Raw genomic sequence first — 72,089 nt, 5'->3', positions numbered from 1 at the left:
ACCCAATCTATTCACAAATTCTTCATGTGCGTTCTATTTGAAACTCGTTCAAAATCTTCACTGTGTCCTGTCAGCTGAAGAATTTGCGAACGGAACTTTAAAACTTATCTTATCTGAGTTTTCAGCGTTTGCCGCTCAAACCGTTCCACATTCCACGATAATACTTATCTATTCACCCATGATCTCACATGATCGCCACCTCTCAGTACGTGGGTGACACATGCCAAGCGAATGAGAAGGGTCAGGGGCACGTTCGTCCAATTTCTTTGTGCGAACAGTTTTCACTCCGACTATAAATACCCATCCCCTTCCTCACTTCATTTTTACTCCGCTCGACCTCTCTCCCGCTCGAGCTTCCCAAAACCTAGCGTCACCGCTACTTCATCGTCGCCGGTGAGGAAGAGCTTCACTGCCTCGACCTCGTCGCCGTCGTACTCGCGCCAGCTGCGGATTTCTTCACTCCGCCACCGCCGTAGATGTCTTCCTCTGCCGAGTTAGGGCGTGGAAGATCTGAACTGACGAACTTCACATCTACACTTCCCAGTTCGTCGTGTTCTTCATCAAGGGTAATTAAAAGTTACTTTTACTGCCCTCTTTGATTCGAATGTTTTCTACAAAATCTTCAAAGGTGTTTATTCGTCAAATCTTCACACACTAAACACCTCACATGTCATCTGTTCTTGATCCGTTTCTCTAAGCAACATTTTTCTTCAAGATTCCTCAATTGTGTGGATTTTTGATCTATACAACTCTGGGACCTAAGACAAAGAACGCTTAGTGAAATTCTTCAAGACACATCTGGTCAAATTCCTCAAATTGTTCTTTTTGAAAAACCTTATGAGAACGCATATGACCTCTCCAAATTCCTCGCAACTATACTCTGTTCACAGGTACTCATGTCCGCTGCTGAATCACTAGGTTCTCATCAACTTAACTCATTTGCAGCGTTCCTCAAAGAAAAGTTGCACACCTCTTCAAAAAAATTGTTGTTCATATTCCTCAACTAAAGAAAACGGCTGACGGTAAGAAGCCACATAAGGGAGGAAAGAGGCCTGAGGTCAACACAGTGTTTGAGATCCCTAATGATATCTATGCTGGGTACTGCACACCCCCTGAGGAGGATAAAAATTAGCGCAAGGTGCACATTCAAAAGATTGAGAGGAGATGGGCACGGGAATGGAGGGAGTACAGATATGTTACTCCCAAGTATATGAAGAAATTCGCTCTAAATCCTCCATGCCCAAGACCTCCATTGGCACCTGGCCAAGAAGCTGATCCCACCAGCCTCAAGCGTGGTGAGGACTATCCTGATGAATGGGCCAAGCGCCAGGCCAAGCTAGCCAAAATAGCTAAGGAAGTAGTGAGGAAATTTAATGAAGACTCTGTTGCTGTTGCTACCACTGCTGAGGCCTCTGCTGTCAAGCCAAAGAAGGCCATGGCAAAGAAGCCTGCTCATAAGCCAAGTGCTTCACCCTCAATTCCCTCATGGCCAAGTTCCTCAGCAATCCCCTCACGGCCAGATTCTTCAAAGCCCTCACGGCCAGATTCTTCAAAGCCCTCACGGCCAACTCCTCAAGCTGCTCCAGCTCCTCCAAAGTCCTCAGCTCCTCCGACAAAATTCTCAGCACCTGTGCATCTCACCACGTGCCAAAGGACAACAGGCATCTCTATTGCCTCAGGAGCTTCTGCTAGTTCTTCAGCTCCACAAAATTCATCAACTGGCCCATCTCTGCTGAAGAAAAAGGCCACTGCTGGACGAGGCTCTCGACCAAGTCCTCACAAGAAGCAGGTCGCCTTTCATGTGCCGTCTGATGAAGACGAAGCTGATGATGATGAACTTGCTGAAATCATCAGAGACAGGCAGCTCAAGGCCGCTAGAGCCAAAGGCACAAATGTGCCTCTACTTTTGGATCCAAGATTGATCCTTGATTACATTGATCTCTGGCACAAGGACCCCAACACTCCTATGCCTGATTTCAAGCTGACTCCTGGCCAGAGTCATATGCTGACTGCCTTCATTCAAGAAGAAAAATGGAAATTTGAAAAGGCCAGGCAGTTGAAGAAAGTGCAGTACAGGAAGGAGCGCTTCCTGAAGAAAAACATTGTCTCCATGACAACTGAAGAACTTGTCACTATTCAATCTGAGATCAAGAAGCTCAGTGATGACTTTGACGTATACCGCGCTGACTGGCTTGGAGCCAAAGCCAGATTTGTGAATTTAACTGAGAAGTTTACTTCCAATGTTGCAGCCCCAACGCAACAAGAAAATCCTCAGGCTGAGGCATCTGCTTAGCCGACTGAAGAAAATGCCAGCACCGCTGATGACAATCAGGCTGCTGAAGAAACTCAGAGTACCCTCCATTCATTGAACAACCCCACGGGTGAATAAACATACGGTACTAGTATTTATATAGAACGAACAAGCTCGAACTATTTTCGCATAGTTAAAAGTTGAGGGCGGGGCTTTTCTCGGGCAATACGCGCAGCAGTTTTCGCGTAGTCGGTTTGACAGAGAGGCAAGGAGGGTGAGGGAGTAGTGGATTCAACTTACTTACTGCTGGAAAGGTCGGGCTGTGCGATTTGACGGCGCGTTATTGCTGGAAAGACTTGTGATATGACTACTCACTATAGTCATGAATTACTAGCGGTACGGCCGGGGTGATGCCCCCCTTCCGTTCTGCACTCTAATCTGGTGTATGCCACATCGACCAGGATGCTGGCTCTCCCACATGTCGGCGAAGTACGTAGTAGTAAGAAGGAGCAAAGAATCATGCGGTATATACTAGTAGTACTACTACTGATAGAGGCAAAGGTGTCCCGTCTTTCGATGAGATGGCGGCTATCATTTTGGAGGAAGTCGACTTTGACGATCCGACTTCGAACGTGCGAGGACGTCGCGCCTTAGCAATCGCTAAACCAACTCCGAGAGGTTATTGACCACGCCGGAGCACGATCAACCTGACCACGAAGGTCTGTTTCCTGCAGGCAAACAAAGAACAAGCAAGAAACTAAGATTGCAATCTGGATATTGCGAATATAAGAGGAAAGCTTTATTGATCAAGGTTGGGTTCTATGATGCCTTTGTCTGGTCGTTGAACACAAACGAAGTACGCGAAGTTGCAGCTATGGCGAACTTTTAATCTAAACAAAACCCAAAGTCTAAACGACGGCCTAAGGGCTGTATATATGGAGGAAGAGGGGGGAATTTCGTGGCCCTTGGAGGAGGGGTCCGAAACCAACCCTAACTCTTGTTTCCCCACACATACGGACTCTAAAAACAGCCTATACTTAAGTATTTCGAAATTACATGGGCCTGGCCCAATAATATGGTGACGCAGCACCTAGAATAGCCTCTGGATGAAATTTATGAAGTGGCATCTTGTATATTTCGTCCAACGCTTCATGCACTCCTTATGGTGGCTTCAAAGTCCTGAAATCATCACTTGTAACTCTGTTCTTGTTCCCCTTGCGCATGCCATCAACTCCATGCTTGTTCTTGCTCCAATGTTCATCCTTCTCCAAGCTAGGCCCTTCATTTGTAAGCAAAACAAATGTATCCAATTTAGGCAACATCATATTCTCATGAACATTAGAATCATTACCAAGAAACGAAAGTACCTGGTAATTTAATTGGCGTGCGCGAGCTCTAGTAATTGGTCCAGTATATGTAACAGTAGGGGCTGTGGGTGTAACAATGGTATTGATGTCCTCATCATCCTCCCCTTCTTGAAATGAAGTCGTCCTCGACGGAAGCTCATCTTCCTCACCCAAATAAGGCTTCAAATCTGCAATGTTAAAAGTGGGACTAACCCCAAAATCTGCAGGTAGCTCAAGTTTATATGCATTAGCATTTATTTTCTCTAACACCTTAAAAGGACCATCAGCACGTGGCATTAGCTTTGATTTGCACAAATCAGGAAATCTATCCTTACGCAAATGTAACCAAACAAGATCTCCAGGTGTAAACACAACATGTTTTCTACCCTTATCTACCGCAAGTTTATATTTAGCATTCATACGCTCAATGTTTTCCTTAGTTAACTCATGCATTTTTAAAATCAATTCAGCACGTTGTTTAGCATCAAAATTAATCTTCTCCGAAGATGGAAGAGGCAACAAATCAATAGGTGCACGAGGTAGGAAACCATACACAATTTTAAAAGGGCGTATCTTAGTAGTAGAATGCAATGAACGATTATAAGAAAATTCAATATGAGGTAAGCATTCTTCCCACATTTTCTTATTATTCTTCAAAACAACCGTAAGCATAGTAGACAATGTTCTATTGACTACTTCAGTTTGTCCATCAGTTCAGGGGTGACATGTAGTACTAAAAAGCAGTTTAGTCCCCAACTTAGCCCATAAACATATCCAAAAGTGGCTAAGAAATTTAGTATCACGATCTGAAACAATAGTATTTGGCACACCATGCAAGCGAATAATTTCACGAAAGAACAAACCAGCAACATTAACAGCATCATCGCTTTTATGACATGGTATAAAGTGTGCCATTTTCGAGAATCTATCCACGACAACAAATATGCTATCCCTCCCCTTCTTTGTTCTAGGTAAACCTAAAACAAAGTCCATATATATATCCTTCCAAGGAACACTAGGTACAGGCAAAGGCATATATAAACCATGAGGATTGAGTCGCGACTTAGCTTTTTGACATGTAGTGCAGCGAGCAACAAAACGCTCAACATCCCGTCTCATCTTTGGCCAAAAGAAATGTGTAGCAAGTACGTCCTCTGTCTTCTCCATGCGCCTCCTGCAACAACAAAAGACGAACGGAGCTAGCTGGAATGCATAGCTTGTTAGCACGGAACACAAATCCATCATTAACGACGAAATTGTTCCACGTTCTTCCTTCTTTACAATTCTGCATTACATCTTTAAAATCAGCATCATGCACATATTGATCTTTGATGGTCTCCAAACCAAATATTTTGAAGTCAAGTTGTGAGAGCATAGTATAGCGACGAGACAATGTGTAGCGACCCGACCTCAGACGGTCAAGTCTCTGTGCTTAAGTGTCATCCCTGGATCGGTATGCTCACACACACAGTACTCGAGGATTTATAACAGAGGTAAATCACATGTATAAAGTAACGTAAATACTATTACCTCAATCCAGAATAGCGGAAGTAACAACAAGGTTGTGGATTCCCATCAACGCCAATGGCAAAGTTGAGTGTAGAAATCGTAACCCTAACGTATCACTTACTCGTCGTAAGATTCCTGCAACATGAGACGTTGCAGCCACAAAGGGTCAGTACATTGAATGTACTCGCAAATTCACACCATAGGTTAATGATGAATAATAGCTATCACTACATGCATATTTGGCTGGTGGAGGCTCTACGGTTAACATGTTTTTGCGAAAAGCCAATTTTTCCCTACTGGAAAGGAATATATTTTATTTAACTACAAAGTTGGTTGACAAATATTGAGAAGGTTCCTCCAACTCAGTCCCAAAATAATAAAGGAATATATTTTATTTAACTACAAAGTTGGTTGACAAATATTGAGAAGGTTCCTCCAACTCAGTCCCAAAATAATAATCATTAACCCAATGTGACGCCCCCGATTCAGTCGTACACTAATCATACACGCAAACGTGTACGATCAAGATCAGGGACTCACGGGAAGATATCACAACACAAGTCTAAAAATAAAATAAGTCGTACAAGCATCATAATACAAGCCAGGGGCCTCGAGGGCTCGAATACAAGTGCTCGATCATAGAGGAGTCAGCGGAAGCAACAATATCTGAGTACAGACATAAGTTAAACAAGTTGCCATAATATGGCTAGCACAAACTGGGATACAGATCGAAAGAGGCGCAGGCCTCCTATCTGGGATCCTCCTAAACTACTCCTAGTCGTCGTCGGCAGCCTGCACGTAGTAGTAGGCACCCGCGGTGTAGAAGGAGTCGTTGTCGACGGTGGCGTCTGGCTCCTGGGCTCCAGCATCTGGTTGCGACAACCAGGTAGAATGGAAAGGGGGAAAAGAGGGAGAAAAGCAACCGTGAGTACTCATCCAAAGTACTCGCAAGCAAGGATCTACACTACATATGCATGGGTATCTGTGTAAAGGGGCAATATCAGTGGACTGAACTGCAGAATGCTAGAATAAGAGGGGGATAGCTACTCTTGTCAAAGACTACGCTTCTGGCAGCCTCCATCTTGCAGCATGTAGAAGAGAGTAGATGGTAAGTTCACCAAGTATCATCGCATAGCATAATCCTACCCGGTGATTCCCTCCTCGTCGCCCTATGAGAGAGTGATCACCAGGTTGTATCTGGCACTTGGAAGGGTGTGTTTTATTAACTATCCGGTTCTAGTTGTCATAAGGTCAAGGTACAACTCCGGGTCGTCCTTTTACCGAGGGACACGGCTATTCGAATAGATAAACTTCCCTGCAGGGGTGCACCACATAACCCAACACGCTCGATCCCATTTGGCCGGACACACTTTCCTGGGTCATGCCCGGCCTCGGAAGATCAACACGTCGCAGCCCCACCTAAGCACAACAGAGAGGTCAGCACGCCGGTCTAAATCCTATGCGCGCAGGGGTCTGGGCCCATCGCCCATTGCACACCTGCACGTTGCATGGGAGGCCGGAGAGCAGACCTAGCAACCTCCATTACAAAGGAAGTTGCGTTACGCGGTCCAACCCGGCGCGCGCCGCTCAGTCGCTGACGTCAAGAAGGCTTCGGCTGATACCACGACGTCGAGTGTCCATAACTGTTCCCGCGTAGTTGGTTAGTGCGTATAGGCCAGTGGCCAGACTCAGATCAAATACCAAGATCTTATTAAGCGTGTTAATTTAAGTAACCGTGAACGCCGACCAGGGCCAGGCCCACCTCAACCTGCCCTGTCGCTCCGCCACAAAGTAACAGTCGGGGGCCGTCGGGAACCCAGGCCCACCTCTACCGGGATGGAGCCACCTGCCCCTTCAGCCCCCATCTCCGAACTGTATCATAAGTAATGTAACGGTATAAAGTATATAGCATATGCCCGTGATCACCTCCCAAGTGATCACGGCCCAGTAGTATAGCATGGCAGACGGACAAGAGTGTAGGGCCACTAATGGAATACTAGCATCCTATACTAAGCATTTAGGATAGCAGGTAAAGGTAACAACTGTAGCAACAATGACAGGCTATGCAGCAGAATAGGATTAACCGAAAGCAGTAACATACTACACTAGTCTAATGCAAGCAGTAGAGAGAAGGAATAGGCGATATCTGGTGATCAAGGGGGGGGGGCTTGCCTGGTTGCTCTAGCAAGAAGGAGGGGTTGTCAACACGGTAGTCGTACTAGGTGGCAGCGGCGTCGGTCTCGGGGTCTACCGGAGAAGAAGAGGGGGAAGAAACAGTAAATACGGAGCAAACAAAGCATCACAAAACATAACGAGGCAATATGTGGTGCTAGGTATGCCCTAACATGGTACTAGGCGATGCCGGCGAAGGGGGAAAACATCCGTGAAAGTATCCCCGGTGTTTCGCGTTTTCGGATAGATGAACCGGAGGGGGAAAGTTGCGTGTTCACTATGCTAGGGATGTGTGGCAGACGAACGGGTTACGTATCCGGATTCGTCTCGTCGTTCTGAGCAACTTTCATGTACAAAGTATTTTCATCTGAGCTACGGTTTATTTTATATTAATTTTAAAAAAAAATAATCATTTTCAGAATTTACTTAATTATTTTAAATCAACATTATCTAGAATAGTGCATGCTAACGTCAGCATGACGTCAGCAGTCAACAGGGCGTTGACTGGGTCAAACTGACGTGTGGGTCCCACTGGTCATAGACTGTTTAGCTAGTTAACATTAGTTAGTTAGGTTACTTAGCTATTAGGTTAATTAAACACAATTAATTAATTAATTAATTAATATTTTTATTTCTTATTATTTTTTTAATTCCTCTTTTTTATAAAACGTTCTGGGGGTGGCCCCCGGCTGTCATAGGCCTGGGGGCCTTAGCAAGTAGGCGGGTGCGGGTCTTGGGCGCTGGGCGCACGGGCGTGGGTGCCTGAGCCTGGTCAGGTGCGGCCCAGGCAACGGTTGCGGCGACTAGTGATGGCGCACAGCGAGCAAGGCGATGGCGGGCAGGGGACCTCGGCGGTCGGCACGTGCAAGCAACGGCCGGAGCGGGGAGGCTGCGGGGCGCGGGCGGAGCGGCAAGCAGTGATAGAACGGCGCAGGCGCGCGGCCTCGCTGTAGGGGGAGGCGACGCGAGGAGCAGGGGTGGCCGGGAGCAAAGCAGCAGCAGGGGACCGGCCACGGCGTGGGAGCGAGGCGGCACCAGGGCGGGACGGCGTGGCTGCAGCGCAACCGCAGAGTGGCGGCGCTAGGCAGCAGAGTAGCAACGAGGGGGAGGCGCGTTGGCGGGCGTCAGAGCGGGGCGAGGAGGAGGGCTGCGGGCGGCACAGGCGGGCACAGGTCGCGAGGGAGGTGAGGCAGTGCGTGGCCTGGACGAGCGTGAGGGCGCACGGGACGCGGACGCGGCAGCGGTGAGCGCGTGCGGTCGGCGCGGGCGCGAGCAGCGCGTGGACGGGGAGGCACGGGGTGGCCGCGGCAGCGGCAGGCGCGGATGCGTGCGCGGCGAGGCGCGTGGGAGACAGGGGGAGAGGAGGGGCGCGGGCTCACGTCGGGTGCAGGGGTTGGGGCAATGGGGCGCGGGGAGGAAGTCGGAGACGACGAGTGACGTCGGGGAGGCAGACCGGCGGGGAGGAGGCGGCAGTCTGGCGAGGTCCAATCGGCGATGGTCGGCGACGAGGATTGGCGGCGACGTGGAGAGGACAGCGAGGTGGCGGGGTCGAGCGCGCGAGCCCCGATCCGATCTGGATCGGGGGGAAGCGAGTGGGGGGAGTGGGTGTCGGTGGGGGTTAGGGTTTGGGTAGTGGGGTTAAGGGGAGTGGGGGTGGCCGGTTGGGCCGGCCTGGTTGGATGGCCAGCTAGGCTGAGGCCCAGCGCGGGGAGAGGGGGTTATTCCTTTTTTTTTTGCTTTTTTCTTTTTTTTTCTTTTTTTAGTTACTACTTTTTGTTTTATTTTAGTCACACTTTATTTTAGTTTTTATAAAATATGACCATAGCTCCTAAAAATAAGGTTTCAGAACAGCCCTCTACCATAAAAAGTTTGGTGGTCAAATAAACTAGTTTAATATTTGTTTATTATCTAAAATCATTTAAATAATTGTTTTGCTACGGTTTTATTTATTTTAGAGTATTTAATCATTTCATAGAAGTGTGGTTTCTCCACCATAATTACCTATGCATTATTTAGCACAACCCGAACATTTTGGTTTTAATGCTTGAAAACTATTACCGTTTGTTTTGATTTTGATTTTGAATTTGAATCGGTTTCGAACTAACGCGAGATTAACAACAGTAACCGTGGTGACATGGCATCATTAACAAGGAATTACTGTAGCTTAAATATCCGGGCGTCACACCCAATCAAATTAATTAGATAATGTGTTGAGATCAACATGATAATCCAAGAACCAGATACTCAAGATGTCCATAACCGGGGACACGACTAATCATGATTAGTTTGTACACTCTGCAGAGGTTTGTGCACTTTTCCCCACAAGACTCGATCTCCTCCGTTGGATTTCTCGCACTACATGGTGTTTGAGAAACGGATGACCGAGACACAGTCTTTCCGAAGCATTAACTCTAACCCTGGGTAGACAGTACCAACCTACATCCCCTACATCTGCTAGCCTACCACTGGAAGAGGTCATGCAACATACTCAACTATGCTAGAGCCCATAATAGCTTGTGCCTGCACACGGAAGTTTCTAGCATGAATAATCTTATGATCCCTTTGAGCCTGGGTGGCATTCCATAGGGTGATCACACGGGTCCTCCGGGATCCCCTTGGGCAAGCACTGGGTTCTCCAGGTGCCCGGGCAAACCACTTGGTGCTCCAGGGTCCCCCTACCAATCCACCCAGACGTGTATTAAATTAGCCACCTTAAGTTAACCATTAATTAACAATCTCACATCTGTCATGGATTCACTCACCCAAACCATGTCTTCAAGCATAGCATAGCAATATAAGAATAACGTAGAAGTAACTCCCAAGGTTTGAATGCAGGACAATAGGTTCCTACCTCATCAACTACTTCCCAATACCCACATGTTATCAATTCCTAGCCATGCAATGTTTGAGGGTGAAACTAATGCATAAAAATTGGGTATGAAAGGGATATGATCAAAGTGTGGACTTGCCTGTACTGTTGATGAAGATGATTCGCACTCATAACTCCTGATAGTTCTATTCGTCACACTCCGGTCAGTCTAGCGTAAGCAAGCAATAGTAACCACACATAAGCAATCACTCAAAAGATCGGAAAGAACGAAGAAGACAATTCGCAAAACATCAAAACCAAGCAAATAACCCTTGCAACATAAAACAATTTCTAACAGTACCAAAATTATGTGTATTTGGCCTTATCAGAAAGTTTAGGTCAAGAGCTTTAATTTGCAAAAAGAATCAACTCAAACGGAGTTATAAAACTCAAGTTACGATCAAACGAAGTTCAAATTCAAATCTATTTGAATTCAAATTTTTAAACTTTCAAAACTATGTTTAAGTTATTTTACTGGATAGAGGGGATCATAACGAAGAAGTGGGCGTTGGTTTCGTTGGATTTGGACAATCGGGTAAAAAGTAGTGACCGGTTGAAATACAGAGACTAATCTGTAAATAAAATATTCACAGATAGGTCCTTGGCTGAAAATAAAAATAAAAATACAATCCTATCGAATGAACATTCGCTACGAAGAGGTAAACAGCGAGCGTTCGCTACTTAACTAGATTTACTAAGAAAAAACGGGTTTAAGATAAAAACCGAAACCCTAAAAGAAAAACCGGCGAACCCAGGCGGTTTAGTACCGGTTCAGGGCGGTTTTCCGTCGAAACCCGGCGGCGACGGCGGGATCGGCGGCGGCGGCTCCGGCTGCTTCTTGGGCGCGGCTGCGGACGGCGGCTAGGGGCTCTTGCGGCAGCGGCGGATCGGCGGGGCGGCGCGGCAGCGGGAGGCGGCAACAACGGCTACGGGTGGCGGCGGCGGTTGGCGGCGGCTTGAGGGAGGAAAGGGGCCGGGGTGGCCGGTATTTAAAGAGGGCCTGGGCGACGGGTGGCGTGGAGGAGGGGCAGGCGGCGCGGAGTCCGCGGCGACCACGGCGGCGGCGCGGGATTGCCCGGGGCTCTGTCCCGAGCTCGGGGAAGGCGGCGACGGCGGATTTGGGCCGGCTGGGCTGGCTCGGCTGGGCCGGCCCAGTTCGGAAGAAGAGATTTTTTAACACATATTTTTTTAACAGAGAGAAAAAGAAAGAAAAAGAAAATAAAGTAAAATATTATATAGGCATATAATATATCAAAATTTTCAGAAAAATATTTCCTACATCATGAACATTTTTCTAGCGTCAAATAAAATCCACAAAATTTTAAATAAAGCAAACAGTGCTACAGCTCTAATAAAATCCAATAAAAATCATTTTAAAATACCAAAATAAATTCAAATTTATTTCTCTCCAATTTTCTATTGTAGGGAATCATTTTACCCTAATTTCCATATATTTTATTTTTTGGAGAAAAATAATTTGAATAAAAGCCAAATAACTCCAAATTGAAAATAATTTCAAAAGGGATTTTCAATTTGATTCTCCGAAACTCCCAACTCATATTTCATATGTTTTGAAGAAGTCATTTTATCTTCTCTCGTGAAAATCATTGAGTTGCTTAAAGTTTCTGAATTGGAAAATATTTCCAAATAAAATTCAAATCTTTTCAAAACCCTTTTCATTTATTCAAATGGAAGAAGTCATGTCATCTTCTCTCTAGGGTTTTGTGTTTGAAAAGAATTTGAATTCACGGAGGTCATAAATGCAAAAAATGAAAGTTTGGGAAAGTCCTTTTATTCCCTCTCAATTAACTTTCAAAAGTTTCAAATTTCACTCAAGTCACACAATCAATCAAACAATCAATCATAACTATCTATTTAATATAACATTCCAAAATTTAGAATTTTGGGATGTTACAAACCTACCACCCTTAAAATGAATCTCGCCCTCGAGATTCGGAGAGCTAGAAAGAAATAGGTTAGGTTCGGGGGTCTTCTCAAAATCCATCGATCGTCTCAGGGGGTCTCGGGTGCTACCACCCTTAGAAACATGGTTACGGTTCCATCAAAACTCATATACTCCATCCTTATTGCTGACAGTGTCGGTCTTCTCAAATTCTCGGGAAAATTCCTTCTCTGGGCCCTTCCGGTAGTGGCATAACCTTTACCGCAACTCTTCTGTCCTTTTATCTTGGTAAGGTTCTTCTGTGACTGGGTCTTATTAGCTGACGGGTCTGGCGCCAATACTAAACAACTATCGATATCTCATGGTGGTCATCCAACAATTAGACTGGGTCCCTGCAGAAAACGGGTCTTGGCTGAACCTCACCATAGGACCTACGATTGGCAACAACTGCCTTGTATAAGGGAAAAAAATTGTCCTACCATTCTAAGGTTTAAACAAGGTTTAATATCGCCATATCTCTACTATAGGTAAGTCACTCAGATGTACCATCCCATATAGCAAAGGCGAATAATAAGAGTAAGTCGGTATGGTGATCAATCCATCCCGCACCCAAATCATTACCTTGTATACCGTTAGTGAATCTCGCATTCTAACACTCGGTCATCTTCACAAGCATTGCAGAATTTCTCTTGTCAACGAACTAAGTTCGGATCAATCCATGGATTCTGCAAGCTGAACAAACATCTATCGTTTCTTCACATCTCTCATGTTTTGCGTTACTCCTATAAAATCGTCGATGGGTAAGGTCGTAATCTCTTCCAGGGTTTTTCCTTCAGCAAGAGTGTGCTTGCTTCTTGGCAGGTCCTGGGGCCGGTGGGTTATGGCCCATCTCATCACTTGTAAACCTTGAACTCATCATCGGGGCAACTGATTATCATTCCAACATCCAGCTTCCTAGCATTCTTAAAATCCATCCAATTGTACTGTCTCTCTCTTCCTTCTATTGGCACCAAACTAAGACGTGATTACTCAGACTCATCATGGAGTTGCAATTGCTCCATATTTCCAACATCATACCTCCTTTATATCCAATAGTACTTCATCCCTTCATACTCTTGGGGTATCCCACATATCGAGATAAAACTTATACTTATGAAGTCCACTCCGTGGAACATCGTTATCCTTTCCAGGGGCCAAATGTTCTCACAGGGTACTACCACCCTTGAAATGCACAAATTCTTCCATAGACCATATTTCTCATATCCTCGAAAATGGTCAAAAATCTTCCTTCATAGAATAACAACTCATAAAATCCAATTCAGTACCAACGAGGCTAACTTTATTGATTCTCCAATGATTACAATCTCTTGCTTTTCCATTACATGCCTCAACTCATCACCTCAATATAAAAGAGTTGTTCCCACTACTACTACTATACTTCTCACAGACACAACTAATTATCACAAGTCTCCTTCTCCTTGGAACAATCTCTGGTAAGGTGCCCTGCTTCATTACAATGAAAACATATTACGTCCGACAAGTCTCGTGGTTTCCTTATGACTACATAGCCTCCTTGGGTCCTCGGCTTCCTTTTAGGGCAACCGCTAAAGTAGTGCCCTGTATCTCTGCACCTAAAACATATGATATGATGCAGGTCCTTCTTGGAATCCATTCTATTTCTCTTCCTAGACTTTTCCGTTCCAATCAGGGCTTCTATTTCCTGTGGGTCATACTCTACTTCCTTTGTCGGGAATTCTACTAGATCCCCATTCAAACAATTCTGGGAGATGTGTCCTTCTTCTCCACATGAATAGCATGACTTGGTGCAAGGTCTACTTGGTTCTTCTGTAGGTGTGTTCTCCACCTCTTCCTTCATCACCGGGTCTTCTAGAATTTCCATGAGGGCTCCTTTCATTACTTCTCTCTTCTGCTAGATGGTTCTTTGTACCATGGGGTAAATGTGACACTGAGCAGGGTAGTGGGTTGTCCCTTCACACAAGAAACAAGTAATCTGCCTAGTTGGGCATTCTTCAGCTGTGTGACTTCCTTCACAATTAGGGCATTCATCCTTGTGTTCATTATGGGTGTGTCCTATTTCTCCACAAATCTTGCATGCACAAGGTTTCTTCATATTATTTCCATAAGGCCACAAATTCTGGGGCACAAGACGAGATCTTTGCAGAGTCAACTTAAATTCTTTCCAAGTGGTTACTCCTTGCCATCCATTGATGGTTTGGTACATCCTCCACCAAGTAGAAGCACCTCTTTCAAAGCACCGAAGAGCATGCTGGGTCATATCCTTTCCGACTATAGGGTTATTCTCCATATGATCCTCCATGTTCTGAATCCATCGGTCCGTCTCCAATTGACTTATCGGTCCAGGAAATGTGAGTTCATCTCCATTCATCCTCTATTGGGTCCATGGGTTTGGGGTGGGATAAGAGAGATAGGGAGGGATACACACAATGCAAACAATAGTTTTGAAAAGACAGATTTTATTTGTGGCTGTTGGAAAAACATCAAACAAATGACTGCTCACAAACGTCGCATCTAACGTAGGTGTATAACAGGGGTTTGGTCTTCTAAAGGTCAATAAGTCTTCAACGTCACCAAACTCTTCAAGTCTTGCTCATGTCTCTGATGGCTTCTTCCGATCATGCTTGTCCTTCTCAAGTTCTTTTGCCAGATCTTCTCTGTTGACGTGAAGTCTCTCATGACGTCCTTCAATATTTCTGGAGTTGCGTTCCAAACTTCCGGGTTTCAACATCCTTGGCATGAACCATGGTCCTACTGTCCTTCAGTTCGTGACGAATCTCTAGGTTTTGTTCCTCCAGTTTGGCTACTTCAGCTTCTGGGTCCTAAGTTTCTTCACGAAATGCTCCTTGTCAAATATAGCTTCCTGAAGGTCCATCTTAAACTTACTGATATGATACTCCAGATCCTGGTGATACACCAGCTACGTTTAAACTTCATCTTTTGCTGATAGGTGCTCCATTAGCCCTTTTTTCATCAAATCCTTCTGAAGAAATGCATGCTTAACTCAGCACGGTGACAATAGCATAATCGGGCAATAACACCATGGTTAGCCGTGTCTATGCCCATGTTACTGCCAGGAGCTTTCATTCCATAATTGATATCTCCTGTCTTAGGGTTTTCTTGACAAAAACGTTGAGTTCTAATGCTCCATGTTCTGGACTTTCTCCGATACACCTTGATCTCGGGTATTGACAGCTTCCTTAGTCTGCCAAGTTCTGTAATGGTAGCCTTCCTAGGTCATTCAAATTTGGGAATTCTTCAGAGCCTTCAAATTCTCCTAGTCTTCGGAGTCTTCAACCGTTGCAGTTTCCATTATTATAATGCACGGTAAAATCCTCTTCATTCCGAAGTGGTCTTAGTTGTCCGATATCTTGTACTGCTTGGAGTGGACTCATCAGTCGAATCTTCGAGTGGTCAAAAGAGAAAAGGGGGGTATGGTCTCACTAAAAGGGATTTTTTTGAATAAGCTCAGAAGAGAAGAGAGGTAAAAGATCTTTTTGAAAAGAAAGTTGTAGAGAAAAAATCTTTCCTATGGGCTTGCCAGTTTCTAGGGGTCACGTCCTACAGTCAACATGTGCTCTGATACCATCTTGTAGCGACCCGACCTCAAACGGTCAAGTCTCTATGCGTAAGTGTTATCCCTGGATCGGTATGCTGACACACACAGTACTCAAGGATTTATAACAGAGGTAAATCACATGTATAAAGTAAGGTAAATACTATTACCTCAATCCAAAATAGCGGAAGTAACAACAAGGTTGTGGATTCCCATCAACACCAACGGCAAAGTTGAGTGTAGAAATCGTAACCCTAACGTATCACTTACTCGTGTAAGATTCCTGCAACATGAGAGGTTGCAGCCACAAAGGGTCAGTACATTGAATGTACTGGCAAATTCACACCATAGGATAATGATGAATAATAGCTATCACTACATGCATATTTGGCTGGTGGAGGCTCTACGGTTAACATGCTTTTGTGAAAAGCCAATTTTTCCCTACTGCAAAGTAATATATTTTATTTAACTACAAAGTTGGTTGACAAATATTGAGAAGGTTCCTCCAACTCACTCCCAAAATAATAATCATTAACCCAATCAAATTAATTAAATAAAGTGTTGAGATCAACATGATAATCCAAGAACCAGATACTCAAGATGTCCATAACCGGGGACACGGCTAATCATGATTAGTTTGTACACTCTGCAGAGGTTTGCACACTTTTCCCCACAAGACTCGATCTCCTCCGTTGGATTTCTCGCACTACATGGTGTTTGAGAAACGGATGACCGAGACACAGTCTTTCCGAAGCATTAACTCTAACCCTGGGTAGACAGTACCAACCTACATCCCCTACATCTGCTAGCCTACCACTGGAAGAGGTCATGCAACATACTCAACTATGCTAGAGCCCATAATAGCTTGTGCCTGCACACGGAAGTTTCTAGCATGAATAATCTTATGATCCCTTTGAGCCTGGGTGGCATTCCATAGGGTGATCACACGGGTCCTCCGGGATCCCCTTGGGCAAGCACTGGGTTCTCCAGGTGCCCGGGCAAACCACTGGGTGCTCCATGGTCCCCCTACCAATCCACCCAGATGTGTATTAAATTAGCCACCTTAAGTTAACCATTAATTAACAATCTCACATCTGTCATGGATTCACTCACCCAAACCATGTCTTCAAGCATAGCATAGCAATATAAGAATAACGTAGAAGTAACTCCCAAGGTTTGAATGCAGGACAATAGGTTCCTACCTCATCAACTACTTCCCAATACCCACATGTTATCAATTCCTAGCCATGCAATGTTTGAGGGTGAAACTAATGCATAAAAATTGGGTATGAAAGGGATATGATCAAAGTGTGGACTTGCCTGTACTGTTGATGAAGATGATTCGCACTCATAACTCCTGATAGTTCTATTCGTCACACTCCGGTCAGTCTAGCGTAAGCAAGCAATAGTAACCACACATAAGCAATCACTCAAAAGATCGGAAAGAACGAAGAAGACAATTCGCAAAACATCAATACCAAGCAAATAACCCTTGCAACATAAAACAATTTCTAACAGTACCAAAATTATGTGTATTTGGCCTTATCAGAAAGTTTAGGTCAAGAGCTTTAATTTGCAAAAAGAATCAACTCAAACGGAGTTATAAAACTCAAGTTACGATCAAACGAAGTTCAAAGTCAAATCTGTTTGGATTCAAATTTTTAAACTTTCAAAAATATGTTTAAGTTGTTTTACTGGATAGAGGGGATCATAATGAAGAAGTGGGCGTTGGTTTCGTTGGATTTGGACAGTCGGGTAAAAAGTAGTGACCGATTGAAATACATGGACTAATTTGTAAATCAAATATTCACGGATAGGTCCCTGGCCGAAAAAATATATCCTATCGAAGAACGTTCGCTACGAAGGGGTAAACAGCGAGCGTTCGCTACTTAACTAGATTAACTAAGAAAAACCGGGTTTAAGATAAAAACTGAAACCCTAAAAGAAAAACCGGTGAACCCGGGCGGTTTAGTACCGGTTCAGGGCGGTTTTCCATCAAAACCCGGTGGCGGCGGTTAGATCGGCGGTGATGGCGGGATCGGTGGCGGCGGCTCCGGCTGCTTCTTGGGCGCGGCTGCGGACGGCGGCTAGGGGCTCCGGCGGCAGCGGGAGGCAGCAGCAGCGCGGCGGCGGCGGCTACGGGTGGCGGCTGTGACGGCGGTGGTTGGCGGCGGCTTGAGGGAGGAGAGGGGCCGGGGTGGCCGGTATTTAAAGTGGGCCGGGGCGACGGGTGGCGTGGAGGAGGGGCAGGGCGGCGCGGAGTCCGCGGCGACCATGACGGCGGCGCGGGATTGCTCGGGACTCTGTCCCGAGCTCGGGGAAGGCGGCGACGGCGGATTGGGCCGGCTGGGCTGGCTCGGTTGAGCCGGCCCAGTTCGGAAGAAGAGATTTTTATAACACATTTTTTTAAAACAGAGAGAAAAGGAAAGAAAAAGAAAATAAATTAAAATATTATATAGGCATATAATATATCAAAATTTTCAGAAAAAGATTTCCTACATCATGAACATTTTTCTAGCGTCAAATAAAATCCACAAAATTTTAAATAAAGCAAACAGTGCTACAGCTCTAATAAAATCCAATAAAAATCATCTTAAAATGCCAAAATAAATTCAAATTTATTTCTCTCCAATTTTCTATTATAGGGAATAATTTTACCCTAATTTCCATATATTTTATTTTTGGAGAAAAATAATTTGAGTAAAAGCCAAATAATTTCAAAAGGGATTTTCAATTTGATTCTCCGAAACTCCCAACTCATATTTCATATGTTTTGAAGAAGTCATTTTATCTTCTCTCATGAAAATCATTGAGTTGCTTAAAGTTTCTGAATTGGAAAATATTTCCAAATAAAATTCAAATCTTTTCAAAACCCTTTTCATTTATTCAAATGGAAGAAGTCATGTCATCTTCTCTCTAGGGTTTTGTGTTTGAAAAGTATTTGAATTCACGGAGGTCATGAATGCATAAAATGAAAGTTTGGGAAAGTCCTTTTATTCCCTCTCATTTAACTTTCAAAAGTTTCAAATTTCACTCAAGTCACACAATCAATCAAACAATCAATCATAACTATCTATTTAATATAACATTCCAAAATTTAGAATTTTGGGATGTTACACAATGGATTAGCAATAACATTTTCTTTACCCTTCTTGTGTTTAATAACATCAGGGAAAGTCTCAATGAATTCAACCCATTTAGCATGTCTACGATTCAGTTTAGCTTGACTTTTAATATGTTTCAAAGATTCATGATCAGAATGTATAACAAATTCTTTGGGCCATAAATAATGTTGCCATGTCTCTAAAGTCCGAACAAGAGCATATAATTCTTTATCATAAGTAGAATAATTCAGACTAGGCCCACTCAATTTTTCAGAAAAGTATGCAACAGGTTTGCCATCTTGTAATAACACACCTCCTAATCCAATTCCACTAGCATCACATTCAAGCTCAAAAGTCTTATTAAAATCAGGGAGTTGGAGTAAAGGAGCATGTGTCAACTTATCTTTCAATACCGTAAAGGCTTCTTCTTGTTCGGTACCCCAAACAAAAGGCACATCCTTCTTTGTAAGCTCGTTGAGAGGTGCAGCAGTGGTGCTGAAATCTCTCACAAAACGCCTATAGAAACCAGCGAGGCCAAGGAAACTCCTCACTTGTGTGACCATTTTGGGCTGCGGCCAACTCTCAATAGCTTCAATCTTGGCTTTATCAACTTCAATTCCCTGTGGAGTAACAACATAGCCAAGAAAAGATACTCGGTCGGTGCAAAAGGTGCACTTTCCAAGGTTACCAGACAAACGTGCATCACGTAGAGCAATAAAAACATCACGTAAATGTTCCAAATGTTCCTCCAACGATTTACTATAAATCAGTATATCATCACAATAGACTACCACAAATCGTCCAATGAAAGCACGTAAAACTTTGTTCATTAATCTCATGAAAGTACTAGGTACATTAGTTAACCCAAAAGGCATGACTAACCACTCATATAAACCAAACTTAGTTTTAAATGCAGTTTTCCATTCATCTCCCAATTTCATACGAATTTGATGGTATCCACTACGCAAATCAACTTTGGAGAATATTGGAGAGCCACTCAATTCATCAAGCATATCATCTAGCCTAGGAATAGGATGACGATAACGAATAGTAATATTATTAATGCCTCTACAATCAACACACATACTTGATGTACCGTCCTTTTTCAGCACTAGAATAATAGGAACAACACAAGGACCAAGGGATTCGCGAATATATCCTTTGTCGAGCAGCTCCTGGACTTGACACATAATCTCCTTCGTCTCCTCTGGATTGGTACGGTATGGTGCACGGTTGGGTAGCGATGCACCGGGAATTAAGTCAATTTGATGCTCAATCCCTCGAATAGGTGGTAATCCCGGTGGCACGTCTTGTGGGAAGACGTCAGCGAACTCCTACGAAATGTTAGTGACAGCAGGGGGCAAAGAGGAAGGCACGTCCTTGAATGAAAATAATGCTACTTTGCACACAAAAGCATAGCAAACAGATTTGCTCAATTCTAGCTCATCAATATCAGATTTGGTGGCAAGTAAACATGCACTTTTCAATTTAATTTCAGAAGCAACACTAGATGGTTTATTATTAGGCTTCATTTGTTGCTCAAATTCTGTTGCCACAATCTGATTTTCACTCTTATTTTTCTCCTGTTTTGCTTTATTAGCTCTATTAATGTCATCTTTCAAAATGGAATCAGGAGTCATAGGAAGCAAAGTAATATTTTTATCCTTATGAACAAGAGTATACTGATTGTTTCTACCATGGTGTACAGAATTTTTATTAAATTGCCATGGTCTACCAAGTAATAAGGAACATGCTTGCATAGGTACCACATCACAATCAACATATGTAGAGATACTAAAATGCACACGAACAGTACGTGTTACTTTAACCTTGCCGCTGTTGTTAAACCATTGGATGTAGTAAGGATGTGGATGTGGTCGTGTGGTGAGAGACAGCTTCTCCACCATCTCCATGCTAGCCAAGTTGTTGCAGCTCCCTCCATCTATTATGACGCGAACAGAACGTTCCTTCACTACATAATTTGTATGGAACAAATTATGCCTCTGATTTTGCTTAGCTTGTGTGACCTACACACTCAAAACACGTTGAGCAACTAAACACTCATACCTGTCAGCGTCTTCAGGAGCCATGTATTGCGTCTCATGATCAGAATCATCTCCACCGTGTTCTTCACATGTAATAAGAGCCAAAGTCTCCTCATCATAGTCACTAGGGGACTCATACCCACTATCCTCAGTAGCAATCATCACACGCTGAGATTTGCATTCTCTCGCATAATGACCTCTTCCCTTACAACGACGACAAATAATATCACTTGTGTGCCCTGTTGATGCCATGGAAGAAGAAGAGCTCTGTGCAGGCCCGACAGGTGTGCTCTTGGCAGATAGTGGTGGTTGTGCCTGCTTTCTTGTATCACGGTTAGAGGTGGAACCTGATGGAGGTGATGGTGCAGTGGAAGTATAGGATGCACGTGGTATCCATGATGAAGGTCGACCTGCAAAAAAGTTAGTTCGCACCAATACATGTCGATCCTGCGCTTCACTTTCAACTTTACAAGCAAGATGGAATAAACGAGTGATATTATTATACTCCTAATACTCTAGAATGGTCTGGATCTCTCTATTTAATCCACCCATAAAACATGCAAGCATAGCTTCATTATCCTCAACAATACCACATCTAATCATGTCAGTTTGTAATTCCTGATAATATTCCTCTACAGAATTTTTTCCTTGTCTTAAACGCTGCAATTTTTGAAGTAATTCACGTTGATAATATGGTGCAACCCAACGAGTATGCATAGCAGTTTTCAAAGCAGCCCAAGTAGTTGGAATATTATTCGGATATAATCTACGATGTTCAGACCACCACACACAAGCAAAACTAGTGAAAGCACAAAGTGCAGCAGCAACACATCTCTCCTCGGGATATTCTAAACATGTAAAACGTTGTTTGGTTTCTAACTCCTAAGTAAGATATATATCAGAAAAATATCTACCCTCAAATGGTGGAATATTCAATTTCAGTTTAGGAAGATGGTCATGATCTCGTACCTGAGCTGGTAATGCAGCCCTACCATTGTGATTATTTGCATGTGAACGACCGGGTGCTGGTGGTTGCACGTAGTTCTGATTTTGATCAACTTCATCCTCGTAATCTCCCGCATAATCATCCTCCTCCTCATCAGCAGCAGGAGCCACAGAAGTACCAACAGCAGCACCAATAGTTTGGCCAGGCTCAAGAGGGACATGGCTCGCTCGGCGGAGGGCTGTTTCGTGACGTGGAGGTAGTCGTCGTCGTCGTCGTCGTTGTTGTTGTTGTTGTTGTTGTTGTTGTTGTTGTTGTTGTTGTTGCAGAGGTGCAGCAGGTGCAGCCGGTGGTGGAAGACGCGCAAGCAGTTCATTAAATCTTTTATCGAGCTTTGTTTCGAATGTCTTCTCAAGGCCAGTGATCTTATCCATGGCCTCTTCAAAATTGTTCAGCACATCTTGCACCTGTTCAGTCATCATTTGCTGAAACTTATCATGAAGCTCCTTGTTTGTTAAGTTCTCCCAGTCAATCTCGTCGGCTTGTGATCCTGGCATGGTTAGCAGCAATAGAAACACACAAGAATATGATCCTAGAGACTACTAACAAGTGGTGGTGGTGGTGGTGGGTGTCACAAATCCGTCAAGCAAATCTCAAATTCTTACCAGTTCTTACCCAGCAGCAGTTGGTAATCGGCAACCGATGTAGTCAAAACTCTCAAAGCTTGGATAGAGCGATTACCAGGGAGAGTCAAACGCACGATGTAGATGTATGTGGAGCTGGGAAGGCTTATAATATGGTAGCAAAAAGGGTCAGCAATAATCAATTCAGAGATGAAAGTTGAATAAAAGCTCAACGACAGTACTGTGCTGGTCCTAGGCTAGATCGTGCTAGAGACGCGAGCCTAGAACACTAATAAAATCATGGCGCTGCACGTAAACAAGGGAAAAGCACACTCTGGAAAAAAAATTCGCTTTTTTCGCACTTTTTTTTGCGCTCCTCTTTTTTTTGCGAAAAATCACTATAATGGCGAGTGTCTCAAAACTCTTCCCAAGTCGCAATGACAGGATGGGCACAAAAAAAATTTGACTGTTTTTTTTCTGAAATCAGGGCAGCGATGATGAAAAAGTGCGACAAAAAAATCACTATGATGGCGAATGTCTCAAAACACTCAGAAAAGCCTAAAAACAGGATAGGGAAAAAATATTTTCGGCTGCAAAAATTTTGGCCTAAAAACTGCCCGGGGGTCTCCAGACTTTTTTTTCGATACCTACTCAGGCAAGGAAACACGAATCGGAAAAATAGATGGATCTCGAAAACAAACCTAATATGAGAAGAACTCGGATTGGTGGTGGATATATGATGGTAAGATATGGCAGCGGTGGTGGTATATGGTAGCGGTGGTGGTATATGGCTACGGATTGGTGGTGGTATATGGATACAGATCGGTGGTGGTAGATGGCAGGAACGATGACGATGGTGCGGCGGCGTGACAACTTGTGAACAGAACTCGAAACTCTAAGGGAAACTAGACGCTAAGACCAGCAACTTGACACGACGATGCAACCGCAAATTCAACAAAGCAAAATACTGAAAAGGCTATGCAAAGGCTCAGATTGGTTCGGATATGATGAACTAACCCTAATTTTTTGTGGCTTTTTCATGGACTGTAGGTATGAAGATCAGACTCGATCTAAACTACGAAAAACTGTAAAATATCATCGAGTAACCTGGAAATCTGATACCACTTGATAGAGGCAAAGGTGTCCCATATTTCAATGAGATGGTGGCTATCGTTTTGGAGGAAATCGACTTTGACGATCCGACTACGAACGTGCGAGGACGTCGCGCCTTGGCAATCGCTAAACCAACTCCGAGAGGTTATTGACCACGCCGGAGCACGATCAACCTGACCACGAAGGTCTGTTTCCTGCAGGCAAACGAAGAACAAGCAAGAAACTAAGATTGCAATCTGGATATTGCGAATATAAGAGGAAAGCTTTATTGATCAAGGTGGGTTCTGTGACGCCTTTGTGTGGTCGTTGAACACAAACGAAGTACGCGAAGTTGCAGCTATGGCGAACTTTTAATTAAAAAAACCCAAAGTCTAAACAATGCCCTAAGGGCTGTATATATGGAGGAAGAGGGGGGAATTTCGTGGCCCTTGGAGGAGGGGTCCGAAACCAACCCTAACTCTTGTTTCCCCACACATACGGACTCTAAAAACAGCCTATACTTAAGTATTTCGAAATTACATGGGCATGGCCCAATAATAAGGTGACGCATCACCTAGAATAGCCTCTGGACGAAATTTATGAAGTTGCATCTTGTATATTTCATCCAAGGCTTCATGCACTCATTATGGTGGCTTCAAAGTCCTGAAATCATCACTTGTAACTCTGTTCTTGTTCCCCTTGCGCATGCCATCAACTCCATGATTGTTCTTGCTCCAATGTTCATCCTTCTCCAAGCTAGGCCCTTCATTTGTAAGCAAAACAAATGTATCCAATTTAGGCAGCATCATATTCCCATGAACATTAGAATCATTACCCAGAAACAAAAATACCTGGTAATTTAATTGGCGTGCGCGAGCTCTAGTAAGTGGTCCAGTATATGTAACAGTAGGAGTTGTGGGTGTAACAATGGTATTGATGTCTTCATCAACTACTCACATCGGAGGAGTGCAAACCACGACAGCCAAGTGAAACAGCAGTGCGAACCCTGGCAGCCTAGTGAACCAGCAGTAGAAAACATTGTGGTGATATGGCCATAAAAAAAATATGCTGGGGTCCAGACTGTAGCATGTACTCCCTCCGTTTCTTTTTAGTATGCATATAAGATTTTGTCAAAGTCAAACTTTGTAAAGTTTGACCAACTTTGTAGAAAAAATATCAACATCTATAATACTAACACAATATGGTACGAAAATTAATTTCATGATGCATCTAACAATGTTGATTTCATATTGTGAATCTTAATATATTTTTCTATAAACTTAGTCAAAGTTAACAAAGTTTGACTTTGACTAAATCTTATATGCAGACTAAAAAGAAACGGAGGGAGTACAGTACTACTCCTCTTTGTTTGGATCCCTGAGTTGGAGCTAGTTTGGGTTGAAATAGCCTCAAATTACCCAAACAGGAGTGGTTAGTTTGAGCTAGTTTGCTCTAACCCAGCTAAAAAAACTAGCCCGGTGGAGAGTTTCTAATTGAGTTAGTTCTCCTCAGGCCCACTAAAAGAGAACTAAAAAAAATCTCCCCTGCCCACACCAGATCGCTCCCTCCGCCCCCCCTCGCACGACTCCTCTTGTTCCCCATCGAGCCGCCTGCCCAAGCGCCGCTCCGCCGCTCGCCCTCTCTCTCCTCCGGCCTCCCTCTCCCTCCGGCCTTAGAAGCTCGCCCCGCTCCCCCTTCACCGGTCGTTTTTCTCCCTCTGTCGTGCGCGGCGGCGGCGCATCTACCACGGAGGTCGCGAGAGGGGTGAGTTTGTTCGTTCCTTCTCTGTCTCACAGCCATATCATTGATCTTGCTCGCTCTAGCGCTAATTCTGATTTGGAAAAGTAGATCCTGATTAAACTTGGTATAGATTTGTGGTGCATGCATGGAATTGTTTGATGCTTCTTGAGGAGGTAATAAATCTTTCTAGAGGCCCAAAGATGCAGTTCACCTTTCTAGGTATTTCAGTTTCAGGCTTGCATTATTTCTACAGGCCCAAAGAATCAGTTCACCTTTCTAGGTATTTTAGCTTCAGGCTTGCATTATTTGTAGAGGCCCAAAGATTCAGTTCACCTTTCTAGGTATTTCAGTTTCAGGCTTGCAATATTTCTAGAGGCCCAAAGATTCAGTTCACTTTTCTAGATATTTCAGTTTCAGGCTTGCATTATTTCTAGAGGCCCAAAGATTCGGTTCGCAGTCATCGGCAAGTGGCCCTGCTACCCACGCCGGTGTCGACCTCAACTCGCAAGCGCCGGCATCGGAGGGGTTCCCGGGGCTTGGGCTCTACAGAGCCTTCCTCCAGAGCGATGATGACGAGCTCCTCTCTGGGTGCGTAAGGGGCTCTGGACTCCCTCCCTATCGTGAATGACTTCCATGATGAGTTAGCTCATGCTTTGTTTCATGGAGTGTATTCTTTTGTGAAGCTTGATTGACGACTTGTATGTGTAAGTGGGATATCTCATTTGTATGGACAAAGTAAAATTTATCATGTTTTGCATGCTTGATTTGTAAAGATGGTTCGTTTATGTCAATTGTGAGCGGGAGGAGGCCACACAAGAGCCGGCCACACCAAATCCAGCAGGAAATAGGGTCCAAAGTAGTCAAATGATTGAGAAAGAACATTTATTGTCAATCTAACCCTGCCATCCATACACCTCTTTGGTTTAGAGTTAGTTCAGGGTTAGAATCTAACTCTAACCTCCAACTGAGTTCGAGTTCTCGTCTCGGTTCATCGCCATCATACTTTCCCCATTCCCGTGTTTTCAGTATCCTGCGAATCAAAGAGGCCCTTAGACTGGTTTAGGTCCGGTCATTTTTTATAAACGTGTTATGTCCAAAATTTAATAACGTGCTCTGGTTTCTACGAAAATAATCCGGTTTCATGTAGTAATTCATTTATTTATTTATTCTTCTGCGGGGGGTTTGCATGTAATTCGTGAGGTCTGAAATGTAAAGTACCCTGGCATATGCTCCGAGTCGTGCATTGATGGTAGCTGGAACTACGTCGGTATTTCCCCGGAGAGGGAGGGATGATGTAGCACAGCGATGGTAGAGTATTTCCCTCAGTTATGAAATCAAGGTATCGAACCAGTAGGAGAACCAAGCAACACAACATAAACAACACCTGCACACAAATAATAACACCTCGCAACCCAACGTGTTAAAGGGGTTGTCAATCCCTTTCGGGTAACGGCACCAAAAATTGGCAAGCGGACATGAGATAAATTGTAGTAGATTGATAGTTCGAACGCCAAATAAAATAAATAAAGATAAAATGCAGCAAGGTATTTTTATATTTTTTGTTTAATAGATCTGAATAAAAATGCAAAGGAGAAGTAGATCGCAAGGCAAATATATGAGAAAGAAGACATGGGGGCCGTAGGTTTCACTAGTGGCTTCTCTCGAGAAAAATAGCAAACGGTGGGTAAACAAATTATTGTTGGGAAATTGATAGAAATTCAAATAATTATGATGATATCCAGGCAATGATCATTACATAGGCATCACGTCCAAGATTAGTAGACCGACTCATGCCTGCATCTACTACTATTACTCCACACATCGACCGCTATCCAGCATGCATCTAGTGTATTAAATTCATGGAAAAACAGAGTAATGCAATAAGAACGATGACATGATGTAGACAAGATCCGTTTATCTATATGGCGGTAGATATAGATCCCGTCTTTTTATCCTTAGTGGCAACGATACATACGTGTCGTTTCCCCTTCGATCACTGGGATCGAGCACCGTAAGATCGAACCCACTACCGGGCACCTCTTCCCATTGCAAGATCAATAGATCAAGTTGGCCAAATAAAACCCAAATATCAGAGAAGAAGTACGAGGCTATAAGAGATCATGCATATAAGAGATCAAAGAAACTCAAATAACTTTCATGGATCTAAAAAGATATGACTGATCATAAACTCAAAGTTCATCAGATCCCAACAGACACACGCAAAAGAGTTACATCATATGAATCTCCAAGAGACTATTGTATTGACAATTCAGTGAGAGAGAGAGTGAAAGCCATCTAGCTACTAACTACGGACCCGAAGGTCTACAAAGAACTACTCACGGATCATCGGAGAGGCACCAATGGAAGTGGTGAACCCCTCCGTGATGGTGTCTAGATTGGATCTGGTGGTTCTGGACTCTGCGGCAGCTGGATGAATATTTCGACGCTTGTTCTAGGGTTTCTAGAATATTGTGGTATTTATAGAGCAAAGAGGTGGTCGGGGGGCACCCGAGGTGGGCACAACCCACCAGGGCGCGCCAGGGCCTCCTGGCGCGCCCTGGTGGGTTGTGCCCCCCTCGGGGCACCCCCAGGTGCAACCAGGGCCCGTTGCGTTCCTTCTGGCCGATAAAAAATCATCGTGGAGTTTCGCGGCATTTGGACTCCGTTTGATATTGATTTCCTACGATGTAAAAAACATGGAAAAAATAGCAACTCACACTTGGCACTATATCAATAGGTTAGTACCAAAAAATGATATAAAATGACTATAAAAAGATTATAAAACATCCAAGATTGATAATAAAACAGCATGGAACAATCAAAAATTATAGATACGTTGGAGACGTATCATGCATGCACTACGACCCAGATGCTCTATGTCCCACATGTCAGCAAAAGGGAACACGTGGAAATAGCCTAGGAGCACATAGGAGGATAAATGCGTGAAAAATATGTACGGTGAAGCGTAGCTGCGGTTCGAAAAGGAGACCTAAAGTGATGACAGGTATAGGTCGCATGCACCCAACTAGTGGTACTAGACATACGACTACTTTTTCCCAAAAAAAAGTGGTACGAGTGCTCAGTACTCCTATTCTATCAACACTAGTCCCATCTGACAACAGCGTCCGTGCTACAGCTAGCTCTTCTCCCTCGTTTCTCTCTTCTAATTCTGAACTCAGCCGACGCCCGGTGGGCGGGGTGGGGATTTGCCGATGGTCGGTTTGCTCAACTACGGCCCCACCTCACAGTGAAAATGTTACGACTAGAATAAAAATGCCATATACTCCCTTCGTTCCTAAATATAAGCCTTTTTAGATATTTCAAATGGAATACAACATACGGATGTATGTAGACATATTTTAGAGTGTAGATTCACTCATTTTGCATCGTATGTAGTCACTTGTTGGAATCTCTAGAAAGACTTATGTTTGGGAATGGAGGGAGTACTATACTAATAAAACATTAAGGCCACGAGGCGATGCAGTTCTAGTTACAGGAGGCAAGATGAAGAGATGCATCCATCAACGACGTCCACCTCCTCGACTCAGGGCGCCGGCCCACCGAACGACGGCTAAGTAGCAGCGGCTTTCGTGGCCAGGCCGACGTGCTTCTGAACAATGGCGTCCAAAGATTCCAGCCGCTGGAAGAAGGTCAACGTATTTCTGTCCTTGTTGGCCTTGTAGTGGCCTATGTAGACGATTTCCTCGTAGACGTGGATGTGCAGGTCGACGGTTTCTTGCATGGCGAGGCGCTACGCGGCGAGCGCGGCCTCGAGGTGCACATTCTCCGTCGTGACCTCCACACCTGCAGGGCTGCCAGGGCTTGAAAGAGTTCGTCACCATGGAGGCCGATGAGGGTGGCAGGCAATGAGGAGCCTGGGCGGGTGGGCTGGAGCAGTACAGCTAGGTCGTCCGCGCACTTCTTGATGGTGGTGAACTTGTGGATGGAGTTGACCATCATGTCGTCCATGCGAGAGGCGAAGCCGGCGTTGGTGAGGGATACGACACCAGTGGTCGCCAACACCGTCTAGAAACGTTGCACGGTGCGGAGCCGCAGGCCGGCGCCTTGGATGATTTGGCACAGCCGACTGCCGCTCGCGTCCATCGCCTCCATAGGTGCTTGTGGCTTCTGGTCACTTGGTCTTGGATTGGAGTGAGCAGTGTTGCGCAAAGACTAGGAGTAGATGGATTGGAGTCGTGCGGCGCCTTTATACGGGAGTCCAAACTCTGTTGCATTCACATCGTGATGGCTCTATTCTGCTTCTCAAATTAATTCCCTCTACAAGTAATTGAGGATGCATCATTGACCGTTCAATGTCTCGGGAACCGCTACCCTCTCCCTCCTTGGCATTCAAGCACATATGGAGGTGACTGCCGCTCGCGTCTATCGCATGTCAGGAGACATTCCCGTCGACGACGAGGTGCCTATGGGGACTTCATAGATTTCAAGATGATAGTACTACCTCCTTTCCGATTTATAGGGCTCAATTCAAAAATCTCACCAACCAAGGTAGATGGTGAGTGGTGGAACAATTTTTGTAGTTTGCAAACCCACTCAATTAATGCGCTTGTTTTCCTCAAAAATTGTGTTTACCAATGCATTAATTGCAATGCATGCATGCATAAAGTACATGCATTGGTCAATTTTCTCTTAATACTTGCATGCAATGATTTATTGCACCTTGAAATCTGAACATGTGATGGGGAACAACCAAACTGAGACTTATAAAATGGGAAACTAAAATTTTGAGATAAGCCTTATAAATCGAAAAGGAGGGAGTATGCCGGCTCAGTCTTTCGGAGGTGCTCATAGGGGTAGGGTGTGCGTGTCTGCGTTCATAGAGGTGAGTGTATGCGCGTGTATATGAGCGCTTGCGTCTGTATTGTGTTAAAAACGTAAATGCATGTCAAAAAGAGACTAGTATACTCAATATTGTGCACTGCGACCAAGGCGGAGAGGAAAACGAGAGAACTACGTGTTTATTTACGGTGTAGATTCACTCATTTTGCTCCATATGTACTCCCTCTCGGTGAAGTATAGTCACTTGTTGAAATCTCTAGAAGGGCTATACTAGCAAGTACTCCCTCCGTTTCTTTTTAGTCTGCATATAAGATTTGGTCAAAGTCAAACTTTGTAAAGTTTGACCAACTTTGTAGAAAATAATATCAACATCTACAATACTAACACAATATGGTATGAAAATTAATTTCATGATGCATCTAACAATGTTGATTTCATATTGTGAATCTTAATATTTTTTCTATAAACATAGTCAAAGTTAACAAAGTTTGACTTTGACTAGATCTTATATGCAGACTAAAAAGAAACGGAGGGAGTACTACAATAGTGGGCTCACATAGCAATTTTGTCTTATGCAAGAACTTGGCTATATGCATGCTCCAAGGTTCGCAACTGCCATGTTCGGTTGCGCTTGGCTCTTCGCCTCTTCGAGAAGACGAACAATGATGTTACTATTGCTGCTTCTACAGTATCAAATCCACTGCTACATGTCCTTCCACCGCGAGCGGGAGGGATAGCTTGTTGTAGTACTATAAGCAAAAGCCTGTCCTCGTCTGCGAGCCACCGCGCGCATGGGCGAGGGAGAAGGCGTGTAGTAGTAAAATCAAGCTTCTCCCCATTGTACGAGTTGACATGACACACCATAGTACTGGCCCCACATGGTTGCCTCTAAACTTGGCTGAAAGACCCGCAGTGTACAATATATTTGCTGCAACCTCTAACATTTACCCCACCACAAATTAAAATATATATTCCTGTCTTGACCAGATGAGCGTGCAAACTACAAACACCAGGATGACAAGTAGGGCCAGAAGATTATTCTAATAATAAAAGCATGGAGCCGACCCCAACGATTTTAAGCTTACAGCCACGGCACACGCTATCCTGGACTACTCTACACATGAAACTACCACACGAGCGTCCGGGCTACGCTTGGCTCTTCGCCTCTTCGGGAAGTCGAACAATGATGGAGTACTACTGCAGTGGAGGAGTACTAAAGTATGCTTCCGGCCATCTGACACCGACTGAACAGTTGCATGTCCACCGCGTGCGGGAGGGAGAGCGTGTAGCGAAAGCTTCTCCTAGTCCTACCAGCCACCACGCTCATGGGCGAGGGAGGGACGCAGCTTCATTGAGATACTGCTCCTGCCTTTGCGTGTATGACAGGTGGGTGGCCCACCTGTCATGCAGCCAAAGGCAGGTGCAGTTAAGGCACCGGAGCTCAGTCCGCGAGGGAGAGGGCGTTGTAGTAATCAAACTTCTCGGTCTTGTACGAGTTGACGCGACACATCAAAGCACTGCACTCGATATATTTCAATAATTTGTGTTTACCGATGCATTAATTACAACGCATGCATGCATGCCGTGACTCTCCTTTTGATACTTGCATGTGTTGATTTAATGCACCTTGAAGTAGTATGAATATGTGACGGTAAAGCTTTGTAATGCCCCGGCCCTAAAGCGAGAGATGGTTGTGCACGAGGAGGGCGAGATCATGCAGACAGAACAGGACCCGACGATGGAGCTCTCTATGGTCTCGATGGACCTCACCTTGCTCCACTGCCCATTGTGCCTCCGCCCCTTGAAGCCTCCAGTGTATGAGGTTCGAATACACCTCGCCCGTTCGGCTGATCGAGCAAGGTGCAGGTTTCTTGATTGATGTGTTGTTCGATTGATTTGTGCAGTGCAAGCGAGGGCACCTGGCCTGCGCGGACTGCCGTGTCGAGCGCCCCGGGAACCAGTGGCAGTGCCAGAAGTGCGAGCGCGGTAGTGGATTCGACGTGCGGAACACGGCGGTGGACGTCGTGCTCTCCTCGGTGAGGGTGGAGTGCCCGCACGAAGGTTGTGGGCTCTACATCACTTACCACAAGCTCGCCGATCACGAGAGCGTGTGTCCGCTCGCGCCCTGCAAATGTCCCGTGCCCGTCTGCGGCTACGAAGGCCCTCCGCCGGCGCTCTCCCACCACATCAGCACTGTGCATCCCATGCTCGTGCACAGGATCCAGTACGAGAAGGTGCTCCAGCTGCAAGTGCCACTATCGGAGCCATGGCTCTTGCTGTTCGCGGAGGAGGACGGTCGCGCGTTTTCCTTGGTTGGAGGCGTGCTCGACATCGGCGCGCCTATCGCCGTGTCAGTAGTCTGCATCAGAGCGGGGTCATCCCCACTGCCGCACTACGTGGCCAAGCTGTGGGCGAACGGCCCGCCGGGGGAGCCCAAAGGCAGGACCGACGCCGTCAAGGTGGAAATGGAGGTGACAAGCAGCAAGGATCCCGGCGACGTCGCCGTGCAGGAGCTAACCTTTTTCAAAGTTCCGCCCAAGCTGCTGGCTGGGGCTAAGCTGGTGTCCCTCCACATTCAGATTGACAAGATCACGTCCTAAATGATTCTACAGTGCCTTCTGTTTATCTTAGTAATATGCTAATATAGGGGTTAGCTTCGTCTACTTTAGCTTAAGAGATGGTGGGTTTTGGTGGCGACGCAGCAATTACCTCGACATCAGATCAGTAGTTAATGTAATTTCCAACAGTCGAACGGATATTTTGTGTCTGTTGGATATAAAGATCCTTTGGGTAAGAAGTATAACAGCTTATAAGAAGTATAACAGCTTATATGCTTGTTTGTTCAGGAAGTGTTGCATACTTGTGAGAGTTGACGCGACACATCAAAGTAGTAGTACTACTAGTAGTACTCCCTCCGATCCTAATTTCTCTGCGCCTCGCCATCACTAAGGCTTAGCACTGCTCATGTTATGCCATCCGAGAATAGTTCGAAACTAGAACTGTTAAGAAATTTTGAGCTTGCGTCTCGTCACATTCCAAATTACTACTACCACGCTATATTTAATTGCAAACCTGTTCACACCGATCACAACCTAAATGGTTTCCCACTTAGGAGTGTATTAGTACTCGGTTATAAATAGTACTATGCCAAGATGACTGCACATTCCTCCTCAACTCCTCATCCACAAAAACAAACAAGTCATTCAGCATCCTTCCCTTGCGCCTGCCATGGCCAGCGTGAGTTCTGGGTCGAGAGATTACCACCAGGGAGAGGCGAGCATGGAAGTGGAACCACGAGAGATGTCCGCCTCGCCGCGAAAGCAGCCGACATGTCCCGTCGCGCGGAAGTAGCAGCACAGAGCTCCTACCGCGCCGCCGAAGCGGCACGGAGGTCCCGCCGCGCCGTCGATGCAGCAGACTGGTCCGGCCACACCGCGGAAGTAGCAGAGACGTCCCGCCGTGCCGCGAATGCAGCAGAGATGTCCCGCCGCGCCGCGGTGTCCTGGGAAAATGTCTCGCGGGCAGGCGGCGACTCTTACAGGTGCATGCATGCGATCGTCCATAGCCAGATGGATCAGTTCTCCGGCTGGGCGAGGTTGCAGGACGACATGAAAGCCTCATTTGAACAGGTTACTGGCGTCATCCGGCAACTAAGGGAGGGCAATGAGAGGCTCCGGGCCGAGCGCGACCTGCTGAGGGCGAAGATCGTCCGAAGTGCAGAGCAACAGGAGGAGACCAGTGCCTTTGTTGGAGTTGTGTCGAATAGAGTGTACAAAGTAGGTTACAGTTGGACTCTGAGTTGTATTGTGTTTAGATCGGATATGGAGTCGTCTTCTAATAGGACACTTGTATCCTAGGCCTCTCATATAGAGCAAGGGTAGACACACGATGTAACCTATGCCAACATAATAGCACTGGAGCGCAAGGGAAGCCGGCGGCATGTGCCGGTGTCCAGGGCGACCGGGTGCGGTATTGTAGCGGTGTCATGGGGAGGAGCGCCCATAGTCAGGCCCCGGGGATGTAGCCATATCGGTGAACCTCGTTAACAAATCTCGGTGTCGTGCTCGTGTGATTGCTTGGTCCACGGATGATCTACGGTATGCCTCAGATTTATTCTAACAAGTGGTATCAGAGATAGGTTGTTCGGAGGCTGTGGATTGTTGATCTAGAGGAAGTATCGAGTTGAGATGCAGCTGGCTGTGGCGTGGTTCTCGACGAGATTGGCAGAAGCAATTAGAAGCATGCAGAAGTTACAGGCAGACAGCAGGTCGATCGATCGACGGGTGCTGGTTGCGGAAGGCCAAGGCGTGGGACAAGGCACGTGTGTGGGTAGTGGCCCAGGTGGTGGAAGTCGCGCACGCTGCAGGCACGCGTGGCACGTATGTGCGGAGGAAGGCCTAGATGGTTTGCTGGATGCGGCTGGATGTGTTAGCGATCTGCGAGAGATTTGTTTGAAGACAAAAAGAGGACCGAGTCCTCATGTGACACGGACGGAGGCAGGTCGAATCGGGAAGTAAAAAGACCATTAAGCATACGTATCCATGAGGAGTCCTACTTGCATAGGCGTTGGCAAGGCAAAGACAAATAGCCAGCATTGGAATTTTGTGCCAAGGGAGCTACGTCACGTGAGAAGACCAGAAGGTATTAGTACGCGGAGCTTCTGTTCATGTACTTGGGCATCACGTGAGGAAAGCTTGGATAATTTTTCGCAGGGTCTGCCGTACAAAGAACTGTGGCGCCATCGGGTACCAGGTTTGAGGTGAAGAAGTTCAACGGGATTGAAAACCTTGAGTTATGGCAGACAAGGGTGAAAGTTTTGTTGGCACAATAGGAATGCTTGAAGGTGTTGCGGGAAGTCATGTTAGCTGAGATGGAAGTATCATGTGATGGATGCGAATTCGCGGAAGATGATTTGGGATCCTCGAGCGTGTCGTCTAGCCGGAATAGTTCGGCTGGGTTGGACTGGACAGTCTGACGGATCGACGTGAGTCGGTTGGTACCGAAAACGGTGGTGGGATCGGCGACGACGTCATATGAGCGTGATGCTGATGGTGACCGACTTCTGGGGCGTGGAAACACGTGGCGCAGGCCCGAGGGCTTGTGTGGCTTCGACAAGACTACGGCGCGGGGTTGATTCAAGGTGATGTACACACAGAGCTTGAAGTTAACGGGGCGCGAGGGTGGACTGATCATCTACCATGGGGTCATGTTGAAGGTGGAGCTGATTGAGGGGCTACGGCATAAGTGCAGAGAGAGTCGAAGCCTATTTCAGTGGGGAAAAGCGAGTGACACGTAATTTAGACTGGAGCCCAGTGGTCTAATGAAAGTGTGAAACTCGTCATCGGTCGGTGATGATCGGTGGTACTCTGCAGTGGGGGTTGAGTGGTGTGGGTTCGCGACCCTTGAGACTCGACCGGGATAGCAGAGGCTCGACGCGGTAATAGCGGCGAGGCGTGCGGTGCGCACGGGGCATGAAGACGGGCCAGGGCTCTGGTGGTCATACATGTGGTGAGACAACTGCGAATTTGACTCGGGATGACTACAAGTAACAGTGAAATTCTTCCAAGTTTCGGACAGGTGGTCAAGAGGGAAGAGCGATGATGTTGAGTTCAGGTAACTCTTATGTGTGACACCCGATATGTGAGTTGTTCACTTTCACGCAGGTCAATGATTGGTGTGTGATGGTGTTGGACTGATACTCTGGAAGTTGGGAGCACAAACTAGAGTAACAAGGAACTTAATTTTGCTCGAGTGTTGACAGTGGTCATGAAAAGAAGGGACTACAAGTTGCAGGTGGAGTCATATGGAGTCTTTGGAGTAGCAGCGGTACTCATGGGATAAGCTCAAGTCCAATGTACATGGAAGTTTGACGCATAGAGAAATTCAAGGTGGTGGAGAATATTCGCCAAGGTGGAGTTTGTTGGAGTTGTGTCGAATATAGTGTACAAAGTAGGTTACAGTTGGACTCTGAGTTGTATTGTGTTTAGATAGGATATGGAGTCGTCTTCTAATAGGACACTTGTATCCTAGGCCTCTCATATATAGCGAGGGTAGACACATGATGTAACCTATGCCAACATAATAGCACCGGAGCGCAGGGGAAGCCGGCGGCATGTGCCGGTGTCCAGGGCGACCGGGTGCGGTATTGTAGCGGTGTCATGGGGAGGAGCGCCCATAGTCAGGCCCTGAGGATGTAGCCATATCGGTGAACCTCGTTAACAAATCTCGGTGTCGTGCTCGTGTGATTGCTTGGTCCTCGGATGATCTACAGTATGCCTCGGATTTATTCTAACAGCCTTGTTGAAGAGGACCGGCGTCATCGTCAAGAAACTTATGGACGAGAATGACATGCTCCGCATCGAGCGCCAAAGGCTGGTGGAGGAATCCGTGGATGCTCTCAAGCAGCGTCTTGAGGATACGACAGAGCTCATCACCGCTCGCCGCGGAGACTAGTTCCCGGGTCTTGCAGCAACGCATCAAGAAAGTAGAGATCAGCGAGCCAGATCGTTGTCTTCCTTCTTCTTTTGCCCTTGTGTATTTCGAGCGTAGCCGCATGTGGCTTTTTTAATTATCTTCCTAATTATGTAAGACAATTATTATCCATGGTCTTCATCCTTATATATTCATCAGTCTTGCTATAAGTCGTAGTAGATGCTATATAGGTCCGTCGGATCTTACATCAAGATCCATGCAAAAATTTATTTTCAGATTTTCTTTTTTCTCTCTTAAATCTCAGTCGAGTGAGCACGCCATTCAACAGAGGCTCGGGCGCCATTAATGGAGACCTTGGGAGAGAGGTGGACGGCAGATGAAGGTCAAATGGCTCTCCTCCCGATAAGCACGCGCAGGGGTCTGATCGCACGCCTCCCGTACTCAAATAGCTACCCTGCACAGCGCCTCCTAGCTAATAAAAAAAAGGGGACGTGTGGCGGCACGTAAATGGTAAATAGAACGCCCACGGTTTCAATAATACTTGTGTTTCGGATTAACGTGACAACACTTGTTCCAAAATGACTTTGTTGATTGTTAATGTGTGCGCCTTCGCAAATCGGACAGCAAAATTACCACAACATGTTGGTGCCATGTCATGACACCAAGCCAAGTTTCATGATTTTCATGCATGTTTTGGATTTACAGGAATTAAAAAACCAAGTTTCTCAATGTTTCTAGCCGAGCCACGACGCCCAGATGTTTGAATTTCATTCCCAGTTCTTGCATGGGACCTAGAAATTTACCCGAGGACACACATGTGATTTTTCAACCAACTTTGGTGCACTAGAGCATGTGCTTGTATTTAAAATTGGAATTATGCACACAAAGGTGACACGTTCCATCTCAGAACCACGAGCCTTCTTGAGAGAAGCTCCGGTTTGCGAGAAACTTATACCAAAACTTGTTACTATTCGGCCAATTTTTTACCACAGCATGGTAGTACCATGACATGACACCATGCCAAGTTTCATGATTTTCAGGCGTGTTTTGGATTTACAAGAATTTTAAAACCAAGTTTCTCAATGTTCTCGGCTGAGCCACGATGCCCAGATGTTTGAATTCCATTCCCATTTCTCGCATGGGACCTAGAAATTCATCCAAGGACACACATGTGATTTTTCAACCAACTTTGGTGCACGGGAGCATGTGCTTATAATTCAAATTTGAATTATGCACATTGAATGACCAGAAACTCAATTAATGTATAGAAAAGGCTAAACGAACCCGGATAATTCTGAAATTTAATAGGGCACTCATGTAGTTCTATGTTGCCTCTGTAAAGAAACTCAAGGGGGCATCGTATATTGTTTCACACTCGAAGGTGACACATTCCCTCTCAGAACCACGAGCCTTCTTGAGAGAAGCTCCGGTTTGCAAGAAGCTTATACCAAAATTTGTTCCTATTCGGCCAATTTTTTATCACAGCATGGTAGTACCATGACATGACACCATGCCAAGTTTCATGATTTTCAGGCGTGTTTTGGATTTACAAGAATTTTAAAACCAAGTTTCTCAATGTTCTCGGCCGAGCCACGATGCCCAGATGTTTGAATTTCATTCCCATTTCTTGCATGGGACCTAGAAATTCACCCGAGGACACACATGTAATTTTTTAACCAACTTTGGTGCACGGGAGCATGTGCTTGTAGTTCAAATTTGAATTATGCACATTAAATGACCACAAACTCAATTAATGTATAAAAAGGCCAAACAAAACCCGGAATAATTCCAAAATTTAACAGGGCACTCATGTAGTTCTATGTTTCCTCTATAAAGAAACTCAAGGGGGCAGCGTATATTGTTTCGCACTCAAAGGTGACACGCTCCCTCTCAGAACCACGAGCCTTCTTGAGAGAAGCTCCGGTTTGCAAGAAACTTATACCAAAACTTGTTACTATTCAACCAATTTTTTTACCACAGCATGGTAGTACCATGACATGACACCATGCCAAGTTTCATAATTTTCAGGCGTGTTTTGGATTTACAAGAATTTTAAAACCAAGTTTCTCAATGTTCTCGGCTGAGCCACGATGCCCAGATGTTTGAATTCCATTCCCATTTCTCGCATGGTACCTAGAAATTCACCCAAAGACACACATGTGATTTTTCAACCAACTTTGGTGCACGGGAGCATGTGCTTGTTGTTCAAATTTGAATTATGCACATTAAATGACCAGAAACTCAATTAATGTATAGAAAAGGCCAAACAAACCCAGATAATTCCAAAATTTAATAGGGTACTCATGTAGTTCTATGTTGCCTCTGTAAAGAAACTCAAGGGGGGCAGCGTATATTGTTTCGCACTCAAAGGTGACACGTTCCCTCTCAGAACCACGAGCCTTCTTGAGTGAAGCTCCAGTTTGCAAGAAGCTTATACCAAAACTAGTTCCAAATCGGCCCAATTTTTTACCACAGCATGTTAGTGCATTGACATGACACCATGCCAAGCTCATGATTTCCAGACGAGTTTTGGATTTACATGAATTTAAAAACCAAGTTTCTCGATGTCCTCGGCCGAGTCATGATGCCCAGATGTTTGAATTTCATTCCCATTTCTTGCATGGGACCTAGAAATTCACCCAAGGACACACATGTGATTTTTCAACCAACTTTGGTGAGCATGTGCTTGTAGTTCAAATTTGGATTATGCACATTAAATGTCCAGAAACTCAATTAATGTGTTAAAAAGGCCAAACAAACCCGGAATAATTCCAAAATTTAAGAGGGCACTCATGTAGTTCTATGTTGCCTCTATAAAGAAAATCAGGGGGGAGGCAGCGTATATCGTTTCGCACACAAAGGTGACACGTTCCCTCTCGGAACCACGAGGCTTGTTGAGAGAATCTCCGGTTTTGCAAGAAGCTTATACCAAAACTTGTCCCAATTCAGCCAAAAATTATACATATGAAAGCAGGGTTTAGATTATACCGAACATCTCGCCACCTAGACCAATGTACTCTTATTTGAATTCAACATAAAATGGATACAAATATTTGAATTGGAGATCGTATGTTACATGTAGTTCATAGTGGAATATGATTACTGCTATATGCATGTCTTTTGTTATCAAGATAATATTTAAATGATTGTATAACTTGACAACAATCGTATTCAAATAAGGAAAATTGATTCAAATTTAGTCCATATGGTAGACGACAATATATATGTTCATAGGGTGGAGTAAAATGTTCATATATGATGGAAGATCAAAATGTAGGACTACATCCATTATAAACCGCAAGGTCACCTAACGATATATTCGAATTCAACCAAACGTGGATTCAAAAATTGAAATACGAGATCCTGGCATTTGTAATCATATAAAAAGGGACATGACTCTTTCTTTTGGTGGGAATTGATTTGTTTTTTGTTGTTGTTGAGGTAAGTGCGAATCGATTTGGTACTGTACAGGGTAATCTTGTACTCCCGGTTTTTTTACATTTTTCTTTTAGTTTTGCAATGACATTTATAGCAATATAGTAAAAGGGGACATGACTCTCTTGTGTCTTGTATGAATTGTTTTTTTGTACACGTTAAGTTTGTTCTTCCGAACAAGAAATCCGCGCCTTGTTGTCCTGAAATTTTCAAGCTCGAGTATCTCTTGTCTCATCTGCTTTGAAACTCCCGCCTCTTCAACCCGCGCCGCGCCTTGTTATCCTGAAATTTCGACGCGGGCGAAAACTCCCTCCTCATCCGAAATCGGTCCCGCAGCCCGGACACGTGAAATCCCCCTTCTACCCCTCAGCCGGAAATGACGGCTCGATGTCGCGCTATCAAAACTGGTGGGGGTATGCTGGTAACTTACCCTACATTTCGGACAAGCGCGTCCCTAAGCCATGGCTCCCCCTACCTTCCCCTTCACCCCCCCATTTGTACACCGAGGCCGCCAAAACCCGCGAAACCCCACGCTCCTCCGTCGGCCTCCCGACTGTCGCCCAGCCGGAGACTCTTCCCCGACGACGTCGTCCACCGCAACAGCTCGTCATCCCTCATCCACCGCACCGGATGAGGATCCGTCATCGATCTCGTCGTCCCGCCGGATCAACCGCCATCCTCCACCTCCAAGGAGCTGCCCCGACGTTCACCTCATCTATCACGCCACCTCCATCCCCACATCCCCGTATTGACCTGCCCCATCGGAACCGCAACACCCTCACCAGTTCCTTCGATGAATCCAAGGCCAACTCGGCGCCACCAAGGAGGTTCTGCAGTCATCACTGCATTTTATCTTTTATTCGATCTCACGGGGCTGCGGTGCTCGATACCGAGCAGCCATGGCGGGTCTCCATCGACGGCACTGTCGCCGTCCACTTCATCCACGGCGTCTCTCCCCTAGGTCGTTGCTTCCTCGGCGGCGACTTCCACACCGGCACTAGCTGCAGCTGCTCCGGCTCTCGTTCGCGCTGCGGCTCTGTTCTTGCTGTCGGTCAAGCTGCTTCACTGCTCTTGCTTTCGTTCGTGTTGCTGCTCTGCTCTGCTATTGTTGTCGGTCACGCTGCTGCACCGCTCTTGCTCTCGTTTGTGCTGCTGCTCTGCTCTTGCTCTCGCTCGCGCTGCTGCTGCTGTTGCATGACCTCCGGCAGCTACAGGAGTTGCTGCTTTAGCACTCGCTCGCGGTGCTGCTGCATGACTTGCTCTCTGCTAGTGTGTTCCCTGCTCGAGTGTCTACTAATTTAGATCACTGCTTCTCTGCTACTAGTGCTCAAACGCCCTAAACATCTATTGCAATGCTCTGCTACTAGTTCAATCAGTTTCGACAGTAAAATTCAGTTTCGACTGTAAAGTTCAGTTTCTTCAGTTAAGTTTAGAGTGAACATTATTTACAGCATCTGTCAGAGCGGCCGTGGCGCGCTGATGCGTTTTACATCTAGAACTTTTTGGTGATGTATTTTACATCATCTATTGCGGATGATATTAGAGCCCCACTTCATATTAACGTTGTCTGTCTTGTCCTGCTTCAGCCTCGCCGCCGTACACCTCACTGAAGCTGCTCCAACGACGGAACCGTCCATCACAGCAGAGCAGTACCCTCAGCGCTGTTTCCAGAGGCCTAAGATCTTCTTCCCCGCCTCCGACCGTCACACCAGCATCACCATCCTCCACATCCAACCCAATGATGCTAAGGTCGACAAGGCTATTCCAAAGAGGTTGTACACTCGTTGCATCACTTTGTTACTCTACATTTGTGTCGATCCCTCAGGATCCTTTGCTATGGAACTACTATTCGTGCATTTGGTTAGAAGGAGTGGAGCAAAGCAAAATTGGAGGATTTTTTTCCTTTGGTGTCTCTTTCAAAGAAAAAACGTAGGAATTTTAATATCCACTTGGACGTCCTTTTCAAATTAATATGCATGAAGAACAGGACTAATTGCATTACTGGCATAATAAGATTCTTATTTTTTCATTTTCACGTGGTTTGACTTTAATTTGACCATGTTTCTCCATTCCTGTGTTCTTCCAATTCATGTGAACCAAACACCCAGGTTGTAAGAAATCCTATGTTTCCAAATGCTCTGTTTTGCACGTGCATTCCTATACTATTCCTGTGTTTTTCCTGTCCCTGCGTTTATAGAATCCTCCAATTCTAAGGAGCCCTTACCGATTTACTTCATTTTCAGATAGGCGTCAAAGAAAACTCTGTGTGTTATGTCCTGCTCCTGCCGTGCCGTCATCCACCCCACCTGAGGTGCACCATCGACAGAAGCGATCACTGCAGCAGAGATTACCCCTGCAGACTTTCTTTCGCGGCCTCTGATCATCTTCCCCGTTGTCGGCAGCCACGCCAACTGCATTACCATCATCGACTGAGCAGATGAACCTGAGGACTACACAGTTCCGGAAGAGAGGTCGCAGTCCTTCGTGTTTGCTTACGTTATACATCGGTTATTATTACCTGCTACTTTATCGTTCAAACTTGAGTTTTAAAATGCCCGTGGGTCTCATATCGAGACAGCAACGAATAGTATCTGTCTACTATCTGGTTCATCTGGGGTCTTCTATGTGGTTCATGTTGGGTGGGCAACAAACAGTAGATGATCCATTGTCTGTCTTTTTAAACTGAAGCTATACTATTGTCAATAGTTTTGGATCTATCCACTCATTTGCTACCATCAGTCTTGATTTCTGCATACACCCCTTAGGCCTTACAAAATCTAACTATTTTTTTTATTATGCATGTCATTTATTGTACACAATCGTACTGAACATGTAGAGAAAAAGAGAAGACCGTTGCGTGGGAATATAATGTCATGCAGACGCCGGTCCATGGTGGCCGAAGTGCCCCCCCCTCCCGTCATTCCAAATTGTATTCCAGAGGAAGATAACTGTTCAGATGGGGATTCAGAGGGAGCCGACCACTCCTATTTACCACTTGAGGTGTTTGCTCTAACCTGGCATGCTGATGTTGGTCATATCATGCATATGGCACCTCACATTGCTTACATTATACATCTTATATGTCATCAGCTTAGTTTAGATTTGCTTTGTGTGAATGCCACCTGTTTGGTTTCTATATCATACTCCCAGCGTTCCTAAATATTTGTCTCTTTAGATATTTCAACAAGTGACTACATACGCAGCAAAATGAGTGAATCTACACTCTAAAATATGTATATACATCTGTATGTGGTAGTCCATTTGAAATCTCTAAAAAGACAAATATTTAGGAACGGAGGGAGTATATGGGAATCATGCAATGCCATCTTCATTAGCCAGGCATCATATACGTGAATCATGCAATGCCATCCTGTTTAGCTAGTCATCATATATGTGAATTGTATCGTGCCATATTTCTTTTCATAATGTATTCCATTTGTCAACAATGTTTATACATTCATCTACTCTTACTGTGCGTCAGCCATTTGAGTCGGTCATGGGAAAATCGGGAGTGAAAAGAAGGTCTTCTGAGCAGTCAGTGTTACCTGTCGATGCAGATTTCTTGCTGGTTATAGATAGCTCCTCAGAGGAGGATTCAGAGACAGATGACCAGTCGTATCCCCCCCCCCCCGAGGTGCATGCTCTAACTTGGCAGGGTTATATTGCTCATAGCATGCATATGGTGTCTTGCATTGCCATGCCATCTGCTTAGATTAGACATGCTTTCTGTGAATGCCCCCTGTTTGCTTTCTATATCAAATACGTGAATTATGCAGTGCCATGTTTTTCAGCCAGTTATCATATATGTGAATTATGCACCGCCATGTAGCCAGGCATCATATATGTGAATTATCTCATGCCATCTTTTTTTCATTACGCATTCCATTTGTCGACAATCTGTGTATATTGAACTACTCTTCATGTGTATCAGCCATTTGAGCCGGTTATGGAAAAATCAGGAGTGAAAACAAGGTCTTTAGAGCAGGCAATGGTACCTGTTGAAGCATATATCTGAATGGTTACAGGGAGCTCCTCAGAGGAGGATTCAGAGACAGATGACCAGTCCTATATCCCACCTGAGGTGTATGCTCTAAGTTGCAATGTTTATATTTATCATATCATGCATATGGTGTCTTGCATTGCTTAGTTTAGACATCAATGCACAATATTGAATTCTATCTGCTTAGTTTAGAGATCATACATGCGAGTGCCAGCTGCTTAGTATATGAATCAATTATGTCAATTATATCATGCCATCATGTATACTTAGACAACATTTATGTGAATTATTTCATCCCAACCTATTTTAGAAAGACATCATATAGTTTTGTGATGTCATCCTATTTAGATACTCATCATATGTTGAATTATGCCATTATATCATGTTAAGTTATCCATCATATATCTGAAACTGTGTCATGCTGTCCTGTTTAGTTAGGCATCATATATGTGAAATTGTGTCATGCTGTCCTGTTTGGTTAGACAACATATATGTGAATTACCACATCTGTCTATCATACAATGTCTGTATGTTCAATTACTTTTCTTGTTTATCAGACATTTGAATTGGAGGGGGTGATGGCAGTATCTAAGGGAGCAAAAATCCGTTCTTCACAAAAGACAGTGTTACCCGTCGATGCAGATAGAACCATGGTTGTATTGGCCCACAAACTAGCCCCACCACACATAATCGAGACTCTTCCAGATTGCACACTTACACCGTAGGGCAGGGAACCAGCTACAACCCATCTAACCCCAACCCCAGCGGATAGTCACCCACTTCTAGTTGACAAAGCACCATGTCCACCACAGAGTACCCCCACACGAGCAGTTTGTAAAGCAACTGCAGTGCCCAAAGCACGAAGACCACCATCGCGAACCCAAAATCCACGTTTAAAGCAGAAGAGCAACTGTTCTCAGGTCAGATTCCGTAGCTATGGTCCATACTCCTTCGCTGTTGCATCACTGTATTTACTCATACCAACTACTTTCGAATTTGAAGGATTCAATTGAAACTCCAATGGCGCAACAAGTATGTTTTAAACCTATTTCTTTAACTAGATTTTTGTTCTAACTTCTTGCTCTATGTTGATTTCAGTTTCAGTTGTATAAACAGTTATGTTCTCATGTGATGCACATTACAAGTGTTGCCAATGTTGTGTAGTTTCTCACACTTATATTCTGTCTATGCTGCTGTGTCCTAAAAATATATGAGTTGAACTGTGTCTCTATCTTTATTTGGCAACATAAACTAGAATGATATGGATAATACAGTGACCATCGTACATAGATATATGTTTGTTTCATGTTGTTATCCTGTCCACCTTACTACTGAACCGGTTTAATAAAATGAGTTTCGTATACTACATGCTAAACCTGTGATGTGTCTGCTTGTTTCTCTTGTAGTATGCAAACAGAATATTGGAGAAGAGCGCCCCACTATGCAATTGTAGAGAAAGTAATGCAGATAAGGTTCAAGATAGTGAGACAGCCCTGTTGGTCTCCAGGAAAGGTGATAAAAACGATCTTGTAGACAGTGAGAAAAACCCACAGTCCTGCGTTGATGTAGTGTTCAAGTTACTGGCCAGTACATCTGGCACAAGCTCTTCGAACTCGCTGCCTGAATCACTTCGGCTTCTTCAGTCTCAGCTACAAGCTGAAAGGCATCAGTCAGCTGTGCTGCGGCAAGAAGCTGAAGGACTGAGGAAGTCCCTGCAGAATTCAGATGCATACTTTCTTGTGCAACAACAAGTGCTGGAGGATTTAAGCGCCAAACAAGAGAAAGTTAATAAGCTTGCCAAGCATCTTGCCAGCATTATGGGTACCCAGGATATTGTTTCTTGAGCTCTTCTGAAGTGGTTCCAGTTCTGGACTTGTTTTGCTGTGGCGTTTATTTGCACTGGTTGCCAACTTTGACAACCAGTGTATATGATATGCTGCTTTGTTCCCTATATTTGCACTGGTGGCGAACTTTGATGCCTAGTGGATGTAATATGTGTAGTAGCCGTGGATAGCCTAGCGTAAGTTGCTTGCTTATTTATTTCCTTGTTGTCTTGTTTATTTGTTTGCTTGTAGTTAGTGCAGTTCTTTTTCCGTGGTTTGCTAGTGGCTGCAATAACCTATTTTTTAAAACTAGGCCACAGTAACCATGGGCTACATATTTACTATAGTTACCATGGGCCTCCTACGGGCCGTAGAAACAATGGGCCTTGTACGCGCCGTATGATCGATCGGCCAAACATGGGCCAACAACGGACCGCGTTATGGGCCTTGAACGGGCTAGAGTTGGAAACGTTCGTTCATGTCGACCGTATTTGATGACACTACGAAAACGGCCTAATGGATTAACGGGCTACAAACGGGCCGACTGTAACCACGGGCCGACTATAACCACGGGCCGAATTTGGCCCACAATCAGAAAAAGCCAGTAATAGGTCGCAAGTAACCGAATGTTGGAAATGAGCCCAAGAACAAATGGGCCCTGAGAAGGCCGAAAGATAACATGGTCTTGAAAGGTCCCAATGGAATAATGGGCCGTTAATGGGTATAAAGCGATATAATGTTCATTACGGGCCAGTTTCACCACGAGCCGTTAATGGGCCAAGAGTTACAAAGTGCCTCATATGGGCCGAAAGACATCATGGGCCAGACATGGGCTGGAAGTTACAACGGGCTGGAATCATATTGGATGGCCCAGATGATGCTACTGGCCTAATTCTGATAGGCCGTAAAGGGCCCTGGGTTAGCGGGCTGTAAATGGGCTATGTGCGAACATGCCGTTAACATGCTTTCCGTGGGTCGGCCCGCTATCTTTTGACCAACTCAAAAGGGCTGGCCTTTTCATCGGAATGGGCCTCTGTTGGGCCGTGCCACGTGTCGATGTATCATAGGAGCCTCCTATCCAATGAGTGGATGACATCTGTCCCAACGGTGAGCCGACACGTGTTTCCTACGGCCAATTTTACACGTGGAAAATCCCCATTGGTCCGGGCTGTTAACGGGTTATCGGATCCAAAACCAGACCCGATAGCTTAACGGCGACCCGTTACAGTGGATGCCACGTGTCGGTCACCCTTGACGAAAGCACTTCTATGACGTGCGATTTATCGTCATGGAAGTGGACACTTCCGTGATGATAATTTTGGTAATGTCATGGAACACTTATACGACATCACAGGTATGACTATCTTGATTCTGTCATAAAATCGTCATGGATGTACATGCATGACAGAAAACGTGACCTACTGTGACAAACACATGTCATCACGGAAGTGTATTTTTTTGTAGTGCTATGACATTGAGGTAGATGCTTGTTTACTTGTTCCACATATTAGCACCTTTACCTCACCTTTGCATGATTGTTTCCATGATGCTTTTCCATGTGCTCACTTTAGATGCTTAAATGTCATGCCACACTTCTTTGTCAAACCATATGCTATGCTTGAGCACAACACTTGTTGGGTTAATCACCTCTCGAATGCTTGGTTTTGCTCTAACTCCAACCACATTTGTTTTTCCAAGTGCTTGTTATGTTTGTTCCTTTTGAAGGAATCACAAGACGGTGCGACATTGGAGAGTGTCCTTTCGAGCTTCAACATGAATAGTGCTTGGTGGTCGTCCACTTCTACACGGTGACGCCCTCTCTTTCCCATGGTGATGAATATCATGATCCGTGGACGGATCTCTCCCAAGGGGGGGGGAGATGATGCGGAGCATCCTTCGAGCATCCCCATGGACGCTCCATCACCACCACAAGCATGGAGAGAACCGATGACAAGAGCACACACACGTGCCATCTAAACCGAGGTTGACTCCTTCCTCTTAGAACTCCATTCGAATTCACACGAGAATCGCGTTCTACCTCAAATGAAGACGTTGTCCATTCTTAGGTACCAAGAAGGAGCCCATGAAGAAGCTAGGAGGAATACCCAAGCTACCATAGAGGAGAAGAACGGAGAAGAGCGAACGAGACGCGAAGCAACGGAAGACGGCCAAGTGCCTGGACACCCTGGGTGCCCGGTCCTCCTTCCCCCGGGTGCCCGGGCCTTCGGCCACCTCCCTGGTCTGGGCCTCTGTGCACCCCGGGTGCCCGGACGCTGGCTAGGTGGTGCCCCGGGTGCCTGGACAATTGGCCTCGGGTTCCCGGCCCCCTGTGCTGGGAGCTGCACCGCCGCCCGGGGTGCCCGGGCCGCTACCCCCGGGTGCCCGACCCTTCCCCACCTGGGCGCTCGAGTTGCCCCTCGGGTGCCCGGCCCCGCCAGCATCTAAGGGTGCCGGCCCTCTGACCAGTACGGGTGCCCGGGCCGCCAACCCCCGGGTGCCCGGCCCCCTCCTTGGCACTTGCCTCTGTCGGGTCCGGGTGCCCGACCCCTTTACCCCGGGTGCCCAGACCCCTCCGGGTGTACCTGCGTGCACTAAGGGCAAATGACCCATGTACCCTCATTTTACCCCCAATTCGTCCCTAGCCTATATAAACTCCTGCCCTAGCTCATTAGAGAGGATAGCAAAGTATATGAAATGATTTAGTGAGCTTTGCTCCCTGTACCTCCTCTTGAGAGAGAGAGACCTCTCCCATGGTGATCAAGACCTCCTATGGATAAGATCCCTAGTGGATTGAAGCCCCCATCTTGGGAAGGATCCCCGTCATAGGATCATCAAGACCTCTCTCCTCATAGGATTGGGATGAACTAGTTACCTTGTATATTTTCTTTGTTGTCCTTGGATCATTGTGACCTCTTGTGTGTTCTTGGATCTAGCATATGTGTGATTGGATCTAGTTAATTTGAGTGTCCCCCTCTCTTGTGTTCTTCATGTTGTTCGGGGATTTCCCCTCCAATTCGTGGAAGATCTCCATCTAGGGTTCCACCCTACATCATCTTGGTATCATGAGCCGGGGTTTATCACGAAATTGGAGCCCCCCTTCTTGTTCTCTAGCCTAATTTTGTTGTGTTCTTCCCCAATTTCGAAAAATCCCCACCAAAAATAGCCCCATTTTTTATGATTTGTTGGTTTGATGAGGTTTTGTAGGATTTGATCCATGGATTTGCTTGGTTTCAAGTGGATCTAGCCTTCCCCCCATCCATCTCCACCTTTCCCTCCATGAAATCCACCAATTTCTTCCATTTTTCCCACGAATTTCAGCCCAAATCACCCCCGGGCACCCGGACCTCAAACCCCGGGCACCCGGACCCCCCCCCCCCCCCCCGCTCAACCCCGCTGACCATCTCGGGTGCCCGCACCCCTTACCCCCGGTCCGTTTTTCCGCCCAACCCCACTGACCACCCCGGGTGCCCGCACCTCCGACCCCTGGGCACCCGCACCTTCGAGAATAAGCCCACCAACAAAAACCGTTTCGGCCATAACTTTCACTCCTGGAGTCCGATTTTGACGTTCTTTAGCTCGTTGAGTAGCTATTGACATCCCCCATCCATCTAGATAGGTTCCAACACCATTTGACTCCATAAAGTTTTTGGTATTTTGGCATCTTTGCCTAGGCCATCCACCATATCATCCGCAAAACCACCATAGCTTTCCGCAACCTAACCCATTTTGATCCTTATAGCATTTGTGGTTGCTTGAGTGGTGACTTGAGTCTCCTAAGGTGTTTCGGCTACTTAGCGACGGTTGCTTCGTCATCAACCACCACTTCCGCACTGCTAACTCCGGAACCACCAAAGCATTCCGCTACCACCATTTGACATTTTCCTTTGAGATTTTGAGTTTGTGGTTTTTCCGTTTCCTAGGGTGTTTTGGCTAACTAGGAATGGTTCGACATCGACAACACTACCACTCACCTTCGACAAGGATTCGACATCGACCACTTCACCATTTTGACACACTAACCGTAAGCAAGAACGGTAACCTCTATATCATCTTGGTATTGTGGTATCCCATCATTGTACATTCTTGCCATTACATTGTTAACCCCTTAGCCCATTTTGCGTCACTTGCCTATCGAGACTAGCCATTGAGTATTGCCGGCAACGTTACTTGTGCACATTAGTGATAGTACCTTACATTGCATACATACCATATCATATTGGTATCATCTTGGTATCATCATATCATCCCTTGTGTCACAAGATTGTTCTCGCATATACACAATTGCTATCTTGGTTTGTGCATTTCGCATAAGTGGCCATACAAAAAAAGAGAATAAGCTTTTAAGCAAAAAGAGAGCGAAGAATCTTGTAAGCAAGAGCCATAGCATCGCCACATTGCATACCATACTACCATATTGATCATCTTGGATCATCAAGTGCGAAACACTGGAACATCATACATATATAGCATACTTGGGATAGAAAGCTCATACATTTTTCATCTTATAGGTTGTGCACAAGTGTTGTATCTGCCTATTGAGCAATCGTCCTAGCATCTCTCTTGAGTTGTGCAACATGACCTTTTCCATGGATTCCACATTTTGTGCTCATTCCTTGGTTGCACGACCCCATTTATCTATCCATGTGTGTTTTTCCGTGTGCCACATATTGCTATTGGTCTACTTGTTTCACTTGCGAATTTGTGAATCTTTTCCAACATTATTGACTCTTTCTAACATTTTGCATCAAATTTTTGTGCCACTATCCTCACCGAGCTCCACCATAAGCCTTACTTGTGTAGGTGTGAGAATTGACAAGATCCGATACCAATTGTTCTACTTCATGATGGGATTGAACAATGCCATCTCCAAGATTATCTTCCTCGAGAACTATAAGTCCCTCGACGACAACTACATTGGTGCTCTCAAGGCGGAGCAAGAACTCAAGAAGGCCAAGTCTACTCGACCCCGAGCTCACTTCACGACGACCACACTCCAAGACATCGAGCATGAGGCTAGTACCACCGAGATGTCCAATCCCTTTGAGCTCCAAGATGATGCTTCCACCATTGACGGCGAGAGCGATGATGTGCCATCTTCGGCCTTCATCCACGGCAACGAGACAGTTGAGCATGGGATTTTCCCTTCGACCACGGCGACGTATGATGAGTTGAGTGACATATGCCACCATATTGAGAGTGAGAGTGACTTCACCACTAGCCCCATATATGACGAGTTGCCCATACTTTGTTCTCATACATGGATCCCATCTCAGATTTCATGGCCTCAAGCCATTTCGCGGAATATGGGCTCATCATCGCTTGCTCATAGTTCGTAGGTTCGTCATGGTCAAGTAACATAACCTCCAGAACAGGATTATCGTATCACTCTGGTGCGGATCTTACTCTGGTTGACCTACGAGGTTTGGTAGTGACTTGATCAGAAGTTTCATGATCATCATCATTAGCTTCCTCACTAATTGGTGTAGGAATCACTGGAACTGATTTCTGTTATGAACTACTTTCCAATAAGGGAGCATGTACAATTACCTCATCAAGTTCAACTTTCCTCCCACTCACTTCTTTCGAGAGAAACTCCTTCTCTAGAAAGGATCCATTCTTAGCAACGAATATCTTGCCTTCGGATCTGTGATAGAAGGTGTATCCAACAGTTTCCTTTGGGTATCCTATGAAGACACATTTCTCCGATTTGGGTTCGAGCTTATCAGGTTGAAGCTTTTTCACATAAGTATCGCAGCCCCAAACTTTAAGAAACGACAACTTGGGTTTCTTGCCAAACCACAGTTCATATGGTGTCGTCTCAACGGATTTAGATGGTGCCCTATTTAACGTGAATGCGGCCGTCTCTAAAGCATAAACCCAAAATGATAGCGGTAAATCAGTAAGAGACATCATAGATTGCACCATATCTAATAAAGTGCGATTACGACGTTCGGACACACCATTACGCTGTGGTGTTCCAGGTGGCGTAAGTTGTGAAACTATTCCACATTGTTCCAAATGAAGACCAAACTCGTAACTCAAATATTCACCTCCATGATCAGATCGTAGAAACTTTATTTTCTTGTTACGATGATTTTCCACTTTACTCTAAAATTCTTTGAACTTTTCAAATGTTTCAGACTTATGTTTCATCAAGTAGATATACCCATATTTGCTCAAATCATCTGTGAAGGTCAGAAAATATCGATACCCGCCGCGAGCCTCAACACTCATCGGACCGCATACATCAGTATGTATTATTTCCAGTAAGTCTGTTGCTCGCTCCATTGTTCCGGAGAACGGAGTCTTAGTCATCTTGCCCATGAGGCATGGTTCGCAAGCATCAAGTGATTCCAAAAGTCCATCAGCATGGAGTTTCTTCATGCGCTTTACACAAATATGACCTAAACGGCAGTGCCACAAATAAGTTGCACTATCATTATTAAACTTATATGTTTTGGCTTCAATACTATGAATATGTGTATCACTACTATCGAGATTCAACAAAAATAGACCACTCATCAACGGTGTGCATGACCATAAAAGATATTACTCATATAAATAGAACAACCATTATTCTTTGATTTAAATGAATAACCATCTCGCATCAAACAAGATCCAGATATAATGTTCATGCTTAACGCTGGCACCAAATAACAATTATTCAGGTCTAAAACTAATCCCGAAGGTAGATGTAGAGGTAGCGTGCCGACGGCGGTCACATCAACTTTGGAACCATTTCCCACACGCATCGTCACCTCGTCCTTAGCCAATCTTCGCTTAATCCGTAGCCCCTATTTCGAGTTGCAAATATGAGCAACAGAACCAGTATCAAATACCCATGCGCTACTATGAGCGTTAGTAAGGTACACATCAACAACATGTATATCAAATATACCTTTCACTTTTCCATCCTTTTTATCCACCAAATACTTGGGGCAATTCCGCTTCTAGTGACCAGTCCCTTTGCAGTAGAAGCACTCAGTCTCAGGCTTAGGTCCAGACTTGGGCTTCTTCACTTGAGCAGCAACTTGCTTGCCGTTGTTCTTGGAGTTCCCCTTCTTCCCTTTGCCTTTTTTCTTGAAACTAGTGGTCTTGTTAACCATCAACACATGATGCTCCTTCTTGATTTTGACCTCCGCAGCCTTTAGCATCGCGAAGAGCTCGGGAATTGTCTTATCCATCCCTTGCATATTATAGTTCATCACGAAGCTTTTGTAGCTTGGTGTCAGTGATTGAAGAACTCTGTCAATGACACTATCAACATGAAGATTAACTCCCAGTTGAGTCAAGTGATTGTGGTACCCAGACATTCTGAGTATATGTTCACTAACAGAACTATTCTCCTCCATTTTGCAGCTGTAGAACTTATTGGTGACTTCATATCTCTCAATCTGGGCATTTGCTTGAAATATTAACTTCAACTCCTGGAACATCTCATATGCTCCATGACGTTCAAAACGTCGTTGAAGTCCAGTTCTAAGCCATAAAGCATGGCACACTGAACTATCGAGTAGTCATCAGCTTTGCTTTGCCGGGCGTTCATAATGTCTGGTGTTGCTCCTGCAGCGGGTCTTGCACCTAGCGGTGCTTCCAGGACGTAATTCTTCTGTGCAGCAATGAGGATAATTCTCAAGTTACGGACCCAGTCCGTGTAGTTGCTACCATCATCTTTCAACTTAGGCTTTCTCTAAGAATGCATTAAAATTCAAAGGAATAGTAGCACGGGCCATTTATCTACAACAACATAGACAAGCAAAATACTATCAGGTACTAAGTTCATGATAAATTAAAGTTCAATTAATCATATTACTTAAGATGCATAAAAGATAAACATCACATGCAATCAAATAAGTGATATGATATGGCCATCGTCATCTTGTGCCTTTGATCTCCATCTCCAAAGCACTGTCATGATCACCATCGTCGCCGGCTTGACACCTTGATCTCCATCGAAGCATCATTGTCGTCTCGCTAACTATTGCTTCTATGACTGTCGCTACCGCTTAGTGATAAAGTAAACCAATTACATGGCGATTGCATTTCATACAATAAAGCGACAACCATATGGCTCCTGCCAGTTGCTGATAACTGTTACAAAACATGATCATCTTATACAACAATTTATATATCATCACGTCTTGACCATATCACATCACAGCAAGCCCTGCAAAAACAAGTTAGACGTCCTCTACTTTGTTTTTGCAAGTTTTACGTGGTTGCTACGGGCTTCTAGCCAGAACCGTTCTTACCTACGCATCAAAACCACAACGATTTTTCATCAAGTGTGTTGTTTTAACCTTCAACAAGGACCGGGCGTAGTCAAACTCGATTCAACGAAAGTTGGAGAAACAGACACCCACTAGCCACCTGTGTGCGAAGCATGTCGGTAGAACCAGTCTCATGAACGCGGTCATGTAATGTCGGTCTGGGCCGCTTCATCCAACAATACCGCCGAATCAAAGTAAGACGTTGCTGGTAAGCAGTATGACTATTATCGCCCACAACTCTTTGTGTTCTACTCATGCATATAACATATACGCATAGACCTGGCTCGGATGCCACTGTTGGGGAACGTAGTATTTCAAAAAAATTCCTACGATCACGCAAGATCTATCTAGGAGAAACATAGCAACGAGCGGGGAGAGTGTGTCCATGTACCCTTGTAGATCGAAAGCGGAAGTGTTTAGTAACGCGGTTGATGTAGTCGAACGTCTTCGCGATCCAACCGATCCAAGTACCGAACGTACGACACCTCCATGATCAGCACACATTCAGCTCGGTGACGTCCCTCGAACTCTTGATCCAGTTGAGGCCGAGGGAGAGTTCCGTCAGCACGACGGCGTGGCGACGGTGATGATGAAGTTACCGGTGCAGGGCTTCGCCTAAGCACTACGAAGATATGACCGAGGTGTGTAACTGTGGAGGGGGGCATCGCACACGGTTAAGAGAAACTTGTTTGTTCTAGGGTGCCCCCCTGCCCCCGTATATAAAGGAGGGGGGAGGCCGGCTGGCCATCCTAAGGCGCGCCAGGAGAGGGGAATCCCACTAGGACTCCAAGTCCTAGTAGGTTTCCACCTAAGGAAGAGGGGGAAGACGGAAGGAAGAGGGGGAAGGGAAGGAAAGGGGGGTGCCGCCCCCTTCCCCTAGTCCAAATCGGACCTAAGGGGAGCGCGGCCAGCCCCTCTTGGCCCTTCCTCTCTTCCCACTAAGGCCCATCGAGGCCCGTTAGTTCCCGGGGGGTTCCGGTAACCCTCCGGCACTCCTATAATTATCCGGTACCTCTCGGAACGCATCCGGTGTCCGAATAACATCATCCAATATATCAATCTTTATGTCTCGACCATTTCGAGACTCCTCGTCATGTCCGTGATCTCATCCGGGACTCCGAACAATCTTCGGTCATCAAATCACATAACTCATAATACAAATCGTCAGCGAACGTTAAGCGTGCGGACCCTACCAGTTCGAGAACTATGTAGACATGACCGAGACACATCTCCGGTCAATAACCAATAGTGGAACCTGGATGCTCATATTGGCTCCTACATATTCTACAAAGATCTTTATCGGTCAAACCGCATAACAACATACGTTGTTCCCTTTGTCATCGGTATGTTACTTGCCCGAGATTCGATCGTCGGTATCATCATACCTAGTTCAATCTCGTTACCGGCAAGTCTCTTTACTCGTTCCGTAATGCATCATCCCGTAACTAACTCATTAGTCACATTGCTTGCAAGGCTTATAGTGATGAGCATTACCGAGAGGGCCCAGAGATACCTCTACGATACACGGAGTGACAAATCCTAATCTCGATCTATGCCAACTTAACAAACACCGTCGAAGACACCTGTAGAGCATCTTTATAATCACCCAGTTACGTTGTGACGTTTGATAGCACACTAAGTGTTCCTCTGGTATTCGGAAGTTGCATAATCTCATAGTCATAGGAATATGTAAAAGTCATGAAGAAAGCAATAGCAATAAACTAAACGATCATAGTGCTAAGCTAACGGATGGGTCTTGTCCATCAAATCATTCTCTAATGATGTGATCCCGTTCATCAAATGACAACACATGTCTATCGCTAGGAAACTTAACCATCTTTGATTAACGAGCTAGTCAAGTAGAGGCATACTAGGGACACTCTGTTTGTCTATGTATTCACACATGTACTAAGTTTCTGGTTAATACAATTCTAGCATGAATAATAAACATTTATCATGATATAAGGAAATATAAATAACAACTTTATTATTGCCTCTAGGGCATATTTCCTTTAGTTCCATCACCACCACAAGCACGAAGAGAACCGATGACAAGAGCACACGCACGTGCCATCGAAACCGAGATTGACTCCTTCCTCTTCGAACTCCATTCGAATTCACACCAGAATCGGGTTCTACCTCAAACAGAGACATTGTCCATTCTTAGGTACCAAGAAGGAGCCCATGAAGAAGCTAGGAGGAATACCCAAGCTGCCATAGAGGAGATGAACGGAGAAGAGCGAACGAGACGTGAAGCAACGGAAGACGACCAAGTGCCTGGACACCCCGGGTGCCCGGCCCTCCGCCCCCCGGGTGCCCGGGCCTTCGGCCACCTCCCCAGCCTGGGCCTCTGTGCACCCTGGGTGCCCGGCCCCGTGAGCCCCGGGTGCCCGGCCGCTGGCTGCGTGGCGCCCCGGGTGCCCGGCCAACTGGCCCCGGGTGCCCGGCCCCCTGTGCTGGGAGCTGCACCACCGCTCGGGGTGCCCGGGCCGCTACCCCCGGGTCCCCGGCCCTTCCCTACCTGGGCGCTGGAGTTGCCTCCCGGGTGCCTGGGCCGCCACACCCCGGGTGCCCGGCCCCGCCAGCATCTAAGGGCGCCGGCCCTCTGACCAGTCCGGGTGCCCGTCCCCCTCGTTGGCACTTGCCTCTGTCCGGTCCGGGTGCCCGGACCCCTTTACCCTGGGTGCCCGGGCCCCTCCGTGTGTGCCTGCGTGCACTAAGGGCAAATGACCCATGTACCCTCATTTTACCCCCAATTCGTCCCTAGCCTATATAAACTCCTCCCCTAGCTCATTAGAGAGGATAGCATTGTTGGGGAACGTAGCATTTCAAAAAAAATCATATGATCACGCAAGATCTATCTAGGAGAAGCATAGCAACGAGCGGGGAGAGTGTGCCCCCGTACCCTCGAAGACCGAAAGTGGAAGCGTTTAGTAACGCGGTTAATGTAGTCGAATGTCTTCACGATTCAACCGATCCAAGTACTCAACGTACGGCACCTCCATGTTCAGCACACGTTCAGCACGATGACGTCCTTCGAGCTCTTGATCCAGTTGAGGACGAGGGAGAGTTCCATCAGCACGACGGCATGGCAATGGTGATGATTAAGTTACCGGCGCAGGGCTTCGCCTAAGCACTACAACGATATGACTGAGGTGTGTAACTATGGAGGGGGGCACCGCACACGGCTAAGACAAATCTTGGAGTGCCTTTGGGGTGCCCCCTGCCCACGTATATAAAGGAGGGAGGGAGAGAGGCCGGCCCTCCTAGGGGCGCGCCAAGTGTAGGAAGTCCTACTAGGACTCCCAAGTCCTAGTAGGATTCCCTTTCATTTCGGAGTGGGAAAGAAGGAAAGGAGGGAGAGGGAGAACGAAAGGGGGGCCGCGCCCCCACCCCTTGTCCAATTCGGTTTGGGCAGGAGGAGGCGCGCGCCACCTTGTGGCCCTTCTTCCCTCTCTTCACTAAAGCCCAATAAGGCCCATTAACTTCCCCCGGCGAATTCCCGTAACTCTCCGGTATTCCGAAAAATACCCGAATCACTCGGAACCATTCCGATATCCAAATATAGCCTTCCAATATATGAATCTTTACCGCTCGACCATTTTGAGACTCCTCGTCATGTCTGTGATCTCATATGGTACTCCGAACAAACTTCGGTCATCAAATCACATAACTCATAATACAAATCGTCATCGAACATTAAGCGTGCGGACCCTACGGGTTCGAGAACTATTTAGAGATGACCGAGACACATCTCTGGTCAATAACCAATAGCGGAACCTGGATGCTCATATTGGCTCCTACATATTCTACAAAGATCTTTATCGGTCAAACTGCATAACAACATACGTTATTCCCTTTGTCATCGGTATGTTACTTGCCCGAGATTCGATCGTCGGTATCATCATACCTAGTTCAATCTCGTTATCGGCAAGTCTCTTTACTTGTTCCGTAATGCATCATCATGCAACTACCTCATTAGTCACATTGCTTGCAAGGCTTATAGTGATGTGCATTACCGAGAGGGCCCAGAGATACTTCTCCGATACTCGGAGTGACAAATCCTAATCTCGATCTATGCCAGCCCAACAAACACCATCAGAGACACCTGTAGAGCATCTTTATAATCACCCAGTTACGTTGTGACATTTGATAGCACATAAAGTGTCCTACGGTATTTGGGAGTTGCATAATCTCATAGTGAGAGGAATATGTATAAGTCATGAAGAAAGCAATAGCAATAAACTTAACGATCATAATGCTAAGCTAACAGATGGGTCTTGTCCATCACATCATTCCCCTAATGATGTGATCCCGTTCATCAAATGACAACACATGTCTATGGTCAGGAAACTTAACCATCTTTGATTAACGAGCTAGTCAAGTAGAGGCATACTACGGACATTCTGTTTTGTCTATGTATACACACATGTACTAAGTTTCCGGTTAATACAATTCTGGCTTGAATAATAAACATTTATCATGATATAAGGAAATATAAATAACAACTTTATTATTGCCTCTAGGGCATATTTCCTTCAGTCTCCCACTTGCACTAGAGTCAATAATCTAGTTCACATCGTCATGTGATTTAACACCAATAGTTCACATCTTTATGTGATTAGTTCACATCTCCATGTGACTAATACCCAAAAGGTTTACTAGAGTCAATAATCTAGTTCACATCGCTATGTGATTAACACCAAAAGAGTGTCATGTTTTGCTTGTGAGAGAAGTTTAGTCAATGGGTCTGCCACATTCAGAGCTGTATGTATTTTGCAAATTTTCTACGTCTAGAATGCTTTGCACGGAGCTACTCTAGCTAATTGCTCCCACTTTCAATATGTATCCAGATTGAGACTTAGAGTCATCCGGATCAGTGTCAAAGCTTGCATCGACGTAATCCTTTACGACGAACTTTTTGTCACCTCCATAACCGAGAAACATGTCCTTATTCCACTAAGGATAATTTTGACCATTGTCCGGTGATCCACTCCTGGATCACTATTGTACCCTCTTGCCAAACTCATGGTGAGGTACACAATAGGTCTGGTACACACCATAGCATACTTTATAGAGCCTATGAGGCATAGGGAATGACTTTTCATTCTCTTTCTATTTTCTGCCGCGGTCCGGTTTTGAGTCTTTGCTCAAGTTCACACCTTGCAACACAGGCAAGAACTCCTTCTTTGACTGTTCCATTTTGAACTACTTCAAAATCTTGTCAAGGTATGTACTCATTGAAAAAACTTATCAACGTCTTGATCTATCTCTATAGATCTTGATGCTTAATATGTAAGCAGCTTCACTGAGGTCTTTCTTTGAAATACTCCTTTTAAACACTCCTTTATGCTTTCCAGAAAATTCTACATCATTTTTATCAACAATATTCATTCACATATACTTATTAGAAAGGTTGTAGTGCTCCTACTCACTTTCTTGTAAATACAGGCTTCTCCAAAAATTCTGTATAAAACTATATACTTTGATCAATTCATCAGAGCGTATATTCCAACTCCGAGATGCTTGCACCAGTCCATAAATGCATCACCGGAGCTTGCACACTTTGTTAGCACCTTTAGGATCGACAAAACCTTATGGTTGCATCATATACAACTCTTCTTTAAGATATCCGTTAAGGAATGTAGTTTTGACATCCATTTGCCAGATTTCATAAAATATGGCAGTTGCTAACATGATTCGGACAGACTTAAGCATCGCTACGAGTGATAAAATCTTATCGTAGTCAACACCTTGAACTTGTCAAAAACTTTTTGCGACAATTCGATCTTTGTAGATAGTAACACTACTATCAACATTCGTCTTCCTCTTGAAGATCCATTTATTCTCAATTGCTCGCCGATCATCAGGCAAGTCAATCAAAGTCCATACTTTGTTCTCATACATGGATCCCATTTCAGATTTCATGGCCTCAAGCCATTTCTCGGAATCTGGCCTCATCATCGCTTCCTCATAGTTCATAGGTTCGTCATGGTATAGTAACATGACTTCCAGAACAGAATTGTCATACCACTCTCGTGCGGACTGTACTCTGGTTGACCTACGAGGTTCAGTAGTAACTTGATCTGAAGTTTCATGATCATCATCATTAGCTTCCTCACTGATTGGTGTAGGAATCACTAGAACTGATTTCTGTGATGTACTACTTTCCAATTCGGGAGAAGGTACAATTACCTCATCAAGTTCTGCTTTCCTCCCACTCACTTCTTTCGAGAGAAACTCCTTCTCTAGAAAGGATCCATTCTTAGCAACGAATATCTTGCCTTCGGATCTGTGATAGAAGGTGTACCCAACAGTCTCCTTTGGGTATCCTATGAAGACACATTTCTTCGATTTGGGTTCGAGCCTATCAAGTTGAAGCTTTTTCACATAAGCATCACAGCCCCAAACTTTAAGAAACGACAGCTTAGATTTCTTGCCAAACCATAGTTCATACGGTGTCGTCTCAATAGATTTAGATGGTGCCCTATTTAACGTGAATGCAACTGTCTCTAATGCATAACCCCAAAACGATAGTGGTAAATCGGTAAGAGACATCATAGATTGCACCATATCTAATAAAGTGCGATTACGACGTTCGGACACACCATTACGTTGTGGTGTTCCAGGTGGCGTGAGTTGCAAAACTATTCCAGATTGTTTCAAATAAAGAGGAAACTCATAACTCAAATAGTCACCTCCATGATCAGATCGTAGAAATTTTTATTTTCTTGTTATGATGATTTCAACTTCACTCTGAAATTCTTTGAACTTTTCAAATGTTCCAGACTTATGTTTCATCAAGTAGATATACCCATATCTGCTCAAATCATCTGTGAAGGTCAGAAAATAACGATACCCGCCGCGAGCCTCAACACTCACCGGACCGCATACATCAGTATGTATTATTTCCAATAAGTCAGTTGCTCGCTCCACTGTTCCGGAGAACGGAGTTTTAGTCATCTTGCCCATGAGGCATGGTTCGCTAGCATCAAGTGATTCTGAAATATTATTTTCAGCTCTTGGAACATCTCATATGCTTCATGGCGTTCAAAACATTTTTGAAGTCCCGGTTCTAAGCCGTAAAGCATGGTGCACTAAACTATCAAGTAGTCATCATACCGAGCTTGTCAAACGTTCACAACATCTGCATCTGCTCCTGCAATAGGTTTGTCACCTAGCGGTGCATCAAGGACATAATTCTTCTGTGCAGCAATGAGGATAATCCTCATATCACGGACCCAGTCTGCATCATTGCTACTATCATGTTTCAACTTAGTTTTCTCTAGGAACATATCAAAAATAAAAGAGGGGAGCTATACGCGAGCTATTGATCTACAACATAGATATGCAAAAACTATCAAGACTAAGTTCATGATAAATTGAAGTTCAATTAATCATATTACTTAAGAACTCCCACTTAGATAGACATCCCTCGAGTCATCTAAATGATCACATGATCCAAATCAACTAAACCCTGTCCGATCATCACGTGAGATGGAGTAGTTTTCAATGGTGAACATCACTATGTTGACCATATCTACTATATGATTCACGTTCGACCTTTCGGTCTCAGTGTTCCGAGGCCATATCTGCATATGTTAGGCTCGTCAAGTTTAACCCGAGTATTCCGCGTGTGCAAAACTGGCTTGCACCCGTTGTATATGAACGTAGAGCTTATCACACCCGATCATCACGTGGTGTCTCGGCACGAAGAACTATCGCAATGGTGCATACTCAGGGACAACACTTATAGACATCCCTCCGTGTTCAGCACACGTTCAGCATGATGACATCCCTCGAGCTCTTGATCCAGTTGAGGACGAGGGAGAGTTCCATCAGCACGATGGCGTGGCAACGGTGATGATGAATTTACCAGCGCAGGGTTTCGCCTAAGCACTACGACGATATGACCGAGGTGTGTAACTGTGGAGGGGGGCACCGCACACGGCTAAGACAAATCTTGGAGTGCCTTTGGGGTGCCCCCTACCCACGTATATAAAGGAGGGAGGGAGAGAGGCCGGCCCTCCTAGGGGCGCGCCAAGTGTAGGGAGTCCTACTAGGACTCCCAAGTCCTAGTAGGATTCCCTTTCCTTTTCGGAGTGGGAAAGAAGGAAAGGAGGGAGAGGGAGAAGAAAAGGGGGGCCGCGCCCCCACCCCTTGTCCAATTCGGTTTGGGCAGGGGCAGGCGCGCGCCACCTTGTGGCCCTTCTTCCCTCTCTCCACTAAAGCCCAATAAGGCCCATTAACTTCCCCCGGCGAATTCCCGTAACTCTCCGGTACTCCGAAAAATACCCGAATCACTCGGAACCATTTCGATATCCGAATATAGCCTTCCAATATATGAATCTTTACCTCTCGACCATTTCGAGACTCCTTGTCATGTCCGTGATCTCATCCGGGACTCCAAACAAACTTCGGTCATCAAATCACATAACTCATAATACAAATCGTCATCGAACGTTAAGCGTGCGGACCCTACCAGTTCGAGAACTATGTAGACATGACCGAGACACATCTCCGGTCAATAACCAATAGTGGAACCTGGATGCTCATATTGGCTCCTACATATTCTACAAAGATCTTTATCGGTCAAACCGCATAACAACATACGTTGTTCCCTTTGTCATCGGTATGTTACTTGCCCGAGATTCGATCGTCGGTATCATCATACCTAGTTCAATCTCGTTACCGGCAAGTCTCTTTACTCGTTCCGTAATGCATCATCCCGTAACTAACTCATTAGTCACATTGCTTGCAAGGCTTATAGTGATGAGCATTACCGAGAGGGCCCAGAGATACCTCTCCGATACACGGAGTGACAAATCCTAATCTCGATCTATGCCAACTTAACAAACACCATCGAAGACACCTGTAGAGCATCTTTATAATCATCCAGTTACGTTGTGACATTTGATAGCACACTAAGTGTTCCTCTGGTATTCGGGAGTTGCATAATCTCATAGTCATAGGAATATGTAAAAGTCATGAAGAAAGCAATAGCAATAAACTAAACGATCATAGTGCTAAGCTAACGGATGGGTCTTGTCCATCAAATCATTCTCTAATGATGTGATCCCGTTCATCAAATGACAACACATGTCTATCGCTAGGAAACTTAACCATCTTTGATTAACGAGCTAGTCAAGTAGAGGCATACTAGGGACACTCTGTTTGTCTATGTATTCACACATGTACTAAGTTTCCGGTTAATACAATTCTAGCATGAATAATAAATATTTATGAGGATATAAGGAAATATAAATAACAACTTTATTATTGCCTCTAGGGCATATTTCCTTCAAGCAAAGTATATGTCATGATTTAGTGAGCTTTGCTCCTTGTACCTCCTCTTGAGAGAGAGAGAGAGAGAGAGAGAGAGACCTCTCCCATGGAGATCAAGACCTCCTATGGAGAAGATCCCTAGTGGATTCAAGCCCCCATCTTGGGAAGGGTCCCCATCATAGGATCATCAAGACCTCTCTCCTCATAGGATTGCCCAATCACAAACCAAATATCTGCGGGAAAAAATGCTAAGAGCTACTTGAATCCCACCTATAAACTCCCGAAACTTTCTGGTTATGCAATCTGGTGTTGGGGATACAGGGGACACAAAATATATCACCCAAACTAGCAATCCCTAGATCCAGCTGTATCCATCCGTCAACACATAACCAAGAAATCTTCGGAAATCGTGTACCTCAACCTTCAAAAAGCATCCGTTATACGAGTTATGGCAATACTCCCGAACTCCCGCCCCAGTACTGGGTGGCGTCGAGGTGATCTCACCAACAACTGCATAAAAGAGATTTTCGATGTCGGTGAAACTCAGGTATTCCAGAACTGCAACGATAAAATTGTGACGACAACACCTCGGAGCTCAACTCCCCGGGACACTGCCACAACCCCTAAATGTCAGGAGGCACCAAGAACAATGTTCTCGTCACAAAACCATCGGAACGATTCCAAGATACCCGTGTGATCCTAAATTTTTTTAGTGAAATTTGAGGAGAGAAGATCAAAACTTCTACGTCGGGAGGCCTCACCAGAGCGACGAAGGGGCTGAGGAGTAAAAAGAATCCTACTCTCCAATATATATAATCCTAAGACTCAAAACATTTTTGTTCTAGACTCAACAATGCCAGCGATTCGATTGAGCAGGGGGCTCCTAAGTCGGGGATGGCTCTGATTACCAACTTGTAACGCCCACGATGCGGCTATATCTCCCACGTGTCGAGGCACGACTTAGAGGCATAACCGCATTGTAGGTATTGTCGCAAGAAGGGTCATCGTCACACAATCCCATGTAATGAACAAGAATGGGATAACGAGAGTTGGCTTACAATCGCCACTTCACACAAAACATAAATTAATTCATACATCATCCAAAATCCACACATAGACCGACTATGGTCAAATCCAAATGAAAATAAGATAACCCCAAATGCTAGATCCCCGATCCTCCCAACTGGGCTCCACTGCTGATCATCAGGAAACGAAACATAGTAACAACCACGTTCCTCGTCGAACTCCCACTTGAGCTCGGTTGCGTCGCCTACGCTGGTATCGTCGGCACCTGCAACTATTTTGGTAGAATCTGTGAGTCACGAGGACTCAGCAATCTCACACCCGCGAGATCAAGACTATTTAAGCTTATAGGAAAGGATGGGGTAATGAGGTGGAGCTGCAGCAAGCACTAAGCATATATGGTGGCTAACATACGCAAATGAGAGCGAGAAGAGAAGCAACGTGTCGGTCGAGAAGCTAGAAGTGATCAAGAAGTGATCCTAAAACTACTTACGTTCATACATAACCCGAACCGTGTTCACTTCCCAGGCTCCGCCGAAAAGAGACCATCACGGCTACACACACGGTTGATGTATTTTAATTATGTCAAGTGTCAAGTTCTCTACAACCGGACATTAACAAATTCCCATCTGCCTCATAAACGCGGGCACGACTTTCGAAAGATAATACCCTGCAGGGGTGTCCCAACTTAGCCCATTATAAGCTCTCACGGTCAACGAAGGATAAACCTTCTCCCGGGAAGACCCGATCAGTCTCGGAATCCCGGTTTACAAGACATTTCGACAATGGTAAAACAAGACCAGCAAGACCACCCGACTGTGCCGACAAATCCCGATAGGAGCTGCACATATCTCGTTCTCAGGGCACACCGGATAAGCGAAGCGTACAGGTACCAACGTAACCCAAGTTGCCAAGGGACGGTCCCGCACGGTGCTCTAGTTTGGACCAACACTCAGAGGAGCACTAGCCCGGGGGGGTTAAAATAAAGATGACCCTTGGGCTCGCGAAAACCCAAGGCAAAAAGGCTTAGGTGGAAAATGATAAAACCAAGGTTGGGCCTTGCTGGAGGAGTTTTTATTCAAGGCGAACTGTCAAGGGGGTCCCATAAATCACCCAACAGCGTAAGGAACGCAAACTCAAGGAACATAATACCGGTATGACGGAAACTAGGGCGGCAAGAGTGGAAAAAAACACCAGGCATAAGGCCGAGCCTTCCACCCTTTACCAAATATATAGATGCATTAGTTAAATAAGAGATATTGTGATATGCCAAAATAATCCATGTTCCAACATGGAACCAACTTCAACTTCACCTGCAACTAGCAACGCTATAAGAAGGCCTGAGCAAAAGCGGTAACTTAGCCAAACAACGGTTTGCTAGGAAAGGATGGTTAGAGGCTTTGTAACGCCCGGATAATCAAGCTACAGTAATCCCACGTTAATGGTGCCACGTCACCACATTTACTGTTGCTAATCTACCGTTAGGTCAAACCGTTTCAAAATTCAAAGTCAAAATCAAGCAAACAATAAAAGTTTACAAATATTAAAACTAAAATGTTCTTCATGTGCCAAATAATCCATACCTAATATTGGTAGTGAACCAACATTTTTGCAAATGTCTAAGTGCCCTAAACCACTTTAAAACAGTGGCTAAAACTATAGTTTAAATGCCTTTTTAGTTTATGAAGGTTGCAAACTATTTCAAAAGCCTCACAATCTTTTTGTGGCAGTGCCCAATAATTCTTTGAAATCGTTTTGGCCAGTGGCATAATTTTGCAAAGTCATTATTGGCTAAACAGAAAATGCAAAAGCTGCTGAAAATAAAAAGAAAAACAAAGAAAAGGAAAAAAAAGGAAAAGCAGAGAGAGAGAAAGCCCCTGCCCCACTTGGGCTTCGGCCCACCCAAGCCAGCTGGCCCAGCAGGCCGGCCCACTCCCCCCTCACCGGTCGCTCCCTCCCCTTCCTGTTCCTCTGCACCGTGTTGCTACAGGGGCGAGGTCGACCCCGACCTCCTCGCCGGCCTCTCCGGGAGAGGATAAGGGCAAAGCCACGGGCTCCCCTCGTCTCCCCACCCCACATGCCCCCTCGCCCTCCCCCGAAACCCTAGCGCGCCCACAATCCCCCTCTCGTCCCCTTCCTTGCCTCTGTTCGAGATGCCCGAGCGCCCCCGTCACTGTCGATCGCCGTAGCCGTGGCCACCGTCGTCCGTTCGTCGCCCCGGCAAGTCCTATAGCTCCGCCGTGGTCCTCTGCTTCCACTACACCGCCGGATCGAGCACCGGAGCCCCTCACGTCGCCGCACTCTTCTTCTTCTCCGGCTCGGCCACCGCATCGTCCTCGTCCTTGATCTACGCCACCGGTCCTCCCCGAGCCCTCTGCCCAGACCCCACGCTCCCCCGGTGAGCTCCTACGCCGAACGCGCCGTCCCCTGCCCTCTCTAGCCGCCCGTAGCCACTACCCCGACGAGGCCCGAACCACCGCCGCCTCGTTTGGCCGCCGGCGCGTCTCCGGTGACCTTTTGGTCACGAGCTAGTGCCCAACGTGCTCGCCGTGCTGCGTAGAGAACGCCCAGCCCTTCCGTTCAAGCTGCTACACGCCATAGCGCCGTCTCCGTCGAGCACCCGTACGCGCGCCGCCTCTGCTCGTCGCTGGCGCCGATTCCGGCCAAGTCCGGCTGCGCTACCGCCACCACTCGACGCGCGACACCGTCAGCGTTCGAACGCAAGCAAAACCGCGCAAAATGGTGCCCCGTAGCGAATTTCCGAGCGTCTCCGGCGAACTCACCGCCGCGGAGAGCTCGCCGGCGCAACTCCGGCGCTGGCCGCCGACGTGGCTGGCCTGGGGCCACCCCAGAGCCATTGCCAGTGGGCCCCGTGGGTCCCAGTTGACTGGGTTGACCCAGTCAACTGTTGACCAGGCAACCCAGTGCCACTGACACGTGGGCCCCACTGTCTATATTAATTAATTAAAATGTTTTAATAATTAAAACCTAATTAGTTACTAATTAGAGACTGACATGTGGGGCCCAGTAACTATTTAACCTCAAATTAGTTTAATTTAAACTATGTTAATTAACAGTGGCTGACATGTGGGCGCCACCTGTCTGGTTTGACTGGTCAGCCGACCTGTTGACCTGCTGACGTCAGCATTGCACCATGCTGATGTCATAATTCCCTTTTCTGTTAATTTAAATAATTCCAGAAAATGGTTTAATCTTTGAAAATTCATATAAAATAATCCGTAACTCGGATGAAAATGTTTTCTACATGAAAGTTGCTCAGAACGACGAGACAAATCCGAATACGCAGCCTGTTTGTTCACCACACGTCCCTAGCATAGTGAACCTGCAACATTTCACCTCCGGTCCATCTGTCCGAAAACACGAAACATCGGAATACTTTCCCGGATGTTCCCCCCCTTCGCCGGTAACACCTACTACCACTATAGGGCACACCTAGCACCGCTCATTGTCATGTCACGCATCGTCATGCTTATGTTTGCATTGTATTTACTGTTTCTTCCCCCTCTTCTCTCCGGTAGACTACGAGACCGACGCTGCTGCTGCCCAGTTCGACTACGGAGTTGACGACCCCTCCTACTTGCCAGAGCAACCAGGCAAGCCCCCCCCCTTGATCACCAGATATCGCCTATTCTTCTCTATACTGCTTGCATTAGAGTAGTGTAGCATGTTACTGCTTTCCGTTAACCCTATCCTGATGCATAGCCTGTCATTGTTGCTACAGTTGTTACCCTTACCTGCTATCCTACTGCTTAGTATAGGATGCTAGTGTTCCATCAGTGGCCCTACACTCTTGTCCGTCTGCCATGCTATACTACTAGGCCGTGATCACTTCGGGAGGTGATCACGGGTATGTACTATATACTTTATATACATGACACATGTGGTGACTAAAGTCGGGTCGGCTCGTTGAGTACCCGCAAGTGATTCTGATGAAGGGGCTGAAAGGACAGGTGGCTCCATCCCGGTAGAGGTGGGCCTGGGTTCCTGACGGCCCCCGACTGTTACTTTGTGGCGGAGCGACAGGGCAGGTTGAGACCGCCTAGGTGAGAGGTGGGCCTGGCCCTTGACGGCGTCCGCGGTTACTTCAAAATAACACGCTTAACGAGTTCTTGGTATTTGATCTGAGTCTGGCCATTTGGTCTATACGCACTAACCAACTACGCGGGAACAGTTATGGGCACTCGACATCGTGGTATCAGCCGAAGCCTTCGTGACGTCAGCGACTGAGTGGCGCGCGCTGGATTGGACTGGAACGCCACTAGGCTAGGTCTGCTTCCGGCCGCATTCACAACGTGCAGGTGTGCAATGGGCGATGGGCCCAGACCCCTGCGCCATAGGATTTAGACTGGCGTGCTGACCTCTCGTTGTGCCTAGGTGGGGCTGCGTCGTGTTGATCTTACGAGGCCGGGCATGACCCAGAAAAGTGTGTCCGGCCAAATGGGATCGAGCGTGTTGGGTTATGTGGTGCACCCCTGCAGGGAAGTTTATCTATTCGAATAGCCGTGTCCCTCGGTAAAAGGATGACCCAGAGTTGTACCTTGACCTTATGACAACTAGAACCGGATACTTAATAAAATACACCCTTCCAAGTGCCAGATACAACTCGGTGATCGCTCTCTAACAGGGCGACGAGGAGGGGATCGTCGGGTAGGATTATGCTATGCGATGCTACTTGGAGGACTACAATCTACTCTCTTCTACATGCTGCAAGATGGAGGCTGCCAGAAGCGTAGTCTTCGACAGGATTAGCTATCCCCCTCTTATTCTGGCATTCTGCAGTTCAGTCCACTGATATGGCCCTTTACACATATACCCATGCATATGTAGTGTAGCTCCTTGCTTGCGAGTACTTTGGATGTGTACTCACGGTTGCTTCTCTCCCTCTTTTCCCCCTTTCCTTTCTACCTGGTTGTCGTAACCAGCTGCTGGAGTCCAGGAGCCAGACGCCACCGTCGACGACGACTCCTACGGCACTGGAGGAGCCTACTACTACGTGCAGCCCGCTGACGACGACCAGGAGTAGTTAGGAGGATCCCAGGCAGGAGGCCTGCGCCTCTTTCGATCTGTATCCCAGTTTGTGCTAGCCTTCTTAAGGCAAACTTGTTTAACTTATGTCTGTGCTCATATATTATTGCTTCCGCTGACTCGTCTATGATCGAGCACTTGTATTCGAGCCCTCGAGGCCCCTGGCTTGTATTATGATGCTTGTATGAATTATTTATGTTTTAGAGTTGTGTTGTGATATCTTCCCGTGAGTCCCTGATCTTGATCGTACACATTTGCGTGCATGATTAGTGTACGGTCAAATCGGGGGCGTCACAAGTTCGTATCAGAGCCGACTGCCTGTAGGAATCCCCCTTGCCAACTTCTTGGCCGAAGTCGAGTCTAGTCATTGAAAAACTTTTACTAACATGGCTGTGTGGCTTACGGGCCCACGTCGCCATTGGGTGGTATTAGGATCTTTTACTCCTTGTCTATACTCTGGGACTCTGATATCTCTTCTATTCGGGTTAAGTGAATTTTGCTAAATCTAACATTAGGATCTCGTTATCACTTTCACCCGGAGAGCCCCTTATTACTGATGATCGTCTGCTGCACGTGAAGACCCTAAAGATACTCTCCGCTGATAACCCGAGAACTTGTGTTCATCGCTTTTGCAATTCCCTTTCATCGATAAACTCCCATGGATAACCACGTATACTCGCCATTCATACAATGTTTCCCAGTTGATCTTGTTATTACAAGATACCCCGAAATTCTCTCTGTTGTTCCGAGAATCCTTTGAGCTTACTGCCTTGCTGTTCTTTGTCACCTGAATACCCCTACGGATAATTCTCGCACTTACCGAGTATCCGCTCATCCCCAGTTGATTCAAGTATTTCACAAAAGTGTTCAAAATACCATTCGATCTTCCGAAAATCCTCAGGAGCCTTTTGCTCTTGAAATTCTTGCTTACTTGCATTATGATTAATCTTAAGTCTCGTAATCTTATTGGCATCTCTTGTCCTTATCATTTTGAGTCCGTTGATTCAATTTGTTGCGAATGCTCGCAATCCTCAATCAGAGCCTAGAATTCATCCTTCCGGCTCAGACGTCATTTGAAACGTGAACTGGTTATCGACCAATCAAATTGCCGTCGATTGTACCCCTAAGTCTATTCAACTTATCCATTCTTAATCAGACCATTGGCTTCTGATCCCTTGATTTGGAAATGATAATTCCTTTGCATTTGAGCTTTGAATTACTCAGTTGTTTTATAGTCCGATGCCCTTTCGTTCCTTCTTCCTCTGATAGAGTACCGATACTCGCATCAGCTCCGCTGTAGACCACAAGACCCCTTGTTGGGTTATTATCCGACAGTGTCCTTCATATTCAATAACCTTGTGATCATTTCCATGGATATATAATGCCTTTGGTAATTTGTATCCTCTACTTGATAACCATACTCTACTTTTGAGCTGGTGATTTTACTCTTGAAGTTTGAGGTATATGTTTCTAAGATGCCCCGACGGATTGAACCTATACCTTCCCTAAAAACCGTATGAACCCGAAGGTTTTCACAAGCCATACCCTTCTGGTATTTTACCAGATAATTTTCTACCATACAACTTCACCGAATGCGAGAAGTGAATGAAAGGTTATGCATTGGAGAAGTGGGAGTCGACCTTGAACTTTGTGTTCATGCCCATGGACACGATGTAGATCTTATCATTAAAAGCTTCTCTTAAATTAATTATTCCCTTGGTATAAGTTCATCTTATATCTGGGATCTGGCCTTTTGCAATCGTGGTTCCGACCATGTTCTCCTTTAAATACCATTTCTCGTACAAGTTAAGCACTTGTCTTCTGCAGAGCAATACCCCAGTCCAACCTCTACTTTGGTTTGTCGTCGAGTATTACCCCCCTGGTATCTCGAGATTATCACGGAACTACATAACTTCTTATGAGTTCTTCATCAAGTACTACATTCTCACTGATTACAGTTTTTCACGGGCTTTGAGTTATTAAACACTCAAGGACATCGATAACTGAATCGAATCCGCGTCGTGATTAAACAACTCTTAGTAATCTTCTTTACTTGCGAGTTTGTACTCGATCACGTCATTCCTAGCCTGATTGGCTATATCATTATCGTGCTAAATTTTAACTGTGCTACCGGGTCCTTCTTCCCGGAGCACAAATTGCGACGGTGAGCTAATCTTACAATCGATCTTCCTCGTCATATCACTTCTCCTTGAACAGCAAACTTGATTTCGAGTTTGTGTCCTAACCGTGGTTCCAATAACCTTTCGCTTTCATCATTCCTTTGGCTGGATGTCATCGTCGATCAATTACATCTTCTTGAAAACCTCTCGACAAATTTGTCGTGATCATTGTCAACAATTTGACTTCTTCCAAGTTGTGTGTCGAAATTCAGGATGAGAAATACCATCCTTGCCCCTCGATGAATTGTGTTATCATCGACAACATTCTTGCCTCCCCCCAACACAAACTTGTTCATATTTTGTGTTGTATCTTGATTTCCCAGCTATCCAACTTATGTTATGTTCTACCGTGGAGTATTACCATCTTTCATGTCAAGAATGTCGTGAGCATTACTCCACCTCTTAAGAATTCTTGGTACAGTGATACTTCTCACCATCACCATTCTTTCTTGGTCCCCGTGTTGTTTCTAAACGAAATACCGACAAATGGTCTGTGATGTGTAAATTCAAAACTCCTAGCAACCCTATTGCTTTGAAGTTATTGGTCTATAGTTTCATTCTACGTCTATGGCTTATTGAATCATCATTCGGCCATTGATCGTACTA

Source organism: Aegilops tauschii, chromosome 5 (assembly GCF_002575655.3).
Source record: "Aegilops tauschii subsp. strangulata cultivar AL8/78 chromosome 5, Aet v6.0, whole genome shotgun sequence".
Lineage (NCBI taxonomy): Eukaryota > Viridiplantae > Streptophyta > Magnoliopsida > Poales > Poaceae > Aegilops > Aegilops tauschii.
Note: the sequence above shows the minus strand (reverse complement) of the source record.